This window comes from Haliotis rubra, unplaced genomic scaffold (genome assembly GCF_003918875.1).
Source record: "Haliotis rubra isolate DU_JTF1 unplaced genomic scaffold, ASM391887v1 Scf35, whole genome shotgun sequence".
NCBI classification, from domain to species: domain Eukaryota; kingdom Metazoa; phylum Mollusca; class Gastropoda; order Lepetellida; family Haliotidae; genus Haliotis; species Haliotis rubra.
Window position 1 is genome coordinate 623,215 of NW_025767024.1, and position 72,089 is coordinate 695,303.

Genomic DNA, 72,089 nt, shown 5'->3' on the forward strand with positions numbered 1-72,089 from the left:
AAGAATCTGATCCCTGAAGCCCACACCAGTTCAGTTGCCCTGAACAATCACCAAAGGAGTTCTTTGGCGTGCTGTTATTCCACCCCAAATCATCACGGAACCACCACCAAAGCGATTCCTCTCCAAGACACAGGCCTGTGAATAACGTTCTCCCACGCGTCTATAGGCACGTTGACATCCATCACTATGGGAAATGTTAAACCTGGACTCATCTGTGAAAATAACATTTCTCCACCAAAAGAAGGGTCTGCGGACATGATTTCGGCACCACATTCGGCGAGCTTGTCGATGACGTTGTGTCAGGATAGGCCATATGGCGGGACGTCGTGGTCTGATCCCGTGATGACGTAAACGTTGTCGAACTGTGTTGGGATGGATACGGCGAAGTCCTGGGATGGTTCGGGCAGTCATCACTGGAGTCTGAAACCTGTGGCGCAGATGGGTCACCCTTATCCATCTGTCCTGTCTTGGCGTTGTTACACGTGGCCGATCGATGACGTCATTTGTGTTCTGGTAGCGTCTCACCGGTGCAGAAATGGTGTTCCGGTGGCAGTGGAAATGTGCAGCCACTTGTCGTTGAGACATTCCCCCCACGGGCCATCCCAATGGCCTCATGACGTTGTGCAGACGTGAGCCTTGGCATGCTATGCGTTTCAATAGCCGTTTAATTTTTGAACGATCGCAAGGGCAGGGGTTGAGCTTTCCAAAGTGACAGTATTGTGTGGCATTCATTTGCTCTGTTTCTCTTTCCCGGAATGCACGTGCAACAACGTATTGCACGTCTCAAGGATGAACCCACTGACGTCAGGGACGTGGCACGTGCATGTGCATCCTTATGTGTCTACACAGGTTTGATAAATTTATATTTTAAATTTCTGAATGCACAGTTTCTTTATGTGCCTAGTATATATATATATATCCATAGCCGATCTTCTTATACATGCATATAATTATGCATATGCATATGTGTGTGAGGTTTACCAAGTTTGATGAGATCCAGGACGGACACATTCTCGATAATCTCCAGGGTATACGTTCCGATAAATCTCCACTAAACCCTGGATGCATCTTCGGCTCGGCCCCTTTTTATCTAATCAGGTGTCTACGCTGGCAAGTTGAGCGTACCAATCACAACTCACTTTCGCTTCTTTTTATCAACCGATCAAACCGAAACATAAGTCTCATTAACCTATTCAGACAATGACCTACTTTTCAGCCGATCTGAATTTTCTCGTGTGAAAGTGAAAAGAGACACCACAAACAACTATGGTTACACTAAATTCCAATTCCTTCTTTCATAAGAAAATGGTTTTTACAAGTTAATTTTAATTTCAAACTTTAATAACATCGTATTTCTATATTTTATGGCGAGGTGTAGGCAGCATGACCTTAACTAAGACGTCACAGACTGCCCCTGTTTGACGAGGTCGTAAAATGATTCATAATTCATCTGGCTCACGTGTGTTCCTTGTGCTTATTCAGTGTAGTTTTGTAACGCACAATGTGATTGATATTATATCAAGTCCGTACCAGACCGCCAAACTTTTCTAGCGGCAGAGCCTCGTTTTGAGATTTTCACGATTTCCGTCTGTCAGAGGACGCTGTACGACAGAGCACGCTACACGACGAGTTTGTAAGGATTAGAAGGAGCGTAGTGTTGCAATATACAAGTGCTTAGATGTATCCAATATTTATGTATCCAGTTGAATGAATTGGTCTCAAAACTCTGGACTGGTTATTGTACTATGTTGCGCAATAGGACGAAACCTAGTCAGCAGGAAACGAGACTGTTGTGCAATCAATGTTTTGACTTGAAACTTGGCAACATAATAGTTGCAGAGGTACTCTGAAAGTGGTAGAAAGAGTTCTTGCATATATTTTTCAAGGTTTCAGACCTGCCAGTGTGTCTGTATGAATCCCCCCCCAAAATCTAAGTCGCACTGCAAACAAACCTTCGCGGCTGCGACCGTTATCTTTGTTGACACTGGCAAGCTTGGTTGTAACGGCGTCTTAGCTGATTGGCTACTGTGAGAATGCGGAGCCAGCAAAGGGAGGTAATACAATTATCGGCTCGAGCCGTAAATGCATCCAGGGTATAGTGGAGTTTTATCGTAACGTAAACCCTTGAGATTATAGAGGATGGGACGGACACGTATCCTGTTAAACCACACCTGTCGTTAAAAAGAAAGGATTCACATGAAAACCTCATTTTACTACAACATTAAAACCGTTATCAAAACGTTTCTAGACTGAAAACAGTCGCCTAGACATTGCAAACGTAAGTTCCAAACCTTTAATAACTGCATCGAATAAACATTTCTAAAATGTCCTATTTTCGCCAGCGTCTAACGTGGGCGTGTCCTTTCATAATTATAATATTTATGACGAACGTAGGATTCAACTTGAATGGTTAAAGATAACACTGGACATTAAATACAACATTCTGAAAATAAATTAAAATATGTAAAACAAAAAGACATATGACGTTTCCTAATGTTTTATTCAATAACATTTACATCATGGACCGTTAGTATACAAAACATACATACATTACAGAAACAGATTCTCCATCATCGATTCACCTTCATTATAAAGAACATGTAATTGTAATATTTAAGCTCAATTACCTAAAACACTGTTACAGAAGATGGACCTCCACAACATTTTCTTCTTTCAATGAAATTATGAAAGCAGCGGGTTTACAAAAAAGCATTTCCACACAGCACTGCTTGCTAAGTTAACTGTTTCACATTGGCCTTTTGGCCAGTCGCAATCGGTAAAAAATATACTTAATTTTAAAAAAAATTAATTATAGATACGACACATATTACATATCGGCTGTGTTGTTTTGTCTAATGATAACCAAATTAATGAGGGTAAATTCATGTGTAAAAATATTTTTCTTATATAATGCATTAGCAACATCACATTCCTAAAAGAATTTTCAAAAACACAAAGAAGCAATTTACGCATATGAAGCATATCAGGCATCCAATTTCATGAATAATGTTAAATCATTGTTTCCACAAAATTCCATCCCACGTAAGGTAACCTTATCTGTGACTTAAGGGCGGATAGATAGTGCATATTACATATGATCGGTTTATACACTGTAATACCTCCAAGTGAGTATATACAAAATGCCATTGTATACATAGAGAGACGAAGGTCGTCCAGTGAAATTTAAAGGCACCATATCATTTGTACATACATCAGGAAGTAGGAAACAATGTCAATGAGTATTAAATATTTCAAACATTACCGTTATCGTCAAATCGCCATTGGCAACCATTATAACGGTACTCATAGTGCCATTAGTGAGATCAGAAAGAACTTAATATCAGGGACGTGCTCTACTGCTTTAACTTGTTAAGAAAACGTAAGTAATGCTCCTTCGCAACTCTGGCTTAATCATATTCTTATGTAATATATGTATACCATCATATACCCGTGTTTCTGTCTAAGTGTGGATGCTGTTGTATTTTGCTGTACATAGCGGAGTCAAAATATATGGAAGACCCCTTGTGCCATTTTCAACGCGCCTATGGATATTTTGGCAATGGCGGTTCTTCCATATTATCGTCCCAATGCAACTAAGTGGAGGTGTATACCTGTCGCCCATGTTTGGCCACGTATATTACCAGTTGATTAATGGTTCCTATGGATTGTCTCAGATTCTTTAAGCCCTAAAACTATCCGGTCAGCGTTGTTGGAATCAATAAATTCTGTATAGGTAATCCATGGATACAGTATCCGGGATAAACTGTTGCCTTTTCAAATATATTTTATCGTGGAATTAGGGATTAAACCTACTCACCAGATCGTCCAATGGATGAAGGAAAACCCAGGACTTCACTCCTAAGAGAGACGAAATTCAACATTGTGGACCATTTGCACAAAGTGACCTGAGGCTTAATGTGGTAACACTCCCTCCTGTGGCCCTAACACTAAGATCGTTTTGTGTACGTGGGTCTTTTACGTACAATCCTGAAATATTGTCACGATAATATCAATATTTTTGCCTCTATGTATGCTTTAGCAAGAATGCTTAGCAACCGATCCCTAGCAACACCAGGTGTCCATCCACCGTCAGTCAACTGCAGTACGAGAAAGTCCAATAGCATGGGCTTAAGACCTGACTACCTACCATTCAGATACAGAAGCATATATTTAGAGGCAAAAAAAATCTTGATTTCTTTATCCAAGATTGTAAAGGATCTTCAGATTTTTTTCAAAGATTGTACCTCACAGACGTGGGCCTCGTTCTACAAGACCATCTTACCGCTAACTCTCACTCTTTAACACGGACAATCTTATCAGAATCTACCGGGCGACCAACACTCCGGGAACCTCATGGTCTGAATGTATAGTTCTTACAAAAGACTTTACGACTTCGGATGAGTTATATATACCCAGCGCTTTATCACATCAAATTTCAAAATGAAAATAAGATAGATTTTAGATCGTTAGAATTTTAGAAAAAGCAACAGCACCAGTCCTTTACAAAACAACAGCATGTTTCGCGACTGCCACACTTTGCACTGACAATGTGATGGACGAAGGAGAGTTACGAATGCGTTTACACTCACAATAATGATAACATCAGTCTCAAAGGAAAATATTTCAAATTTCCACGCCCAAGGACGCCATGTTACAGCTTCCCACGTTGGCTTGTGCCCACTGAGACGAGTTGTTGACACCTTTAAGAACCAGTGCCCCGTTCCTCAAAGCGATCGTACCGCTACGACAGTCGTACGTCTATGTTAACGTATGGAGTTACGATCATCTTCGCGCTACTATCGCTTTGTGGAACGGGGCCCTGGGTCACGATCCACAAAGCGTTCGTAACTTTACGACCTGTCGTAACTATATAGTTTATCATGGGCTAACGATTGTCATAGCGCTACGAACTCTTTGTGGTTCCGTACCGAGGAAGATATGTTCTGTATCCGGAACCTTTGATAGGTACCAGGAACATTAGATCGGCATCAGGAACATTACATGGGTATCAGGAACATTTGAGCGGCACTAAGAAACTGTTATTGACGTCAGGAACATTCGATGGGCACTAGGAACCTGTTAACATCAGGAACAGGTGATGGTCAACATGAACATTTGATCAGTACCAAGAATAGTTGAACAGGTTTCTTCTGGACATTTCAGAGAGCTTTCTTTTCCATGGATCATATGCAATATGTCAACTGACTGGGTCTCGCTCCCAAACACGGTGTCTCCAAGCTCCGTGTCCGCAGAACAAGTACGTTTTGCACCCTAGCATGTGTGTTGTCATAGCAACACTCATGACTCGGTAAGATTTACAAAAAATAATTTGAGGATGACATCTTTTAATGCAAATAGAATACTATTTTGGTAGGACTTGTAATTCCCAAGTATAATGACTGAAGGCCTACATTCAGTGCCAAACTTCTGTACATGCATGTACACATTGCCTTAATCCCGTTTAATATGAAGAACACAAACTTCATAACAGTAATCGAGTCCCTCCTCCCACAGTATTTTTATCTGCCTCTATCTGTCTACATCTGTTCTCACTAAAACCCTACCCACAGTAATGTCATTTTAGTGAGTGAGTGAGTGAGTTTAGTTTAAGCCACTTTTAGCAATATTCCAACAATATCCGGGGACACCGGAAATGGGCTTCAAACATTGTACCTATGTGGGGAATCGAACCTGGGTTCTCGGCGTGACGAGCGAACGCTTAACCACAAGGCTACCCCACCGCCCTTAATGTCATTTTAATGTCGAACATGATATTAGGTGACTTCACAGGTCAGTCTGAACAACATAAAATAACCATATTCTCAGATGAAAAAACAGAGATTAGTAAACATGTCTTGAATAATTCAGTTTGCCTTGTGCTAACTGACTGGAAACATTTCCTACAAGTTCATCTTCGTCAGATCTCTGCAGTCGTGTGTACGTGCACTCTACCGACGTGTGAGCTTCGGTTCCAAATGTGGTACACTTTCTTCAGGCAATACCTCTGTCATTTTCATGTCCGATGACGTCATGATGACGTCATGATGATGTCATTTCACGATCACTTACAACCAGAATGAATGTAGAGTTTCTTTCAGAGTTTGGCATCTTTCATTTCTTCTTTTATATGCTCCATGGGATCACGTGATCCTGTGTTTGAGTCCTTTAACGAATCACTGAACACGCCACCCGATGACGTCACACACGGGGTCATCAAGGGCTTCAGTTGACCTGTGACCTTGTCCCGCACGAGCTGAGCCCCCTTTGCCCTTTTCCACTTCATCCGTCGATTTTGAAACCACACCTTCACCTAGAATACAATGAAACAACAGTTTTCACCCTTTTAGGCCACTTCATCCGTCGATTTTGAAACCACACCTTCACCTAGAATACAATGAAACAACAGTTATGTGGTTGTGTGAGTGAGTGACTTTAGTTTTACGCCGCACTCAGCAATATTCCAGCTATATGGCGGCTGTCTTCAAATAATCGAGTCTGGACCAGACAATCCAGTGATCAACAGCATGAACATCCATCTACGCAACTGGGATACGATGTGTCAACCGATTCAGCGAGCCTCACCACCCGTTAGTTGCCTCTTAAGACAAGCTTGGGTTACTGAAGATATATTCTAACCCTGATCTTCATGGGTGTGGACACAAGAAATGGCTCCACAACAAAACTAGCGCAAGACAACAAAAATAGGTGTGCCAAATATATAATAGGTCTAAACCCCTTTTCGCCTAAATTAATATTTATCATGTATGTTAGTTTTACCTGTCTGTTGTTTAAGGCCACACTCTGCAATATTACAAGTATGTGATCCAGTGATCAACAGCATGAACATCTGGGATACGATGACATGTGCCACCCATTAGTGAGTGAGTGAGTTTAGTATTACGCCGCACTCAGCAATATTCCAGCTATATGGCGGCGGTCTGTAAATAATCGAGTCTGGACCAGACAATCCAGTGATCAACAGCATGAGCATCATCTGCGCAATTGGGAACCGATGACACGCGTCAACCAAGTCAGCGAGCCTGACCACCCGATCCCGTTAGTCGCCTCTTACGACAAGCATGGGTTACTGAAGATCAATATTCTAACCCGGACCGCCTCCCATCAGTAGCCTCTCACACATAAAATACGGATATTCTTCAGTCCTGGAGATGAGAGAAGCCAATGACAACATGAACATCAATAATGGCAGTCGTGATACTATGACATGCTTCAACCAAGTCAACAACCCGGGGCTGATGAAGATCAGTTCTACCTCGATTCGCGGGGAGATACGTTAGAATCTACCAGTTGGTGGATGCCCCGTTTGCAGTGTCTCAGGTTCACTGGTGAGGTTTAATTAAAATGTCTAGAACTACAAATAACATACTTTAACACAGACTTAAAAGGTCATAGCGCTAAGATCGTTTTATGCAAACTGGCACGAAAACCAACACGTTGCTTATTCGACACCATCAGCCTGATATACAGACCCTGAAACAAATATATCCACAAAAGCCAATGCAAGTCTAGCTTACTGAAAATGAAGAAAGTCCCTGGGCTCCTTTCCTTTATATTTTATGATTATACTTGTCAGGGGCGGATACAGCTTTTTGAAAAAGGGGGGGTGCACACTATTGAGGAAAGGAGGGGTGCACACTGCATTTTCACCTGAGTTGCATTGGTCATTTAACAAACTTTCAGCACAAAAGGGGGGTGCGCACCCCTGCACACCCCCTCTGGATCCCCCTATGCTTGTGACCCGTTTTGTTTCTGTAAAATATGATCATTTCAGAGACTAGATGTTAGTCTTACCATCACCCTGTTCTCAGAAGTAGACTAAGCAAGGGAGACAATGCTCTTCGGCCCAGTTAAAGAGAAGGCTTGAGTCTTACCTTAGAACCATCTCACCATGATGCGTGGAACGTTCACATCGTCCACGTTTAGTTATATGTGTACAGGCCTAGGTCATGTAGAACCGCCACAAACCAAACAAAAATAGTCCTGTGCATAAGCGGATCCAGAGGGGGGTGCAGGGTTGCGCGCGTATCTGCCCCTGCCTGTGATTACCGCCATGCACCGGCGGGTGAGCGTCAAGTATACGTAGCGCATATACTGTTAGAATCGCTCGTAAAATAACCTCCTCGCAAACAAACCGCGATTAAGAGACCAGGGCCTAGATTTTCGAAGCTCTCTTAGAGCTAAGACAGTCGTAAGTACCATACATTAACTTACGACCCTCTTAGCGCTAAGAGAGCTTCTAAAATCTAGGCCCTGGGTCTAGATTTCGAAGCGCTAAGATAGCCGGAAGTGCCATACATTAACATTAACTTACGACTATCTTAGCGCTAAGAGAGCTTCGAAAATCTAGACCCAGGGCCCCGATCCACAAAGCGTTCGAAACGTTACGACCTGTCGTAACTCTATAGTTTATCATAGGCATACGGATGTCGTAGCGCTATGAACGTTTTGTGGATCGGGGACAAACTATAGCTCAGTTTGATTATTATATAATTTTGATCGGTAACAAATGATATCATTTAAACTGAAAAGAAGCCCTATTGAGATGCAAGTGGAAAATCTGCAATTGCTTCATTTACAGTAGGACTGGTGGAAGCGAATGTACCGCGGTTCAGGGTCGGTGAGACTACCAGAGACAACTGTTGGATGTCCAAATGTGTCACTGGATATTCCTGATTAGGGGAATAACTCGCTGCTTAAAGTTTTTATCCGCAGTAATCATTATTAGCAAAACGATACTTCACTAGCAGCAACCCATTAAAGCGAATATTATATTCGGATTTCAAGGATTGTAGATATCGCAATGAATGGATCCCACTTCGGTCGGGCAATGCATATGGTAAACGACACTTGAAGTTGGTTTTATTTGTTCGAAGAAAGTGCGTGTGAGGAATGAACCTATTAAACATTTATTTCAATCTAAATTAAGATATACTTTCAAAATGTGTCTGATCGTCAACACATCATTTAAAGTAGGCGGTGGGGTAGCCCAATGGTTAAAGTGTTCGCTCGTCACGTCGAAGACCCAGGTTCGAATCCCCACATGGGTACAATGTGTGAAGCCCATTTCTGGTGTCCCCCGCCCCCCGCCGTGATGTTGCTGGAATATTGCTTAAAGTGGCGTAAAACCCAACTCACTCACTCACTCATTTAAAGTAAATCTTCTGATAGGATTGGTTGTTTCCGTTTGAATAATTAAACACGTTTCACATTTTATACTTTCCAATACTCATTTTATCATATTCACATGCAAACTATATTCTCTATATTTCCCTGAAATCAACCACTTCTGTCGTGAAACATCACAAACTACTGAAGACAATTATCTTTTGAAAAGATTGTTCGTAAACTACATTTTTTAACAAGTATAGTTTTAAAGGAACATTACTTCTAGGATCGGGGGGTCCGACATGTCATCGTATCCAAGTTGTGTAGATGGATGCTCATGCTGTTGACCACTGGATTGTCTGGACGAGACTTGATTATTTACAGACCGCCGCCGGAATATTGCTGAGTGTGGCGTTAAACAACAAACCAACCCAAAACTTGAAACAAAACGGGAATCTAAAGTTGGGACAAAACAATGAAACTGTTTCCCGTTTTAAAACCAACCGGCCGTGTCTAAAACATTTGTTACAAGAGAAGTTACACGGTAGCTGATAATCTGAACAGCCAGGTGAACTAGCAAGCCTCCCCCCCCCCCCAAGTTCAGGTATCAATAACTAAGTGACAAATCATCAGAGTTGGTCTGTCGATTTTGTGTGACTGAACAAAATTTGGTTTTGTTGGATTAATTAGATTTTGAGTCGGTGAGCAATTCATCGGTCTCAAATGAAATTAAACGGACTGTAAGAGTTATGTGTGGACATATAAGTGTTTCATTGCAAAACAGATCTGAACAAATGTTGTACTATGTGTGTTGAGTCGGACACGAAAGGTTACTCAAAACACTTTATTTCAGCGTCATGATGTCTATACAAAAGTTGTAGAGTGCAGAGTACAGTCCGAGGTTTTTAGCATCGTAGCTTAGTGTATAACCGCAAGAAGTAACCACGGGTCTTACATAATCTAAACTAGGCGAGGGTTCGGCTCATTAAACAACCGAATTGGCGTCACTCTATCGAATTTGTTCCGAATTTATCTCTCAAATTACGATAAGATAGCAATGATTAATTAAAACAACTGTATCGCAAGATAGAAATAAAAGCAGGATACTGAATCAGGGTTACGCCAACAGATAGGAACGACAAATTACGATCTGCTTCAATATTACTTAAGGGGAAGGTATATTCTCTCGCCACATAAACAGATAATCACATATAGAGATTGCAGCGTAATTGCGATGAGATTTTAACCTAGAGAGTTCTTTGTAGACGCGAACAAGTCGCGCTTTAGTTCAGTGAACTAGGACGGTCAGTGAACTAGGATCGGTATACGTTGAAGCTGTGCAATATTCTTCATGTGGTTTATCGAGATATGCGTGATATCGAACCCGTAAGTGAGTGAGTTTAACCTCTAGAGTTGTGAACCTTTTGCAATATTCCTCAATATCACCAACTTTTTTGGGGACACCAACGACGTAATGGTCAATGCTTCAAGCATTTCAGTTTTCGTACCCAAAACCCGGGTTCGATTCTCCACATTCATCAACAATATCATCATATATAAATAGAACCCGGTGAGTCTTCGGCGTGACGAGCGAACGCTTTTAACCCATCAAGGCTAAAAATCTATATAATACAAAACACATAAATTAACACATATGAAGGTAAGTGAAGACTGTAGTCTGTTTTTAATCCCTTGAATATACAATCCTAAATTATTTGTAAAATCAATTTAAAACAGATTCAAACGGCTGACGTATGTTATTCATTACTTCAAAGAAATATAGTTTGCCGGGAAGAATCCCATTGCATTTTAATGTGTGTCTACAGTTAAAGGATGCTGGGTCAGATGTGACTATTTACCATCTGCCAACATCCAGCAGCGGTTGTATTCTCCTCGGGGAGCTGAGAACAATCAGGCGAGAGCAGGGGGCGGTGGGGTAGCCTAGTAGTTAAGGCGTTCCGGGTTCGATTCCCCATATAAGCACAATGTGTGAAGCCCATTTCTGGCGTCCCCCGCCGTGATGTTGCTGAAAGGCGGCGAAAAACTAAACTCACTCACTCGAGAGCACGCTCCTTAACTGACCGTGGTAATAATAATGCAGCACTTCGAGCATACATTGCATATGGCGTTGTGGCTTTTCAACTGGATTATTGTTATTATTTGTAGTACTTTGCTATTTTGGGATTTGGAGTGTACACCGTTTGAGTATGAATGTTAAGATCGAAAGTAATACATTTAACCCAAAGAAACGTTACCCTCCTTCCTTAGTGACGGAGGTACCTATCTTCAGCTGGCGTTATGGTGCGTGGACGTCACTTCTTGTTTTGTCTACGGTGACCTCAGTCTGTCTGTAGCCCTGAATAAGTCTTATAACCGTGATAGGGTGGCATCAGCGGGCGTTGGCAACTGCATTTTATGTCGACCCCATCTGCACCATCCCAATGGCTCTTTCTTACTCTTCAGCTGTTAATCATGGCATATTTCTCGTTCTTGTGTATCATATGTATTCTAGGCTCTCTTTATACCCTATAGAATCATTCTACATGTGAAATGGAGGCAAATACTGCTTGAATATTGCTGCGTTTTGGCGATTGATATTGCTATGTGTAAACAGAAAATGATGTTACTTTGTAAGCAAATATGTGAAGAAAGATAATTTAAGATGTTTCTAAACATTTTTTCACATTATCAAAGACACGTTTTACTTGTTTGCACTAATGCAAATCAGCAGAAAATGTTTTAAAAGACTGAAATCATAGGAATGATTATTTTACAATTTTACACACTCTACAACAGTTGTTTCTTGTTTTAATAGTTGAAAAATGGTAATTTAAATGGTTTATCTTTGTCTCAAAGCAGAATTTTATTTCAAACCTTTCTTTTGGACATCTGAATCACTGTTATTGGTTGATTTCGGCATGGACGAAAATAGGACAATTTAACTTTTCTGAAAACGATGCATTTCACCGAAATATGAATGCATTTGAGAATTCTTTTTTCGTGATTTACATAAAGCTGTGTTGTAAAGCTTTCTTGTAAACTAATCCATTCTAACATATCTTTGATAGTTTTTAAGCAATTCATAAAGGTAGGAGGGGAACGTTTCTTTTGTCGTTTATTGTATATTAATTTCGTTTAAATTTGACAAGTGATCACGTTCTCTTCCAACTCACGCGTATTATTTTAGATGCTTTGTTTGGATTTGTTTGTCAAGTCAACCTATGACACTGGAATATGGCGAGAGACGTTAAAAACAAGAATACGAAACAGTCGGTTTATTTGTTCTATTTTACGAATGTTTTCGTTATAAAAATCAACCAATAAAAACTAAGCCTCACTATTTTTGACCGGTGCCCTTTCCCTCACGCGGATATCATTAGTTCCGGATGCCCTGTGTCGGCCATGTTGGCGGAAGTTCATCCCGCAGTCAGCGGTAGACGTCAAAATAAACTTTTCGGCGTCAAAATGCCATAAGTAATTCAGGGTTAGACTGTGTATGACAGAACATATGTAGGAAGCATCAACGTTTACAGTATATCTACGTTGTATATTTGGAAAGCTGATGAATTTTTAACACAACGTGTATAACGTTCCTGAACGTTACGTAAGCCACCCAGGTGAAGACGGCTTTTGTTAACCGGTGACGTGTGTTGGACATAACTTGTTATTAACAACTGGATAAGCTGCCGAACAAAAGAAAATATACATTTGAAAGCTAGATTTGACTAAAAAATATATAAAGTTAGTAAAACAGGTTTAAAAACAGTCGCCAAAACACTGCAAACATTCGAACGAGAACACAACGATAATACCCGTATCAAATACAGCGCTCCATAATAACCACACCTTGTCTGTTTCGTTTCGGTAAAATTGGCATGTACTTTCATTTACCCAGGCGGGGCAGTGGGGTAGTCTAGTGGCTAAAACGTTCGCTCGTTCGGGTTCGATTCTCCCCATGTGTACAATGTGTGAAGCCCATTTTTGGTGTCCCCCGCCGTGATATTGCGGGAAGATTGCTAAAAGCGGCGTAAAACTAAACTCACTCACTTACTCACTCACTCATTTACCCAGGCATGTTAAAATTACAATATATCCTGTCATCATCGCTTAACATTCATCTAAAAATATATATTCTTGTTAATGGCAATATGAAAAAATTATTGTCATCTTTTACAATCTCTCGTTTCTCATGCTGGTACCATCATTAACACTCCCACATCTTTTCCCCAATTACAAAAAAATTTCATTTTTTCCCAGATATTCTTTCGTAAGTAGATATGAAACGTATATATATTCCGAAAGTACGGGTGAATATTTCCGCATCAGTAGTGCTATGCTTTTTGCGCGGTGTCGTGTTCGATGCCTATTTGGAATTCAAAAGCTGGAGCTGTAGCTGGCGTCTTTGTAATATTATATATCCAAAAAATATTGATGTGTGAAATATAAGTACGTCTTTACGGAAGAACTGTAATTACAACACCATTGTCAGCAGTACGGGTGTGTGAGTCCCGCATCCTCGCGGAATGTCATATGTCATCACTCTGCTGAACCTTCCATCAGAAGTAACAGAATAATCCAGTTTCAACTAATGTCATCATGGCGTTCAATATCTTGTTTGACAATTGGGAGGATGAAAACACTGAAAGTCAAAATCACATGTCTTCATTGTGCATGGCTGTAATTTCAGTGTCGAGGCCGTCGATCAAATGCGTACTTCCTTGTACTTACCTATTGACATGTTTGATGAGAATCGACCGAAATGAGCACCGTGTGTTTATGCTGGGGAATTTTGTTGCCGTGTTCATCGTTTTTCTCGATTACGATGGCTATTTTAACAAGCCCATTCTCGAAATTTCTGCATAGTATTGATCTTTTTTTTAGTTCAATTCGCAGAGTAGTCTCACGCTTAAGAAATCAACACTAAGATAATTTCAATCGGAAACAAGGAATGTATGATAAAGGACAAATCTATAACATAGAAATACCTCAAAGATATTTACTTGGGAAAATGCGCAAAAATAAAACGGCAACAAAACATAAAACTTTATCTTTTATAAGATATCAGAGGAAAAACAAGGGTTAAGAAGGAAAGAAATGTAAGATTATGGAATCGTGAAATACACCCGACCCAACATAGCAATTGCAATCAAGAAATGATGAAAAATAATACAACGTAGATTTGTAATGAATGATTTTCACCTAGGATTAGATGGTTGAAAAGAGTTATGTTGCTAACGGAATACACGTCTGTGACCATGCGTCGATTGCCCGCATGTTCACCCACGGGCTGGAGTGAGTGAGTGAGCTTAGTTTTACGCCGCTTTTAGCAATATTCCAGCAATATCACGGCGGGGAACACACTGGACCCATGTGGGGAATCGAACCCGGGTCTTTGGCGTGACGAGCGAACGCTTTAACCACGAGGCTACCCCACGGGCTGGATATGGGGCGTATCTGTTGTATTGAACATTCTAAATGAAGCTCAGTAGTCATTCATGCGCATGTCGGATGAAAATGCGGAGAAAAGTTCAAAGTTCTCGACAGACTCAGGATCATAATCAGGGTGAGAGTTTAGATCCCAAATGACTATATGTGGAGCCTACCACATCTAAGGGACGCAACTCTGCGTTATTTTGAAGGCCACAAGCGGTATTATTCTGTAAAATGCGCCAAGGTGGAAAGAACCGAAACGTGCCAAAATGTACATGTAAATATACACTGATATATATCCGTTATCTCAATAGAGGTATAACATCGTGTCCGTCTGTGTTCCAAATCAATACTTCTGCAGATATTGTATTTATGCACATACGAACGTTCAAAGGCCTTCACTTAATATCATTCAGTGTAATTATGGAAAGAAATGAGCTTATTCCAAAATGTTTTTAAAACTTCCCATAAACAATAAACAGCCTCTTTCTCAAAGCATGTCATTATAGAGGCGAAACTTCAAAATTTGAAAATTGTCTAAAACATTGTGAACTAATAGCAATTTAAAACCTGCCGCTAAAAGGCGTAAAAAACTATTTGACTGTGCCTTAAAACTCAGATTTCTATACACTGCATATTTATTTCAGGCACTCGTGTTTTCAGCTGTTTTAACATATTTATGTAACGGGTGGATTAAAACAGTATTTCTACAGCTGCTGTTGGTATTTGAAAATTAATCTTTATTAATATAGAGATTAATTTTCTGGCCTTTCTCTGCAACATTTCAGGCAAGCTGTAAGAATACACAAAAGCGACTCGACGAGACTATTTTTAACTAACAATGGTATACTTAACTTCACGAGGGGGAATATAACTTTAAAAAACATAATTAACAAGAAAATATCACGTATGTGTAAATACTACCACGAATGTGGTAAAGTCATTCAAGATGGCTGCAAGCCAGGAGGAAATAGATTAGGCCACGTGTTTCATCAGAAAAAGACAAATTTCTCGCACGTGCTGGCCATTCCCAAGAGGTTTTACTCCCCCCTGCTTGAAATCCACGGGGTATTCCTCCAACTGATGCACGCACACTGTGGGAAATTGGAATATTTTTTTAAAGCTTGGGACAATATTATTCTAATTTTAAGTCAACTGCCAACATCGACTGCGTGCTAGTATTTAGATCTGACAGGTGTAATAAATTCCAAATGAAGAACACCAGCACAGGCCGATTTCAGTTTTATCGCGTAAGTTTTTAACGAAACCTTTAACAATAAAACAATTCTATTACCTCAAATATTTTTTTTCTGAATTATTTGACCTTAAATGATAATAATATATTACATATGACCCGGCGAACTTAGCATAAATATCATGTATGTTAGTAGTTTAACAAAGAAGACATGCATTGAGTATGCATAAATCCAACATTCCACCTGTACTGTGCTGAAACTATTTTAATGATGTAAACAAACAAACAGAAAAATTGAAAATAATTAAACATATCAATTTTCAGTAATAATATTAAAACAGGTTTTTTTCATAATATTGATAAACTACGTATAAACTGGGACATCAGCTATCTTACCAGCCACTAAAACAACACGTACAACACTGAATACAAAACGTTAAATATTTCAACAAAATACCGATAAAAAAGAGACAATTCTTTCTTTCTGACATAATAAGATCACCATTTACGCATCTCAATAATTTTGTCAAAAAAGCTTAGCTTTTTGATTTTCCAGATAGTTCTGATTGACAGGTTGTCGGTAGCCCTTACACAGGTAAGGTTAAACAGAATATATACTGTTGATGACAATGATCGGTTACACAGTATAATCAATATTTAGGAACCCAACCCTTTTCCTGCTTATTCTCTGCATATTTGTCTTCATGATTAATATATCTTTCAACGCGGAAATATGGGACTTTCGCGTCAATTGATATTCGTTCTCTCGACGCCTAAACAAGGCGCAGTGATATTTGTTGTTTCACTGACATTATCCCTGCACTAAACAAATAGTTCCTGACAGGATATAGATATGTTAGGCTAATGATCCTTGAAATATGCATTCATTTGTAGATTTTCGCTCATCAATCACCCCAGAGGTCGTGGACACGGAAATGGAGGACAGATATTACTGTCTTTATCCACGAGTACTCGTCGTGTCGGTAGCCGGTTCACACCGCGTGGCCATTTGTCAATTTCATCGCCATTGAAATACGCACCGAATCGTGTTGGTTATATAAACACAATATAGACACAAGGTGGATATGAGCATGTGTTAACAACCTGAATGTCAATCAACGAAAACATGTTTCATTTTTATTTGTTTTGTTTTCTTTCATTTTGCTGTTATGTTGTTTAATGTTGTTGACTTTATTCTTTTCTCATCTTTTAGACGAGATGTACGAATAATGGAATCGACCTATTAGCTTTATAGGCATATCATTACAAATGACATTAACAAAACAATATTTTCAACACATGTTTATAAATCATTGATTATATAGAGGAATAGGGTGTCACATTACACGGCAAACTGTGTTAGTGATCACCCATGTTGAATATTTAGATTGTACCTATCTTTCCTTCCAGTTTAGTACTTGCCTTGTTGGATGTTTTACGAACACCGGGTGTCATCACTGGCTAGTTTCATATTTAAAACGGGGCAGTGGGGTATCCTCGTGGTCATGGCGTTCGCTCGTCACACTGAAGACCCGAGTTCGATTCCCCATGGGTACAATGTGTGAAGCCCATTTCTGGTGTCCCCCGCCGTGATATTGCTGGAATATTGCTAAACGCGGCGTAAAACCAAACTCACTCACTCATATTTAACACGCTATATGTTACCTTTCACCCAATGTGACCTGTTTCAGAAGATAGTGGAGATGAGCTATTCACGTTATAGGCTTACTTGTACATTAATCAAAATGGGCCGCTATCCCTCTATCCCCCTCCCCGTCGCCCCCAACTCCCCATCGGCCCACCGCTACGGTACAGACACCCAGCTGCCTCCGTCCCATATTGTGTCTCTTTCCTCCCTAGTGGTCGTGATGGAGTAAGGGCGACTTGGACCAGAAATATATCTGTTTGTGCCAACTCGTTCCCTCTGTCCATTGTCATCAATTACATGCCATTTTCGTCATCATTCCATTCTTCACTTCTACTTCTGAACCCCCTCAGCAGAATTTTGCTCATCTCTCAATTGTCCATTCGTCGCCCTTATAAGAATTGACATAAAGGCCCTGCCAAAATATTCTGTATAATGTTAAATCCGATCGGTACCTTGTGTGTGAAAGCGTACAAGTCTCTCAATAGCAAGATGATATCGGATGCTGGGAGCGGGGAATGGCATGTCATTGCAATGGGGTTTTAGTTATTATTATGTGGTCTGGTGTCAGTAGGAAATACTACCCCTTCTTCTTTATCTTACCCCTCCCTTAACTCACTCGCTCTAGACTTTGTTCCCCTGCACATGCAACATCTTTCTCTAATCTCTATATCTGTTTCTTCCATCTCGCCTTCTTCTGTCCCCACCTCTTACACCTTCCCTCCTGAAATATCTCACTCCAGCGGGGAATGGCATGTCATTGCAATGGGGTTTTAGTTATTATTATGTGGTCTGCTGTCAGTAGGAAATACTACCCCTTCTTCTTTATCTTACCCCCTCCCTAAATGAAAATATAGCATCGAGTTTTACTTCCCCTTAAATCACATCGCACCATTTCTCGTCAATTCCCCAATTAACCCATGACTATGGTTGTGCTGTTATATGTTTGACAAGGTAGCTGTAAATACATCTTTATGCATCTACATGCATGCGTGCAGGTATTTGATCTTATGGTTAAATAATGCCGACGCGGTGATAAATCTTAACTCACTCGCTCTAGACTTTGTTCCCCCTGCACAACATCTTTTCTACAATCTCTGTTCTGTTACATCGTTCTGCTACACCTCAACATCCCTCTCTCCCATCTTACAACTTCTGCTACACCTCTCCATCCTCTCATCCCTGTATCTGAAACGCCCTTCTACTCCTCCTCAACATCCCTATCTCCTTTTCTGAAACGTTCTTCTGTCCCACCTCAATCCCTCTCTCCCCCGTTCTTACAACGTTCTGCTACACCTCAACATCCCTCTCTCCTCGTGTCTTACAACGTTCTGCTACACCTCAACATCCCTCTCTCCTGTTCTTACAACGTTCTGCTACACCTCAACATCCCTCTCTCCCGGTTCTTACAACGTTCTGCTACACCTCAACATCCCTCTCTCCTGTTCTTACAACGTTCTGCTACACCTCAACATCCCTCTCTCCCGTGTCTTACAACGTTCTGCTACACCTCAACATCCCTCTCTCCCTCAACATGTTCTTACAACGTTCTGCTACACCTCAACATCCCTCTCCCGTGTTCTTACAACGTTCTGCTACACCTCAACATCCCTCTCTCCCGTGTCTTACAACGTTCTTGCTACACCTCAACATCCCTCTCTCCTGTTCTTACAACGTTCTGCTACACCTCAACATCCCTCTCTCCTGTTCTTACAACGTTCTGCTACACCTCAACATCCCTCTCCCGTGTTCTTACAACGTTCTGCTACACCTCAACATCCCTCTCCTGTGTCTTTACAACGTTCTGCTACACCTCAACATCCCTCTCTCCCGTGTCTTACAACGTTCTGCTACACCTCAACATCCCTCTCTCTCCTGTTCTTACAACGTTCTGCTACACCTCAACATCCCTCTCTCCTGTTCTTACAACGTTCTGCTACACCTCAACATCCCTCTCCCCTGTCTTTACAACGTTCTGCTACACCCTCAACATCCCTCTCTCCTGTTCTTACAACGTTCTGCTACACCTCAACATCCCTCTCCCCTTCTACAACGTTCTGCTACACCCTCAACATCCATCCCTCTCCTGTTCTCCCAACGTTCTGCTCAACATCCATCGTAAAGGCGTCCCTCTTTCTGATATCCCTTCCCTCTCTCCCGTTCTTACAACGTTCTGCTACACCCTCCACATCCCTCTCTCCCCTTCTTACAACGTTCTGCTACACCCTCAACATCCATCGTACAGACATCCCTCTTTCTGATATCCCTTCCCTCTCTCCTGTTCTTACAACGTTCTGCTACACCTCAACATCCATCGTACAGACGTCCCTCTTTCTGATACCCCTTCCCTCTCTCCTGTTCTTACAATGTTCTGCTACACCCTCAACATCCCTCGTACCAGACGTCCCTCTTCTGATATCCCTTCCTCTCTCCTGTTCTACAAACGTTCTTACAACGTCCCTCTCTCCCCTTCTACACGTACTTCTACACCTCTTTCTACCCTCCTCTCCTGTTCTTACAACGTTCTGCTACACTCCCTCAACATCCATCGTACCCGACGTCCCTCGTTTTATTATATTCCCAACATCCCTCTCTATCCTGTTCTTACAATGTTCTGCTACATCCCCAACATCTCCTCCCTTCTTACAACGTTCTGATACACCTCAACATCCCTCTCCTCTGTTCTTACAACGTTCTGCTACACCTCCAACATTCCTCGTACAGACGTCCTCTTCTGATACCCCTTCCCTCTCTCCTGTTCTTACAACGTTCTGCTACACCTCAGCATCCTCTCTCCAGTGTCGTACTGACTTTCTCTACATATCAACATCCCTCTCGCCATTGATGTTTTGGCGTCCTGCTGCACCTCGGCATTCGCTCTTCACAGACTTCCCTGGTTTCTTGCTGATATCGGCGTCGCTCAACCGCTGTTTCTGTTAATGTTCTGTTACGCCTCCTCAGCATCCTCTCCTGTTCTTACAATGTTCTGCTACACCTCAACATCCATCGTACAGACGTCCTCTTTCTGATACCCCCATTCCCTCTACCCTGTTCTTATAACGTTCTGCTACACCTCAACATCCCTCCTCCGTTCTTACAGCGTTCTGCTATACCTCAAACATCCCTCTCTCTCTCCTGTTCTTGCAACGTTCTGCTGCCAGCACCTCAACATCCCTATCTCCTGTACTTGTAGCCGTTCCGCTGCCAATCTCTGACACCCATTCCTCTCTCCTGTTCTACAACGTTCTGCTACACCCTCAACATTCCTCATGTTCTCCTAGACGTCCTGCTTATCCGATCTTTCTGTGTCTCACAACCCTTCACACCTCAACATCCACTCTCCTGTTCTTACAACGTTCTGCTACACCTCAACATCCCTCCCGTGTCTTACAACCGTTCTGCTACACCTCAACATCCTACGTAACTCCCATATACCCATGTTCTTACAACGTCGGTACAGACGTCCCTCTTTCTGATACCCCTTCCCTCTCCTGTTCTTACAACGTTCCAAACGTGCTACACCTCAACATCCCTCGTACAGACGTCCCTCTTCTGATACCCTTCCTCAACAACGTTCTGCTACACCCAACATCCCTCGTACAGACGTCCCTCTTCTGATATCCTTCCCTCCTCTTCTTACGTTCCCAAAGTTCTGCTACCCTCAACATCCCTCGTACAGACTCCCTCTTTCTGATATCCCTTCCTCTCTCTCCTGTTCTTACAATGTTCTGCTACACCCCCAACATCCCTCGTACAGACGTCCCTCTTTCTGATAACCCTTCCCTCTCTCCTGTTCTTACAACGTTCTGCTACACCTCAACATCCCTCGTACAGACGTCCCTCTTTCTGATACCCCTTCCCTCTCTCCTGTTCTTACAATGTTCTGCTACACCTCAACATCCCTCGTACAGACGTCCCTCTTTCTGATATCCCTTCCCTCTCTCCTGTTCTTACAACGTTCTGCTACACCTCAACATCCCTCGTACAGACGTCCCTCTTTCTGATATCCCTTCCCTCTCTCCTGTTCTTACAACGTTCTGCTACACCTCAACATCCCTCGTACAGACGTCCCTCTTTCTGATACCCCTTCCCTCTCTCCTGTTCTTACAATGTTCTGCTACACCTCAACATCCCTCGTACAGACGTCCCTCTTTCTGACACCCATTCCCTCTCTCCTGTTCTTACAACGTTCTGCTACACCCTCAACATTCCTCGTACAGACGTCCCTCTTTCTGATACCCCTTCCCTCTCTCCTGTTCTTACAACGTTCTGCTACACCTCAACATCCCTCGTACAGACGTCCCTCTTTCTGATACCCATTCCCTCTCTCCTGTTCTAACAATGTTCTGCTACACCTCAACATCCCTCGTACAGACGTCCCTCTTTCTGATAACCCTACCCTCTCTCCTGTTCTTACAACGTTCTGCTACACCCTCAACATCCCTCGTACAGACGTCCCTCTTTCTGATATCCCTTCCCTCTCTCCTGTTCTTACAACGTTCTGCTACACCTCAACATCCCTCGTACAGACGTCCCTCTTTCTGATATCCCTTCCCTCGCTCCTGTTCTTACAACGTTCTGCTACTACAACCTCAACATCCCTCGTTCAGGCGTCCTCTTTCTGATAGACCCTACCCTCTCTCCTGTTCTTACAACGTTCTGCTACACCTCAACATCCCTCGTACAGACGTCCCTCTTTCTGATATCCCTTCCCTCGCTCCTGTTCTTACAACGTTCTGCTACACCCTCAACATCCTTCATTCAGGCGTCCCTCTTTCTGATACCCCTTCCCTCTCTTCTGTTCGTACAACGTTCTGCTACACCCACAACATCCCTCGTTCAGGCGTCCCTCTTTCTGATATCCCTTCCCTCGCTCCTGTTCTTACAATTTTCTGCTACAACCTCAACATCCATTGTGCAGACGTAATCTTTCTGATACCCCTTCCCTCTCTCCTGTTCTTACAATGTTCTGCTACACCCTCAACATCCATCGTGCAGACGTCCCTCTTTCTGATATCCCTTCCCTCGCTCCTGTTCTTACAATTTTCTGCTACAACCTCAACATCCATCGTACAGACGTCCCTCTTTCTGATACCCCTTCCCTCTCTCCTGTTCTTACAATGTTCTGCTACACCCTCAACATCCATCGTACAGACGTCCCTCTTTCTGATATCCCTTCCCTCTCTCCTGTTCTTACAATGTTCTGCAGCACCCTCAACATCCCTCGTACAGACGTCCCCCTTTTTGCTACCCCTCCCCCCCTCCTGCCACCATCCAGGTGGAACCACGCTCCATCTGTTCAGCAGACCTCCTGCCGTAAAAAACTCTAATCTTAACGACCCATTCTTACACGAGGTTTTCTCATTCTGTGCATGTGGGGCTGGGGAAAAATGCAGGAGATGTTTTTACCATCGGAATCACCTAACACGAACGGGAAGAGCGGAGTGGTACTGAAATAGAACCCCGGATAATATCACCCAATCCTGTGCTCAAATGTATCAGGTTTAATGACCACAAAGTTTACGACCTGATGAGGGTTTTCAATGAGGAAATCACCGTTTGAAATCGTATCCTACTTCTGAAGAACGAGTCAGTTCTTGGGCGATAATTGTACATTTTCCCCGTCTCTACCACTAGGAAATGTCGGTTTTGAAAAAAATCTGTCCATATCTCCGTTGTTTATTGTGAGATGTCATTCATGACATGCTTTAATCAAAATATACATACACGTGCCGACCAGAACAATCAAACCGAAGCTTGTTGTCTTGCCAGTAGTACCGGAGCATCGTGACATTTCCTTCCGCCGAAAATAGTTTTTTGACACATCGCAAGATATTCGTAAATAAGAAAATCAGAACAAAAAAAACCTCTGGAATACATTTATCATTAAGAACGTCTTTTCATATGCAAGCCATATATCTGAAGAGAAAATATTTCAACGTCATGAATCTTCACCGGACATTGTGCTATTGTTAAACATAGAACCAAAGGTCAAATGCCGTTAAAAGATCAATTGACAAAGTTACCAACAAAGGTTGTGTCCACGAACTGGCGTTTCTTTATTTTTTGTTAAAACTTGAATTTCTATATTATTATATGTCTTTCTGATAAGTGAGGGTATGCAATTCACAGATGGAATACATGTATTGCCCTTTTACTCTCAGTGATGTTACAATTTTCGAAAATCCTCGTGAAAGTCTGGAATAGTTCGGCAAATCTATATCTGAGCACTGATCTTTCTTCTGACCTCGGCTTTTTTCTATTACACGTTAAAAGGTATATACATTTTTCATGGGAATTACGGATAAGAGTACAGGTGCGCATCAACCTTTGCTTGTCGTGAGAGGTGAATTAACTGATTGGATGGTCAGGCTCGATGGCTTCGTTGATTGTCAATCACTGGATTGTCTGAACCAGACTCGACCGTTTACAGAGTTTGCATTACAAAACTAAAACAAACCATAAACAAAAAAACAAAAAAATTAAATTTCTTTGAGTGGATGAGTGAGTGAGTTTGGTTAACATCGCTTTGAAAAACATTTCAGCTATATCACGGCGTGTTACCTTAATGTGTGAGGAGGGGCGGTGGGGTAGTCGAGTGGTTAAAGCGTTCGCTCGTCACGCCGAAGACCCGGGTTCGATTCCCCACATGGGTACAATGTGTGAAACCCATTTCTGGTGTCCCCCGCCTTGATATTGCTTGAATATTGCTAAAGCGGCGTAAAACCATACTCACTCACTCACTAAGGTGTGTGGGAAACCAGAGGTGATGTATTGGAGAAACCTACCAGCACGAATTTCTGCGAAACCTAGTAACATAATTAGGACGAACCTGGTACTGGAACCGACGATAACAGGTTTCTGACTCGACTAAGGGACATAACTCTGCATAGCAAAATAAGTGTTAAAAGACGACGAGGCCACGATGACCTCTATTTTCATTTCAGAGATGTTAGTGTAATTGGATTTTTAAGGTGAAATAAAATTTTCAATTGTCATTAGAACTTTCAAACCTCAGAAACGTTACGGCGTTGAGATGGCGACGACATACGCCCCACGCAAAGTTAAGATAACGAAGATAATTGCCCCAATAGATGTTGGGCTAACTGAATATATGTGGTAAACTCTGTTTCTTCAATCGACATTAAATCTTAACCGTTAAAACTTTACGACGTTTAGATTGCGGCGGCAAACGCCCAAGATTCCTCGACAAGCAAAGGTAAGATAACGGAGATTTAATAATCAATGTTGACAGCTACTGCTATCTCATATATCACCAGAGGTTATGGACTATATCGTATGTAGTGTATATCGTACCTGTCTCTCAGTGAGGTTGAGAGCCATTGCTATCTCATATATCATCAGAGGTTATGGAATACATCGTATGTAGTGTATATAGTTATTGCCTCTCGGTAAGGTTGAGAGCCACTGCTATCTCATATATCATCAGGGGTTATAGAATATATCGTATGTAGTTTATACCGTACCTGTCTCTCAGTGAGGTTGAGAGCCACTGCTATCTCATATATCATCAGGGGTTATAGAATATATCGTATGTAGTTTATACCGTACCTGTCTCTCTGTGAGGTTGAGAGCCACTGCTATCTCATATATCATAGTTATAGGTTATATAATATATCGTATGTAGTTTATACTGCTATCTGTCTCTCTGTGAGGTTCGAGTGTAGTTTATACCACCTGTCTTTCAGCTATCTCATATATCATATCAGGGGTTATAGAATATATCGTATGTAGTTTATACCGTACCTGTCTCTCTGTGAGGTTGAGAGCCACTGCTATCTCATATATCATCAGGGGTTATAGAATATATCGTATGTAGTTTATACCGTACCTGTCTCTCTGTGAGGTTGAGAGCCACTGCTATCTCATATATCATCAGGGGTTATAGAATATATCGTATGTAGTTTATACCGTACCTGTCTCAGTGAGGTTGAGAGCCACTGCTATCTCATATATCATCAGGGGTTATAGAATATATCGTATGTAGTTTATACTGCACCTGTCTCTGTGTGGTTGGTTGAGAGCCATTGCTATCGCATATATCATCAGGGGTTATAGAATATATCGTATGTAGTTTATACCGTACCTGTCTCTGTGAGGTTGAGAGCCACTGCTATCTCATATATCATCAGGGGTTATAGAATATATCGTATGTAGTTTATACCGTACCTGTCTCTCTGTGAGGTTGAGAGCCATTGCTATCTCATATATCATCAGGGGTTATAGAATATATCGTATGTAGTTTATACCGTACCTGTCTCTCAGTGAGGTTGAGAGCCATTGCTATCTCATATATCATCAGGGGTTATAGAATATATCGTATGTAGTTTATACCGTACCTGTCTCTCTGTGAGGTTGAGAGCCACTGCTATCTCATATATCATCAGGGGTTATAGAATATATCGTATCTAGTGTATACCGTACCTGTCTCTCAGTGAGGTTGAGAGCCACTGCTATCTCATATATCATCAGGGGTTATAGAATATATCGTGTGTAGTTTATACCGTACCTGTCTCTCAGTGAGGTTGAGAGCCACTGCTATCTCATATATCATCAGGGGTTATAGAATATATCGTGTGTAGTTTATACCGTACCTGTCTCTCAGTGAGGTTGAGAGCCACTGCTATCTCAAATATCATCAGGGTTATAGAATATATCGTGTGTAGTTTATACCGCACCTGTCTCAGTGAGGTTGAGAGCCACTGCTATCTCATATATCATCAGGGGTTATAGAATATATCGTATGTAGTTTATACCGTACCTGTCTCTCAGTGAGGTTGAGAGCCACTGCTATCTCATATATCATCAGAGGTTATAGAATATATCGTATGTAGTTTATACCGTACCTGTCTCTCAGTGAGGTTGAGAGCCACTGCTATCTCATATCGCCGTAACCGGGTGAGGTAGTTGTGAACTGCAAACTCCTTCTCTAGTTCCCGGATCTGATGTTTGGTGAACGCCGTCCGCTCTTTTCGGGGTTTTGTGGAAAGATCGAGTTTGTAGGATGGACTTGTGGCTGAATCTGAAACCATATGACAATTATGTTAACACCAGAAAAGTCAATATTTTGAGTAAAATTCTTAAACTATAATCGACAAATCTATTACTCACAATCTCACAGGAAACATCAGCGACTGACTGAATGAGACTCATGGTTTGAATATGTAGTCAATAATTAATACAGGTTTCTTTACTATATTTATAGTTTCAATAAAATACATATCATCTTAGGCTGTAAACATCATGGATCTTCCTCATGATGGTTATTATGAACATTAGGATGATCACTAGAAAACTTTGAATAGTTTATGTAGGAAGATTTATATCAACAGGTAGAGGACTCAGGGATGGTGTTATCACAATGTATTTAAAGGAAGTCTGTCGGCAGTTCAGTAGGCCTACTTGGAAGTTGTACGTTCTGGCCAAAATGGCTCATTATTTCTGATGGGTTGTACTAACTTTGCAAGTTAATAGCCATAGGCTGATCCAGGAATTTTCATTCAAAGGGAAGTGTGTGTGTGTGTGTGTGTGTGTGTGTGTGTTTTGTAGGGGGACCTTAAAACACCCACCCGCCCACCCACCTCTCTGATCCGCCAATGATAGGTGCAAAAGAAACCCAATCCTCAGAAACCAAATCCGTTTTGTCATAATTCAAACTTGCTCAGATCGCCAATTTCGCCTTTAGAGGTAAATACATCAATTGCGTAGAAATAAAAGCAACAAAACCCTTTTCATTATCAAAAGCAAACCTTTCTTACGGCAGAATTAACCTTGTGCGATTCCTTCCATCATAAGCACATCAGTTTCCCGAACCAATAATGCAATGACGTATTTTAGGGATTCATTCACATAATGTTCAAGCCTCTTTTGCGAATAAAACTGATTTCGGGACTTATGATTATTTTCTGGCGTTGGCGTTGACGTTGATGTTAATGTTGACGTCTCTTGTGCATAGATAAAGAGACAGAACAACGTTGTTCCCGTTGTATCGAAGAGATCGATATGTCATCGACACAACCCGCTATGATACCAACAACCAATACTTATCGAAAGGGTCACTGACTTGGTTGATGCATGTCATCATATCCAAATTACGTAGATCGATGCTCATGATATCAATCACTGTTTTATCTGGTCGAGACTGATTGTGTAGAGACCACCGTGCAAGACCACGGAACAGATTGCGGCGTTCAACAACATGCAAATATACATACACGCACTCAGTATTTTTCAATTATCAATTTGGTTATAATAAGTAGAATGTTTTTAGAAGAAATGATAAAATATCAATACAACTTACTTGAGGGCATGATCACGATATTAAACAAGATCGAAATTCATCGGTCAAAGAATGAAAGAATTACTTATCTTATATGAAGTGAATTTAGAAAGACCTTTTGGGTCAGAACATAACGGTTTTGTATTTGTCAAGGAGCAAAATCGTCTATCCTCGGAAATTGCCAGTCATTAAATCCTACGGATCAGCGCAGCGATTGCAGTCAAACAAAGCGTAAGGTTTTGAAATTTGAAGACTTACTTGAATAAACAATAACGGTATTGCAGATAATTGGGAACATATGATATGATGAGATTACATTGTCTTTTTCCTATGAAACTACAGAAGAAAATTATCCGAATATCTAATAACAAAGATTGCTTAATGCATCAAGACTGATATGATCCTCACGGGTCCTATGACACAGACAGTGGCGTGTTTGTGTATATTACAAAAGATCCAGGTATTTTATTTCAGACATATGTGTAAGTTGGATGATATTGTTAGCACACAGCTATATAACTGATAAAAGTGCCGAAACCTGCGACACAACTCGAACAATCTAAACAGTAAAAAAACTGACGTAAAAACGTACGGAATTTTGGGATTCTTTTCCAAAATAACGTAACTATATGAAGTGTGTACAAGTCACAAAGATCGTGTACGTGTTGCCAACGCAGTGAGTGTGTAGTTTCTTTTGTTCGTCAGTTCACAAAACGTCAAGGCCTGAAAACAACCGATTATACGACGAACAGATTCCGCTGTGCGTAAAATGCAGAAGAGCAGTGAAAATTATATGAATGGATTACTCAAAATGGGTTTCTCCTGAAAATAAACACACAAGACATTTTCGATCTAAACATGCGATGGAATGTGTTTATAAGTTCGATTTGTCATATCTAAACATGTTTACGTTCAAAACACCCTAAACATCATCTAAACACTGCATTCCTAAAATCCTAAGATATTTAGATTTTTTATATGTGTACGGCAAAGTGCTGTTATTCAAACAATCTGAACATGTTTACGACGAAGTGAATATCATTGTATATTATCCTAATAATAATTTTAGACACAATGCTAAACATGTTCAGAAAATTAAACGTTTCAAAATAAAGAGACAAGGCACCGCGTAAGTTTGTGTTTAAAATCTAAAAACATTTTACAGTGTAAAAGCAAACAGTATCTATTGTACAATTTGTTTGTGAATCCCAGGTGGTACACGAGACAAACACATGTAGAGGCAAGTCAATTGGGCAATTCATAAAGCAATACATATGACAAGGACCCATTTGTCCTTACGCAACATACTCAAATCTGGGAAATCACAGTGGGGAAAATCGCTCTTGACGGACAAAACGTTAAATAAAAACAAACGATATTTCAGTCGAGAGTGACTGTGATAGGGTTCACAACATTCAGATTAAATAGCGAATTTTCAGCCGAGAGTGAATATCGTTTGGCTTAACAACCTTTTGAGTAAACCAAAATAATTTTCAGTCGAGAATGAATATCGCAGGCTTACAACCTTCAGAGTGAAACAAGCGATATCTCGGCGAAGTTGTGAATGTTGTAGGGCTTAAAACCTTTTGAGAAACACAACAAATTGAACTTGAACTCGAGAATGAACTTCGTGGGGCTCATAACAATAAATAGTTTAGTCATTGTATTATTTATAAAGTCAATGAAGAACCTACGAATGTCTTGAAGTTCCTTGCAGAGAAACTGCATTGCGGTGTATTGTTATCAACATTATCAACGTTTGGCCCCATGAGGAACTATGACGTCATATCTCACTATTCTCAACAATGAAGCAATTGAAGAAACACGTCATAATCGATGATCACTTACTTGCGCTTATCCAAATATCGGATAGTTAATCATTGTACCTCTACATCAATTATGCCCTGACCAATTCATAGCCTGTACCGACGTCAGCTCATGTCGAAGATATGCTCTACCCATAACCCTTTCCACAAAACCTCTAAAATACACTTTATCTATTTGCGAGTATTGAAATCAAAACAAACTTCAGTTGTCAACGAATACAGACTTAGGATGAAGTTTCTTCCGAAGTTTGAGTTTTTCGTGCTTGCAAAGACTGCATTCAAAAGTCTTTCTTAACCCAATTTAAAAATGTGACTTAAATATGTTTTGTCACGCAATTTGATACACACATTCATGGATTGTCCGGAACTTATTACATTAGGTTGGCTGTTACAGAAAGTAACCATTTACGTCAGCTCACATTCACATAATATAAACTTGTTTAATTATATCATCTAATGAAACCTAAGTTCTGCTACACCAATCGCCTCGCATGTTGGGCGTTTTCATAAAATATTTCGTGGAGGGCGAATCACAGAAATGGATTAACCAGCCTTTCAGCCATATTTCGGAAGTGGCACTATTTTACGGCCATGACAACTGTACGTATCCCTCCGCGACACAAGGAAGCAATCTGATTGGTAGTTCGGCCAAACGGAGGAGCGTTGCATAAAAGTTATGGTGTCGGTGTACAACACTTGTCAAGAGCGTGTTCAAAACTAATTATGGGACAAATTGAACACAGATATGGCGTGTGCCTCAACCTGAAAGTCCCGTTTTAGTTCAAATCTGGCTTTTATCAATACCACATTCGTGGCCCGGTATGGCATAAGCGACCCCTTCGTTCCGTTAACAGCAAGACGTAGGCGATGGAGTCAAGCCTACCGGGTATTGCCACACACTGAATGGAACATATAAAATACTCGTTTTATGCCACTGGAGGCCACGGTTGTTCTCTTTGTGAAATAATTTCGCAATTTGGAAGCCACTTTTTACCTCGTCTGAGTTGCATTATTTAGGATACATTGTCAGTGTTGAAAGACTGCCCCCTTGAATTAGTGTCAGACTTGTATATATTTTTTCTTAAAAGTAGAAAACCAACACTGTTTATGTTTTTGAACTGAATTCTAGAAGCTGATTATAGTTGTATATATGTGAGTGAAAAACAAACACTTGCTTTTGATCAGAGGTTTTTAACAACAAAAATCACATGTTTTATCGAGGCCAAGTATGAACTGTGCACTTGTATTTTTCTAAAAAGCATATCTCAATGAATGTTAACCAGATTATCACTCGAAAACATGATACATTTGATGAATAACATCTTCTTGGTTGTTTTAAACAACGGTTAGTTCTTCCCCATTCATCATTTGTAAATGTTAGGATTTAAAAACAGAAGTTTTAATTGCAAAGTAAATATTTCAACGCTATCTTCAGAAAGAGGATTTATATAAATATGGATACAAATGTGACACAACTGAACCAGGTGATCAGATTTTACTCCATAAATGACCAAATCTTTTCATCGTACAAAAACCGAATTTAAGAATGAATGGTCGTATTATTTGAATTCTACCGGATATGTGTTCCTCACATGGCGCAGGAAAGAACCTGCTATATTTATTTTAAAATACATATTTCATGTTGATATCTGCATTGCATTTTCGCAGCGTTTCATTTACGCTAAACATGAATCATGAGCGAGTAGAAGGCCGGTTGAGAAATAGAACCAGTCCCTATGACAAAGTAGCACGCACTCGTTAACACTGACTTCGGAAATGTTTCTCTGGGCGTTTTTCATGGCTCCCAACAACTCGTCAGTTTGGGGCGAAGGCAAGCTGTGGTGGCAAAAAATGTGTTTTTTGGCGTAAATTCTGAAAATACTACTTCATATACATATTTGATGTGGCTTATAAAATATGAGAAGAACCACGTCAGTTTCGCTTTGATTCTCGCCCCCGAACCCTGTCAACTCGGGGGCAAACCGAAACTATGCAGTAAGAGCTGAACGTCAATTTGGTGTATTTCTGCCTGTTTTGTGATGTTATTTATCCAGTTGGTTTGGTTAATTTCAGCTAAGGTGTCCCCCCCACAGGTGACATTCCTTCCCCAACTAGAGGAAATGAGAAAACTCGGACCACATATAGTATGTTTGGCTACTGCAGAGTCGCCCCTGTTGGAAAGTTGTCTGGAACTTGGGTGTATTGTCCTAATCAGATCCATCGTGGGTAGAACACTTGCTTTGAATTTGGGCGACACGTATTTGGTACACAAAAAATAAACACATTAATAACATCCATTTAGTAATAATCCTGTAAAAGTGATCATTGTGTGTCAGGGCTGTTTGTGAATCATTGGATAATAAATTTTGAGAATATTTAAACTATGCATTCAACTACAGTGTCTTCAGCTGGTTCGACCCGTTGACACCACACACAATGATGCCCTGTCGTAAGTTTTGATGTTTCTGTAAATCGTTCCACGGATTCAGGAGAGATTCCTAATGATTTTGCGAATGGTTTTGTCTATCATATACTTTTTAATAATAAAAGAAAACAAAACCTGTTACTACCTTTTCATTCTCATCCTAGAGAATTTATCCATTGTTTTATTGCATTTTTGTATTATTTTTTTAAAAGACATAACTTCAAATTGGGACTAAAACGTTTTGATCTACACTGATCTCAGAACGAGGAAACAATACTTAAGTTCAACTCCCTGGTCACATGACATACGGTGAAAACACACTTACTTACTATTCAATAATATATCGATATATTAATCAACCCAGATCAAATAGATTATGTTTTGTATGTAAAGATAACTTTATTGAAAATGAATTTCATTTTATTTTGGTATGTAAATGTTATCAAAATCTGAGATGTTTGTATTTACCACATAACTTTTATTCGAATCCCACTATTCATAAGTTCAATATGCTCATGTCAACTGGCAATCCATATATTGTAAAAAACCTAGCTATTTATATACACAATGCAATGAAACTTAGAGATTCACTTCTATGCCAATAATATTATATTTCCTTTTGTATACTTTGTAAATTAACTTATTGTCTTCTGAACTATATATCCACATATGTACCGCTCTGAAATCCTGAAGTGTAGCCTGGGCCTATGGCCTCCACTACAAAGAAAATAAAGATTGATGAACACAATAATATATACATATATCTATTTACCCTCAAAATAATTACTGTTATATTCAGGTAAACCATATTATATGGAAACATTCTGACTTTAGCAAACAACTACAATCATATAAAATCAAATAAGATTTTGATAACGATGATACTCCAGGTCATCCGGTACGTCCTAGGTTTCTACAGAACAGTTACTGACTCGGTACAAATACCCAAAATGCATCAGGGTTTGGGAGGAGGCCTTGGTGCAATACATATGTAATTAAGTTTAACTCTAATCTACATGATGCATTAGCGCTCACTGCCTGAAACATGCTTTAAAAAACGTGACGTAAAAAGCAATCAGCCAGATTTAACATAACATAAACCGACGCCTAGAAACATTACTACCACAAACATATATTCTGCAAGCCAACTGCATCGAGATCTCGGCTTTGATAGACGCAATAACCTTTCAATGTGTCACTTGTAAAATAAATCTGAAAGGTATTGGCCTTCAAAATACAGGAAGAATCGTTGGTTCGACATGTCAAGTAAGGTGTGTATATTTTGGTTGGAAGGAAGGCGACTCCTGTCATTTACGTAATTAGTCACTCATTTCGTCAGGAAAATAGTATATTTTGATATCTATGGCAGCTCGGTCCTGACACATTTGACATGTTTGATATATATTAAACTTAATTCCTGTCACATTTTTTGTAAGAGTATAGAAAATGCAAATTTAGAAAATGGACTTTATTAGTGGAGCAAATATCGTGATGAATCGAAATACCCAGTCCCAACAGTTTAAGCAATACGTATGTATTATTCAATTAATGAAATTTTCCGCCCGTGCTTGTTTGCATGGTTATGTTGGGAAGCCAGAGGGGGAGCGTATAAAAGGGCTAGTCTCGCATAAAAATTCTCACGTTCGTCACAATCCGGTTCTTGTTCTTGATACTTTTTCATATTCTTTACCATGTTTTCTTTGCGACTAGTTCCCACAATCGCCACTGACCGTCACCCAGACCTCAAAGTAATGTGATCTTGAGGTCACAAGGAACTTTCCCCTCAAATAAACCCCACAAGTTTCTCCTGTGACCACCTACCGAATCTAAACAAACCCGAGATCTAAGAAATATTGAGTTTGTAGTTGGCAATGTTTTTGGACGATACTCTTGTTTTTGTAATCTTGGGTAAGTAGCACTAATCAAAATGGCCGCAAGCAAGATGGCGTCGGATGTCTCATGGACGGTGCTGTTTATAATCCCCTTTAAGTTAGTTATATGGAAGCTACCGTTTCCGCAGGGTTTCACATATCTTCTTAGAAACTCCATGCACACAGCCCCATATGTGTAACAGATTGACTAGATGTATGTATAATTGTCCTTGTATTCGGGTTTCAAAATTGTGCATGTCTTGTAACTGAGATACGTTGGACTTAGGCCTAGGGGACTCAGGAAATAAAGGGAATGTTTTGTGGTTGGTCATTTAGCACGGAGAAAGGTGTGTGTTGGTCGTGTGTGTTGCATTAATGTACTGAACATAATGTACTCCCCTATTGCTTGAGATATTGTGTGTTGACCTTCTCCATAACCGTACAGTTTTTCATAACCCTTCTCGAAAATACAAAATACAAAGCACTTAACATTTTTTTCATAAAATATCCAATTATTCATGACCCAGGCGAAATATGTGTATTATTTTTTATGACACTCCTCTACAAAAAGAATACATCTAGTATTTAGTAGTTTTTCAATGTTTCCAAAATGATTTGTGATGCAAATGAAGGAAATTCATCATGAGCTTAACTTATAACATCATATAATAGTTTAAATATTACGTTTGTAAATGGAAGGGTCAACGTGGGTGACATTATACTTCGTACCAAACATTGCAGAAAGTTTTGTAATGCACACAGAACTAAGAAAGGCATCGTGAAATATATTTCAGTAATATCACATAGCATCAACTTCGGATGGTTGGAAAGCTTGACGGAGTTCTCGTTTATCAGGTATTGCATCGCACAAAATTACTGTGAATTCAGACTAAAAATATAATTCACAAAATAACCTGTGATTGTGGTAAAAGGAAACGTTGGGTTGATTGGGTGGCTAGGTTAGGAGAGATGGTTGAGTCCGATTACACCGGTGGTGCTCTTAATACCCATCACTTGGTTTTTTGGCCCTGTGTATGTTTAAAAACCGATTTTGCTTGAAAATTGTTGACTACCGTATAAACCGAAAAACAAGGGAATACACTCAACTATAATTAACCGAGCATCCATTCAAGTGATATATATATGTAGTGAGTGAGTGAGTATGGTTTATAATATCACGACGGGGAACGCCAGAAATGAGCTTCACACATTGTACCCATGTGGGGAATCGAACCCGGGTCTTCGGCGTGACGAGCGAACGCTTTAACCACTAGGCTACCCCACCGCCTCTCAAGTGATATAGAGGACGTATTTAAAATACAAATGCCTCAGAAACGACATATTTCTTAACATATTTAAACCGAGACAAATACTAAAGAGATCGACAAAAGCACACCCAGTTGTAGAATACGAGTGCAGTGATATAGATGCGTATCTCATTACCTTGTAATCTCACTTGTAATCACACTGTATGAAGTTATAACTACTATTTTATCACTATAAATTAGCTTTAGTCTCATGTAACATAGACGCATTATATTTTTATTGAACTATCAAGTTTCTACATTCATCGTTTATTGTTATATATCATTACATTTTAGTTATTTATCTATCTTCGATGGAGACTTAAAGATAACTTCTAAAAAACGTTTGATGTTTACAGTTTATTCTTATTTGATATGTCATCTGTTGGGACACATTTTTCCAACATACAATGTTTACATTCGCGAAGCTGCTATACGATAACATGGCCTCATGTAAACAGTTTACGATAAACGATGCTTGTAAAGATAAAAATGTTGAAATTTACTTATAGGCTTGCTTTTTCCATTACAGTCAGCTGGAGTCTATCTCATATTTACATATGTAGATTTCAGTCATGGTTAGACGCAGATAACGGTGGAGCAGAATGGAAGCGCGTCATATATCTGTCAGTCATATTTACTTAGCATTAAACTACCGAGTTTGCGTGGCTCTGGAAGCACTGACGTATGAACACTAACATTAGTTTTTAAATAAGATGCTACTTTTTACATATAAAACGAGCGAATATTTACAAATCAACAATATTGTGAATACTTGTGTAATTACGAACCAAATAGGTGAAAATGAAAAACGAGAAATTGAATCTGTCACTAATTAACTTGATAGCTTTGAATGTGTTTGCTTATCGAAGATAAAACCTTAGAACAAAAAGAGAAAATGAAAAAAATACACGCACGAACCGATTTAATTAATAAATCATGATAATTGTTCAAGACGATACGGAACACTCTCTCGCTGACGTTGGCCGTCTTTCCTAACTAGAACTGGTGTACATACATCCAGCTTCTATAACGGTTCACGCCGAGAGCCTAATTGCTGCCCGATATTAAATGTTTTTCCATATGGGTAACACACACCATTTTAACAAATTTGATCCTGTCAGTTCAAACAAAAAACATTTGCCACCAATAATCATAATAAATTTAATGGCACCCCATGTCCATAGTGTTTGTTTTGGCCAATTCATCCTCCACACTGATTGGCTGAGGACGTGGCCCCCTGCGTGGAATAACATCCCTGCGACCTCTGGCGGTCATAACTAATGCATGAAGCGTCAGATAGAACGAGGACACTTTGCATGTGAAAACGTGCCCATACACCAAGGATAAATATCCCCGACCGAGTATACTGTAGTACAAAGTCATTTTCTTCATATTTTTTTCACGATTCGCGAAGGCAAGTTTCAAAGCATAATCATACATTTCATGAACACTTGATACATCTAAAAAATACATTAAGTATCAATTTTCTGCATTAAGTGTTCCCATGGCAATAGCAAATGTAGGAATAAAACAAAAAATGTGGCAAGCTGTCGGTAATTTGGGAGTTCAGGAAGTGTGCTACTGACGTACATGTTGTAATTGCTCTGACGTCTAAAATCCGTTTTCCAGTCACAATCTTTAAATGAGAAAGGTTTAATGTCATTTAAACTGAAAAATCTCACCTACGTTTTGTTATTTTGTTGTTTAACGCCGCACTCAGCAATATTCCAGCTATGTGGCGGCTTCACCTATGTAGGTAAATCAATAAACATAACTGATTTATCTTGTAAATCAGAATCAGTCGAGTTTTGAATACTTCTGTTCTCTGAAGTACCCCCACTCGCCCGAATGAGCATCTCCGCCACAATACAAGTGTTATACACAGAGCCAAATATAACTGACAAAGCCCTTTCAACACCCATAAGAAACCTCTGCTGGAACAGAGTCGAATGTACATTTACGACTATATCATGAACATGTTTTTTTTTATGAATAACTATTAAAATAGTGATGACACCACGTGTCCGAGAAAAGGTAAGCGTATCCTGCTCCCCCGGTGGCACCTAAACACTGACTAAATTATCTTCACTTTTAATTTTAAGTTGTTTTCGTTTTTCTTCACAAAATTAGTCCCTCCTTTCACATGTACAATAGTTTTGAGGTCACCATTTGTCATGTTCAAATGCTTAAACAGAGTGAGTGAGTGAGTTACGTTTTACGCCGCTTTAAACAATATTCCAGCTATATCACGGCGGGGGTGGGTTGGGGGTGGGGGGCACCAGAAATGGGCTTCAAACATTGTACACATGGGGAGAATCGAACCCGGGTCTTCGGCGTGACGAGCGAACGCTTTAACCACTAGGCTACCCCACCGCCCGCTTAAACAGAGGATGCAAAGTGCATAATGAACATCTGATTGTCAATGACATGGTATAATGGCATCCTATAACAGCTGTAACGAGTGTTGTGAGGCAGTCTGTTGAATGAATTGAACTGAATAGAGTACGAAGTATATTTCAGCCTCTGGAACAAATTAAAGGACAAGGAGTGATAAGAATCAATTTTGAGCCCTGAAGATGGTCTCAGATGATAAAAAATGGTTTTGCATATATTTTACTTATAATTATGAATGGATAAATGAGGCTAAAATGTAACCCCAAAAAGAAAGAAATTATTTACATGTGTTCAGGAAGAGTTTCCCAAACATATGATCAAGCCATTGACAATCGACCAAAGCCTTCTTTCGTCAGAGATGGAGAAAAAGACAGTACAAACATATGCTAAAATAAACACCGAATCCCTCATGTTCAAATCAAATGGAATAATATTTTGCTTATGTAAATCCAAACCTTGAAAAGTTAGGAATAAAATATGCAAATCATCACCCATTTGACCATGTATGATTCGTTTCATACCATTATTGCCATGGCCTCCTTGACTTGATAATTCGACATTTTCAAAGGCCAAAGCGTGACCCTTCTAATATTAATCATTCATTTCCAGTTTTAAAATACTGCAGCAATACACTTCCAATGGGCATTGCTTCGAACGTATCCTACTGGAGTGGGCATGTGTTCCAACCTCTTGGTAGTTTGGGCAACTATTTCCTATTGGCTATTGTACAAAGATAAAGCCTACAATATGTTTCTCATCCAAAATCATTTTCCAACCTTTCGTTTTAGTAATATTCAGTGTAAAAGGTACAGATAAGTGGCAGAGAGATTAGTCATATCCTTTGCGATATCGCTGAATGTAATGAACAGTGTATAACACATGCAATTGAGGTTCTTGAGAGACATACTTGTAATGTTATTGGAAGCGGTCGTCTATTTGAATATAAGTGACCAAGTGCTCACACAATCATTGGCAATCTCTAATAAAAGCAAGAGCCCATTAAACGATTCCTTGTGTATCCAAAGAATGCATTTGTACATCAATATCAAACAATCAAAAATAAGAAAAACAACAAAATTATCACATCTTCTATTATCGTAAATAATTCCTTACACAGATAACTCCTATTATGGAATGTACGCGATTAAGCTCTCGCTTGTCATAACGCAGTGTATGGGATTTAATAACGTGTAAACATACGTTGCCTAACACGATCGTGCAGGAATTATGTTAAAGATTTCTTAGCGAAATGAATTCCTTGTAAAGCAATTCTAGATTTCCGACACGAAACGGAACACCAGACTACCCGCATACATTGTGTTAAAGCTAGGAATGCATCGCGCGAGTTAATTTGCTATCTTTCCGGAAACGTCTGTAGTCACACTGGCCTCATATAGACTAAGGAAAGTGAAATGAAGCCAATTTGTAAACATAATAGCTATTTAGCATTAAAGTGAGATTGAGACAAATGCCTATGGCTTTTCAGGGTTGTTAATTGGATCAATCATTGTCGACGAACGCTGGGGTATTTGACAGACATATTTTCACCTCACATGAAACCGTTACACCCAAAGACCGTGGTCATGTCAACAAGACCTCCCTCTTGGAATGAAGTATTGAACATTTTTTGAAGCACAGCTGAAGGCTCTTGTCCATTGAAGGATCACCATGTGATCATGTGGACTCGGGGCGGTGGGGTAGCCTAGTGGTTAAAGCGTTCGCTCGTCACGCCGAAGACCTGGGTTTGATTCCCCACATGGGTACACTGTGTGAAGGCCATTTCTGGTGTCCCCCGCCGTGATATTGCTGGAAATATTGCTAAAAGCGGCGTAAAACTAAACTCACTCACTCACTCATGTGGACTCGGTATATATCCCGATGAACGTACATCAGGGACCATAGTTAGACGATGTGTGCTGCACGTGCCTTTCGTGAAAAACGTGATATTTAGCTTCGATTTAAATCCTAATGAATGTGCAACAGCTCCTGCAGTTAAAGGAAAGCTTCTTGCATGAGTTATGCATGCGATAGGTAGTTTGTAGCTTTGCTTTTAGCGCCAAGAGAGGTTAACTACAGAAACTGGCTCAATGAACTTAAAGGGGCCACATTTGGTTCGTTATAACAGTAGTTCGTTATACACATTTCGGCTAAACCATACATCAAGTGGCCGAAAACCCTCGAGTTATAGCAGTCAGTTCCTTATAAGCGTGTTCGTTTCAAACGTAGACAAATATGAATGAATCGCGTTATGCGTAGCTTGTTTTCGGTGGCATATGCTGGTATTGAGGACACGGCTGGCAGTGTTTCTTAACATGTATTTGTCACGGGGGCTGACTTGTTAAGGAGGGATGGAACATGGGCTTGGTTTAAAAGTAAAACTGTTCCATCTGGAAGGATTTCGTGTAAACGTGTCGGAATGGCTAAATATCGGTCATAGTCGTATCCGTTTCTGATCCTAATGAACTTTGTTGTTAATAAATAACGAATTTGGGATATTGCAAAATGGAAGTGGAAATGTTCATATTTACATGTTCTCTAGTCTGTTGTAAAGCATATTATTTGATTCGACGAATTCTTATGATTCTTTCTTTCTAAACATAAAGACATAACTATGGCCTTCTGCTATATTATACTTTGGGTAAAGTGTTTTTCTGTGAATGAGGAAATTGCTTGTATTTAATATAATGTCTACGTTTGATAGAACACGTTTGCCTACACCCCTACATTTTGTGCTTGTGTCGAACTCGGATAACTCGAAGGACTAACATAGCTCAACACATCACACTTTAATTTAACAATCCCATTCGAAGACATTAAAATTACTTCACTAGGCTAAACATTTGAAGTTTGCATGGGTGATGACGTGAGAGATGACGTCAGACAGCGGTGTAATAAAGCAGTGACGTCATAAACAGGCACAAAGGGAATCTGGTGACTTACACATTTGCCAGAGGGAGTAAGGGGCATTAAATATCATATCAATACATTAATTATGTGAGATATCATGTTTTTATTTAAAGCGTTATTTTCCATTTCCATTTGGACGAGAGCAATTGGACAGTCAGATGACAACTAAACTGACGTTCATATGCGCACGAACAACAGAAATGTGACATTCATCGGTTTTAAAAAACAACAACAACCGTGTTGTAAAATCACGAAGCTCTTCCATATTTTTCCGGAAACCTTATTTAATCACTTAATCCTGTATTCGTTTTTCATTTTGTTAGCATTTGTTAGCAATATTCTGTATGAAAGCGCTCTGTCAATGATCGGGCGGTGGGATAGCCTAATGGTTAAAGCGTCCGCTCGACATCCTGAAGACACGGGTTCGATTCCCAACAGGGGTGCAATGTGTGAAGCCCATTTCTGGTGTCCCCACCGTGATATTGCTGGAATATTGCTAAAAGCGGCGTAAAACCATACTCACTCACTCACTGTCAATGATCACGTCTTGACCAGAAATCCACAATGATTGACTCATGAGCATCATTGTTTTCTTCTCACATGCATGACTGTACAGCTAGTATAAACTAGACATTTCGACTTTCATTGGGATTTTGGAATACGGGTGATGACACCCCTTTTCATATTTAAAGACATTTCATTCTTAGTTGATACATTTTTAACGAATCTATAAATCCATATTTTTAATTCTTTCCAATTTTTTTTAAAGAAATCAATAGGAAATCCATCAGTCCCGATTACTTGCTGTATATCGACACTAACGAACTGTGGTTATAAAGTTTTCATGGTTTATGGTCGCTCTTCGTTCGTTAATCGTTGTTAACTGTACAACAGCATTCTGCTGCTATCATCAAAATCTAACGATTATGGGCACCGTTATTTTTTCCGATGTTTTTGCCGTTCGGTCTTCATGACAGCGCAGAGAGAGTGAGTGAGTGTGGTGGGTTTCGCGCCGTATTTCACGATACTCCGGCAATATCACGACAGGGGACACCAGAAATGGGCTTCACACATTGTACCCATGTGTGTAATCGAACACGTCCCCAAACCCGAACCCTGGCCCCATTTCACAAAGTTCTCGTAAGCCTAAGATCTCGTTACTTTGCATGTAGCATTCCTACCTCCTATACAGTAACATTGACTTACGATGGTCGTAGCGCTACGAGAGCTTTGTGAAACGGGGCCCAGGTCTCCAGCGAGCGAACGCTTTAACCACTGGCCCCCTGATATTGTTGGGATTCCGGGTTAGAATAGATCCCCAGCAGCCAGTTTTGGTCGTAAATGGTCGACCAAACTGATGGAGTGAGTACTGACTTGGTCAGTTGCATGTCAGTGTTCCCACGTGGCATGCATCGATGCTCATACTATCGATCATTGGTTAGTCTGGTCCAGGCGCTGTCAGGCTCTGTCATATAGCTGAGATAAGTTAAATAACATACAAACTAAACAAATACTTGAAGTCTTATATTCGATGACATTTTCTTCTGGAGTTATTCTCCACTGAACCGCTTAATATCAGCAATCTACACACTAGGAAGAAGAATCCTATACTAATTCCACTTGCCCAGTGACCAGAAGATATCGATAATCCTGTTTTGTGAAACGGGAACCAGTATGTCTGGTTTCAGACGCAAACAGTCTTAATTAATCATGTCATTACATTTCATGCAAATGTATACTGTTGAAATTACATGCCGAACAGTTCCGTTTCGATCTAAGTGTTCCACGCAACTAGTGTAAATATGATCGGCATACCAAGTTACGTCTTAATTGTCTGGCAACCAAAACAGAATCAGAACTATCAGCTCTAGAAGCTCACGGTGTCGTCTTTGACTACACAATTTACAATCAAAGCGAGAACACTACAGAGAACGACATTTAAACACAGCATGCGGCATTGTAGTCGTCTCACAGTCCCTGAACCACATTATTTTCCGTACTGCCTAGTGGTGTTGGGAATTGGTTGAAATCTCATAATTGATGATTGCTTCATTACCAACGAACAATCATCGATAAAAATTGGTTAGCGTCAATTTACAGATTTTCTTATCCAGGTTGTTATTGCAGATATGTATAACATGATGCACCTTGCTACTTTAAAGTGATGTTGATATATCATGAACATAAACCTTCTGGGGTCTTCAAGAAATATTCAGTCATGGCTTTTCAGTTAGTGAAGTGAGCTTTCTAAGAATTAAACAAGTTTTCAGGCCCTGACAACTTCAAAGTTATGTTCCATCGTCGATTGTTTCAAAGACTAAAACAGCAGTTCCAAAATCGTTTGTGTTCGATTATGAGAAAATGTGATCGATTGCTTGGTCGTTTGGTCACTTCAACCAATCTTCGATTATTTCAATTAATCGGAACACCACTACTGCCTAGCCCTCCCTGCAATGCTGAAGCAAGTCTAGATTTCCTTAAGTTCTGAATTTCCCATCTCACTGGGTTTCTTTGTTACTATCAAAATTATATACATTTAGAGACTAAGCGTAGCTATAGTCTACATTAATTGTTTTTAGGATTTTAATGAAATCAAAGTTGATTGTGGAGTAAAACTTCCCCAGTCAAAATGTAAATCGGTAACGCATTTTATGATATTTTTTAAATGTAGACATAAATCATTTTTATCTACATTTGTAAAAAGGTATATACGCATGCGCAACTACAACCGGTTTTGTTACAGATTTATCCCGCTGTTGAACAAAGCGCGAGGCTTGCTGCGTAAACACAGGGAACAGTTTACATTCGGCTACTTGTTTCGTACGCATGCGCACTTCAATCATGTCCCAAATCCCCGTGCGTATATACACAATCCCGTGCGTCCTCAATTAAGCTTGTTAAGTTCAGGTTTGCTACATCTGAAATTAAATATTGTGATACATCGGAAGTATCCCCCTTTGAAATGTGACCGGGATCAAACGTGTCTGGTGTCAGTGTTGCGTTGCGTTCCAGGTCGTTTTCGGACTAATTAACCGGATGACACCATTGATGTATTTATACATCTTCCACGGGAACTATTTCCAGAATTCTACATGGAGAACAACGTACGTTTCTCACAATCAATACACAATACTCCTACTTGAAAATAATATCAGTTTTGGAACGTAATACGTTCGTTTGTTTGTGGGCATGGTGAGAACATCAAACCACAACGCCAGAGAGCTGCTAGTCTCAAGTTTTCAGAAAAAACAGATTTCAATGATCGTATAGGGAAAACAGTATGTGGTGTTAGAAATCACAATTATAAAATTATTGTTGGGTTTTCCTCTATGATAAGGCTGTCATACCCTGATATAACTGAATTACTGGTCAAAGGGTATTTACACTTAATTTACTCACCGTTACTTAAAAATTGAAATCAGAGTAAAACATATTAAAGACAAATCTACGCGCAGTACCACAATGAAGATATTCAGTCAGATTACCATAATTATGTTCTATCGATGTTATTTCCAGATAATGGGGTATTGTGGTCAAAACATGCAATGTTTATCATAATATTATAAAATATATAACTGATATGCTTTAAACGATTAAAAATGCATTTTTAATTTTGTTTTGTGGTCTTACATGAATACGCTGCATCTTGTTAAGACATTTACTTTGAATGATTGAACTTTTTGTAAATATATACAGAATGTTACTTTCATATTTCTATAACATGCAATCTTTAAACTTATAATATGATTAGGTATAATCTATAATATGGTTAGGTACCAAGGGTACAGACCAAACACTCCAGTGATTGATGTTATGATACTATGACACGTCTAGGAGCTGAGTCACCTTTTACGACAGCGTTGGTAGCTGGGGACCATTTCTTACCTGGAATTCCCGCGTGCGTATAGATTATCAGGAACCACGGTTACCTCACTGGACACCGTGGGGTATTATTCAGATTAGTCACTAAATGATTGATTGAATGCTCAGATATATATGGATACTATTGCTCACATTATCGACCATTGTACATTTCAGGTGTTCCCACGTCCTCTGCTGTAATTGGGGCGGTTGGGTAGCCTAGTAGTTAAAGCGTTGGCTCGTCACGCCGAAGGCCCGGGTTCGATTCCCCACATGGGCACAATGTGTTAAGCCCATTTCTGGTGTCCCCCGCCGTGATATTGCTGGAATATTGCTAAAAGCGGCGTAAAACTAAACTCAGTCAGTCAGTCTGCTGTAATTGCTAACAACCATCGTAGGATTTTGTGAAAATATGACAGTTACAATAATCTGTAGAGCGGGTACCAGGTTTTACTGTCATTGTCAGTTCGGGAGTGATAACAATGGATGATGTTAGTGGGGTCAGTGTGTGTGTGTGTACATGTGTGTGTTTGTGTGATGTGCTTACAAATTAGGGTGGTGTGTGTGGGAGTGTGTGTGTGTGTGTGTGTGTGTGTGAGTGTGAGTGTGTGTGTGAGAGTGTGTGAGACCAATTTTGTGGGGGTGGGGCCATTGATTTTGTACAATTTTGTACAACATGCATGAAGGCAGGGGGGCACTTATTTTGTACATAAATCTTAGGAGGGTTCATTCACATTGTACATGCATCTCCATTAAAATCATCTTCACCCCTTCTAGCCATAAATTATGAACGGTCCCAAGGGTTGTTAGCCCCATACCCGCGCTCGCAGATTTCACAAAAGGCGAAATCGTTTCGGACCTGGAATACTTACTCTTTAAAATGAAACTAGCAGGCCTCCCTTGCTTACAGACTGTAGCTATGGTCATTGCGTGACAAGGGTGACTGCTTTTATAGAATACGTTCATGACAGAAAACTATCAAACGTTCAACCGTCTCTTCAATCACCGAGAACAACAGTGATATTCAATTGTTGTTTAATGTTTTCAATGGATGGATCATAGAGGAAAACGTGGAAAAGAATGACATAGTTTGGATCGCGTTTCTGTGTACACACATTGTGTGGCATTATGAACAGTTTCAGCTGCTCGTTTTATCATTTTCTTATCCTTATTCTGTGCCATAAAATGGATATTTTGTTGAATATTCAAACCGTTGTGTGGTAAAATGAAACTTGAGTGCAGTCAACCTTGCAAAGTAAATACAATGTAAACACAAGATTTACCAGGAAAATATTGCTGCCGCTTTTTGAGATTTGTATACCATTGTATACACAGTACTGACGTTTCCATATGCAATGGCGTACATGTTGAAGCAAGCACCTACCCTCTTTTTTATATGAACCTATCCGACACATCCGGTTGGTATTGTGGAAGCTCGGGATGTCGGAAGGCGTGTGTTTGTGAAGGAATATGATGCATTTTCGAGCTGTGCGAGACGCGCATGTGTCGCGGTTGGACTATTTCCCAAGGCGGAGGGATTTTGGAACAGGTGCGTGTGGGCCGATTAATATATGATTCCGCAATTCCTTGGAGACAATGCATATCACGAACCTGTCCGAATCACTCATAGTAGATGTGAAGCTTTTGCGGAAGGGTTTGACAGAAAATATGAAAAAAGTATGTTTTATTTAATAGATCCCAATAGGAACAGGCCGCTACTTCAGATTTGAGGATCCAATTCAACTGTATGCATTTCATGAGACCTAAAGTGCCTTCACCCTAAGTTTGAAATGTGCGCCAGCTAACATGTGTTTTTCAGCATCCTGCACTTACTATATTAAGTACAGGCTGAACCAAACAGCAGTGACGCCTGTATCACCATCAATACTTGAATTAAAGATGATTTCTGTTCATCTGATATTGAAATCATGTCACCAAAGTAATAAGTAAACATTCAAGATAGCAGCAACTAACTTCGTCAGTTATTAGAGACACAATGAACAAACGTTCATTTTTATGTGTTTGTTGAACGCTCCACTATATTCCAGCAATATCACAGAGGTATGTGAATCGAGTCTGAGGCAGAAATCAACCAAGTCATCAAACGTGACAACCCGATCCAGTAAAAACACAAATTATTGGCGGGACCAACGGGATCATATTTACAAAATAGGAAAAGTTAGCATTTAAATAAGACCAGGAGCATGAAGCAGGGGCTAGTTAAAGATGATGCTATGTATGTTACTATCAATATAGCCGGTTGGTTGGGGAAGCATGAATCTGGCAATGATAAAGAGACTGTGTACCAGTTCTGTGAGTCACTGTGTGAGAGAGCGAATGGTGGGCATGTGGACATTTCCAGTTGACGCATCTATGACAGAAATTATGTCAAAAATATTATTCTTGAACATGCTCGTGATATATTCGGACTCCTGCACTGGGAACTGCACATATTTCTTGTGTTTACGGATATGTGTTTTGTTTATTTCTGCTACATCTCGGCGTGTCACCTTAATGCGGGAGGAAGTGATGAAGGTCAGAAACGTGTACTTCTCTGTGACAAACACAGAACCCAAATCGGCGAATTCAGGATGTCTGTATGTACGTGTGTATGTACGTTTGTATGTACGTAGGTAGGTAGGTACGTAGGTTTGTATGTATGTGTGTATGTACGTACGTGTGTATGTACATGTGTACGTATGTATGTATGTACGTAGGTAGGTACGTAGGTATGTACGTATGTATGTCTGTATGTACGTGTGTATGTACGTATGTATGTACGTGTGTATGTATGTAGGTAGGTACGTATGTATGTATGTATGTATGTATGCATGTTGGTAGGTAGGTACGTGCATGTGGGTATGTATGTATGTACATACGTACGTACGTACGTTTGTGTATGTACGTAGGCGTGTGTGTGCATGTATGTATGTATGTATGTATGTATGTATGTATGTATGTATGTATGTATGTATGTATGTATGGATGTATGTATGCATGTATGTATGTCTGTCTGTCTGTGTGTATGTATGTATGTATGTATGTATGTATTGTGTTGTTTTGTTTGCGTGTGTGTTGTGTGTGTGTGCGCGCGTGCACGTATGTCTGTTGTGGTGTGTAGTGTTGTGTTGTGTTGTGTGTGGTAAACACTTTCTTTTCGAGCGACATATGTCTTGTATATTATCTTGTTCTTTCATGTATTCGTTACACCTTTAAGTAACTGTAAGAAACTGCGCCAGAACCCTGGAAAATTGCACACTCTGCCATGAAATTGAAAAGTACTCTTTCTTAACATATCAGCTTCAACTCCAAGCAGCGTCAATCCTCATATCAGAATATTGTTTATCCTCAACTCTGATTCACAATTTATCTTGTGTAAAATATCAGCCCATTAGCTAAGGTCATTTGTTTTATCAGAATGTTCATGTGTCAAAAATAATTTGTAACGTAATATAACTCATCCCTAGCCTTTTGAGATACTTATATCGCAATGCCGCTGGTACTGCTATTACATATTGGACGACTGTGACTATTAATCTTCTAAAACGGTTAGCAGTGAAACAGTTATCTCTTAAAGAATTACTGAAAATCTGTAAAAAAAAAGAATCGATGCAGGCGTTCATTGCTTGCGTTTTCATAGGCAAAGTACATCGTTAGGATGATATCTATTCAGAAAAAAACGTCGTGCAAGTTGCTGTTTCCAGGGGTAGCTCAACTGGCTTGAGAAAAGTTAAGAACTTGAACACTAACTTTAAAGACACACAAACCCCCACTCGATATCATTTCACAGAATCTAATGTTGTCAGCTGACTTTGCTTAGAGATAATAAAAATTTCAATTTTCTTTTGACACTTTTTCAAAACGTTCATTTGATTGTACGATAACCTTTCATTGACGTTTTTGACGAAGTATCACTGTTTATTACTGAATGGTTTACACTGGCTTATTTAACAGCTCCTTCTGTAAGTATTTTATGACGTCAAAGCTCTCTAAGTTGGTGGGACATGCCATATAACCCCTTAAACGTAAATAGGTTAAACTATTTAGCAAACATCCTCATGCCAAACTATTTGAAAAAATATCAACTCATCCCATATCATTTGTACTGAATCACACTGTGTAGCATCGATCAAAAGAAGCCCGAAAACATTATCATTTCGCTCAGCCATAAAAATAACCACTTTTACAAAATGCAATATCACTTCATAGCCTAACCAATAGAATTTTGACCTCAGGCTGTAAAAGTTTTATTCCTCCCAATCTGGTCTTATCCTAGCGTTGTAGGAGAGACGAACGCACGTCTGGCAATTTGGTGGATCTGTCTGATAGGCGACTTGTACAATTAAAACTTAATTAACTCCCTTGCTATAAAGAAACAGTTGACACCAGAGGGCGTATGCCAGTGACCCATGATCCCTCAGGGCAAGGGAAAATGTGATCCCATTTTGAAAAACCGTAAGAGATAAGATGTACGGAAATGAAGATGTTATTTTTTCACTGTTTAAAGACCTTTACGCTCTCGTAACTGATCAAAATGCCCCGACAAATTACATTAGCTTCCATTTAAGAATATATGTTAATGTATAAATAACATAAACAAACAATGAATTGAAAATGGTGACTTAGTGCATATCAAGTATAATTTTGTTCATAATTTTACACAAAATACGATACATCTGGTATTTACGAAATTACGAATGAACAAAGCAGAACATATATGTATTAGAAAATGAATTTGTTTTATCATTATAATCATTACACGAACATTTGTATGTTAGGATAATCTTCAAAACCATAATTGATGGTATGTACGTTTAGCAATGGAGACACGCAGATGCTTCCGAACAATATAAAAATGTCACTGAAGCGATCTCTTCAAGGAAGGCATGAAATGTGAAAGGTATCATCTTTACGTTGCTATAGCTCTTAACACCAATTCTGACAATTTACAGGAGAATCTGTTGATAAACACCGAGACATATGGAACCACCAGGGGAACGACCGTTATCATTTGTCAACACATAATGATGTTATTATACTAAACTTTGAAAACACTGGGAATTCACTACCTAATCTTAACCCCATTCATACCGACTGTCATCGGCATTCCTGCCTACCAACGACCCCTCTTCGCCTCTTTTCCATGAAAACCATATGGTATGATTTGTATACACACTCGCGAAGAGAACCGTGTGTGAGCCTACAGAAAAGAATTCATCAACCGATGGTACAGAGGTATCTGTCCAAGAGACAAGGAACTGTGCGATATCAATCGTAGACTTCAGTCGCCTTTATGACGAACTGTGCGATTTCACTCATGGATTTCAGACGACCTTCCTCGACGAACTGTGAGATTTTACTCGTGGATTTCACGAAGACGCTACAGCGGTTTACAATACTACTTCCAATCTACCTTGGTTCATGAGGCACACAATACTACCAGAGACGATAGTATATGGTCTCTGATACTACGCACAGAGAAACAGAGCATTAAGAAAATATGATAGATCCGGATTTTTCAAAAAGAAATATCTGCTGGTAATAGAGAAAGCATCGATAATCATATGACGGATGATACCGAAAATGATATACAACCTTTGTCGATGAATAAAATATACTCCGTGTGGAACAGAAGAAGAGTACGCGATACTCTCTACACTAAATACTCGTATCATATGAGCAGTCAATGCTTCTAGAGAACAGGTCACATGCGACGAACGACCTAATTGTTAATTACGATACCAGTACGGCTAAGAACGATCCTCGCTACCTGCTTGAGATAGCGAACATTAAAGGGGATATCACTTGTTGCTCGTGTCTGGACGTATTGGAACAATATCCAGAAGTCTGGGATGTAAGGTGTCAGATTCTATTAAATGAAATTGATGTGGGAATGATTTAATTTCACTCTTACTATTTATTTGAAAAATTAGATTTTGGATTGGGAATGATATGGAGCGGTTGTCTAATTTAATATTAGTTTTTATCTTTACAATCGGTTTTATTCTTCGTATAGGTTTAATGAAGACTTTAGTTCATGTTATGTTAATTGATTACTGGAGGTATATTGTTTGTTTTGTTTGAATGTTCAGAAAGTAGGAAAGCTCTTTACACAACAGGGTTTTTAATATTTAATACTGCGCTTCCCAATGTCAATTAAAATCACTTGTTCATTTTGACTTATTCTTATATAAATCATTACCAATCCTCAGAAAATCAATAAGTATGGTTGTTCTCATAATCAAACTGTGAGATTGTTATCTCCCTACAAACACATTGAACATTCATTTACAATGTTTGTTCAATTTACAAGGTTTGTTAACATACTCAGTATTTTATCAACATACATAAATATTTCTATTCATCACAAACCTGCAAAAGTAACCCTAATCCTTTACATATTTTCAACGGTGTTCTTGAATATTAAACACTTGAACACAATGCTCGTCGGAATTCCCAAATGGATTCCTGTGTCGTCTTTTCTGTAGCTAAGATGTTTAGGATTTGTCTTTTATCGTGCCTTTTACCATGATAAGAATCAGGAAAACAAAGCCTCGCAGTTACCGAAACGTCAACAGATATTCTCTTCATTTTCGTATCGTCGGCGATTGTTTGTAATGCCCGAACGCTTTTATGAATTATTGGACTTTGTGTTGGCATCGGAACACCCGATGGCTCAATTTACAGAATGAAGTTTTACAAAAGGATTACCATTTTTATGATTAATATGTGCAAAAGTTTTACAATGAATACTTAAAGTATATCCCCTTACGAAACTAAATAATACTTTTGAATTCATTTATATAAGCATATATTTCATATATGGTACTTAAAGGTTTTCAAAATTAAAAGAATTGCAACGTAAGATCTATTAATTTAAGCTTAATCCCGATGAAACACTGGCTTAATTATATTTTTGTAGTTTCAGTTCATCATTATTATACGTGCATTTCTCACAACGTCATTTTTATGATCACAAGAAAGTAAAAAAATAATAAGGTTTTACCTTTTGGTTCAAGGAGTATTAAAATGGAATATTGGTTTTCCAAAAATTTACCTTTCTAACCTAAGCAGATATAGATACACATAATACTACCTTCATTCACTCGTTTCATACCTTCATTATATACATGTAGAGACATACATTTGCCTGCAAGATCGTTAATCGTACCGAAGGAACTTTTGTCCTTTCTTTTAAGAGAAAACCAGAGGAATTCAAGCAATCTCCGGGGATCCATTACAACAATATGACGAAAATGAATTTATAGAGGCTGAGTTTTAACCAAGAAATTGCCGCTTCAATTGCCGCTGATAGTGTAAAGTCGTTATTTTAACAAGCACGTTTTATGTGAATATTACACCATGCTCTGTTTGACATTTCTTTGCAATTTATTAATAGCTATCTATATTGGTTATAACCTGATAGGAAACACTTTCATAGACTATCATATTATATAGCAAGCTATCTATATTGGTTATAACCTGATAGGAAACACTTTCATAGACTATGATATTATATAGCAAGCTATCTATATTGGTTATAACCTGATAGGAAACACTTTCATAGACTGATATTATATAGCATAATGCTTTCGGGTAATGAATTTCAGTGTTTTTCATTTTACCTACTTTTGGTAATTGACAATCCTTTCTATCAATCCAGAGATCCAAAATCTAACTATAAATGTACACCATCAAGTGCCGTCACTGATATCCAGTGATCTATTCATATCTATTCATATCATTTTCCACTGTCCAAGTGGAATGATTATCAATTTCGGCGGATAATCGAGATTGGTTAATCTTTTGCATTATCTGTTTACGTAGGATCCGTTGACATAATTAATTAATAATAATATATTGGATATAAAACCGCTTACTTATTTTGTGCATGAATTTAAAACTCGTTAAACTTGATATTGTTATCTTACAACTTAATATTTAAATGTGCTAAGAGAACACGTGAAGTGCTGCCTATGCTAGATTAGCATTTGTTAACACATCCTTCATTTAAATGTATTCGTTTTAATCCTCATTAAATTTTTAAGACGGTGATGAAGTATGGAATTCTTGTCGATTTGATAATTAAAATATAATGTCACACCTGTGACGAAATATTTCCAATGAAGCACAGTAACTTATAAACTTCTGGAAGACAACTATCGGACATAATGACGGTTTGATCATACAGTTAACCTTGCTATATATGTTAAACCAACATCATGTAGGCTGTTGTTTAATGCCGCACTTCCAACAATATTCCAGCTATATGATGGTTGTCCGTAACTCATCACGGACCAAACAATCCAGTGAGTGTCATCATGGGCGTCTATAAACGAAACTAGGATACGATGACAGGCATCAACCAAGTCTTGACCGCCCGATCAAGTTAGTCGCATGTTACGATGTCATCGGTTGACAACACCAGATCTAACCAGGGTCTACACGGGATAACAGTGACGTTTGTCGAGTTGAACATGTCTTAAAATTTGAAATGAAATTATATGTATGTCCATATATATGATGAAAAATGAAAACTTCAGAAAATTTAATTAAAGTCAAGATAGACTTGGTGAACAATATTTAGCTATCTGGAATTTAGTAGGCGACTTTTCATTACTTCGGATGGGGCCAATATAGCCTGACCAGAGCTGTTGTATTTAAAGGTTTCTAACCGACGTTAAAGCAGTTCGAATAACGAAGTTCAATCATCCAGTACATTTGTGCATTATTGAGATTATAGTTGTGGTTGTACTTTTTAAATTGTTTTTTCAAATATATGATATTATTTTTGCATTGTTGTTTTAAAGTTGATGTTGTGTCATCTGTTACACAGTATGGATATATCAATACAGATGATTCCTCTTCAGAAGTGACATTTCATTCCGAGAACGAGTTAAACGTTAACACCAGTAAATTATTATCAATATAACTACAATCAGTTAATTTATGAATCTGAGGCCGACAAAAAAACTTAGCACTTGGTTTTGGTCGAATTATTCAAATATAATTCTATGTTTTGTTGTATATTTTACACAATATTTACATAAAAATATTTATTGTGACAAAATTATACCTTATCAAACGATATGTGTTGTATGGTACCAGTCCCCAATGCTCGCATATTTATGGTATATTAATCTTACCTGAACACCTCGTCTTGTCACTGGAATCTGTAGACCCGGGTGAAGAGCTGACACTTTGGGAGGGTGACGAAGAAAAGGGGGGACTGTAGGAGTTGGCCACTTCACAGTACGGTGACCCCCCGGGCATTAAACCTCGGGACCCCGACATACCCCCTATTCCCCCGGACACCTGCACCCCACCCTGGTAGAAGTAGTCCCCAGTGTCCCGACTTGATAACAAATTCGATGCAGCACTGCTCAATGGTCCGTTCATACCAAAATTTGAAGACGGGGACGAGAACCCCCACTCCGATGACTGGGAGGGGTAGGTGAATCCACCCCCAGAGAAATTCCCAGTCCCGTACATCGATGAGAATGCAGTTTGTCTAGGAAATGTCTGAGAGAGTCCATAAGACCCTGGGAAGTTATGAGAATAGTGGTGCAAAGCTGGTGCATTCATTCCATAGACTCGTTGCTCCATCGCTCTAGTATTTTGATTCAGCTTTCTGTCTCGGCCGATACCCCCTTAGGGAAATTATACACAAGTCGAGAATTTGCTTCCGAAGATCACAGTTCAGCCTCTCCTGGCACGAACAATCAGTTCACAGATACCTTGAAGAACCCCACAGGTACTGGTGCAGAGAGCTCATGTATGCATACCGGCAATGCAAAAATATGACATCGTTGCAGTTATAATCCTTCACCGTATTATTATGATTACATAATAATAACAATCAGCACTGCCAAGAAGCGCTCAAGTCAGTGTTAATGATGTGCACCCTTTGGCCGATGAATATAAACACTTTACGCCGCTTCTGAAAGTTCCTTCAGAAGGATCCGAAAGCCTGTCCTCAGAGACAATTGGTTGTCCAAATTATAAATCAAAAATCAAATTATGCGTATCCAAATTCACTGATATCCAACGATAGCACTGCTATATTGAACGTACATAAACAAATGTCTGTGTTGCCACATCAAAACATAAGTCGATAACAAGCCGCTCACAGACTAGCAGACGACACGTTGTAAACATCCATCCAAAAGGTAGATTAGCATTTACTGCCGCCAGTCTCACTGATGCGACACCTTGAGTGAAAAAGGGTCACAAATCAACCGCCATGCGCATGTGCAGAGCCGTACAGACCTGTCCGTCGTCGACAGTTGTCAGAAAGCGATTCTGCCAAATACCAATCACATGCGAAAGTTTGGAACCTCGGCTTATTTACTCGGCGGAGCGATACACTCGCGAAGGGGTGATAGGGTGTCGCTTAGCAGTAGCTGCCGTTCCATCGTGTGCACACTTCCGTTGACTGTTTACGACAGATTTCGATTGTTTTAAAAACAGTTTGTTTTATTATTTTGATATGTGCTGATCTGTTTATTGCTACTGAGGAATGTTAAATAAATACGAAAATCCGGACAAGCTCACCAGCAGAATCCTTGTATTTTTATAACACCCACGGACTTACATCGCTTCTCGGCATCCAGATCAGAGAAACGTCTTTGGTGTTCCGTGAGATTCATACGCATTCATAGCAAATAATATCAGACAAATGCCAAAGCCGGATATGTATAGGAAATATAGTGATAAAATATTCTAACCTATTTGGTTTACCTACCAATTAGTTTTACAGAGATGTGTGTGTCGGGAAAGAAAAGTTTTGGCGGATATTGATTTCGTACGTTTTTTTACGTATGTTCATAAACATACTCGCAAAGTACAAAAACACCATACACATTTAATCACTGGCATACTCAAACTAAATTGTACAGGGGTATGACGCATTGCATTTTGGGGTCTTGTGAAATATTTTGATTAATTTTGAAAAATCGTTCCATTGTTATCCAAGTTTTGCAAAATGAATTATGATTCTAAACGGTAATCTTGTTTTAGTTATAGATTAATTACGGAAGACAATGAACAAATTTTCCTTCAATGTTATGAGTCTGCCTTATCTTACACACTCTAATCTACTACTTTATAACTTTGTTGTGTTTGATACAAGAAATGACGTTAAAAGGTGAAAAAGTTTGATAAATGTCTTCAGTTCACATTTATTATCAGTAAAAAATCCGTTGAAATCCCAAAATGAACAAAATCAGTTTTTTTCAAAGATTTCAAAAGAACACATTATTTACATACAACGTTCAGCATCCTGTAAAAACAACCAAACTCCGCTGTTTTGCAATAACGAGAATATCATTTGTTTCATATTTCAACAGACAATTCCCGCTCACACTTTTCCATTTTATCTCTTGGACTCGTTTCCTCTCCTCCAGGCGTAATCTCAGCCGATTGGTGGTTTCAGGAGCGGTGTGTGCATTCTTGGGTTTACTCCCCGAATCTGGTTATACCATATCCACTCTCATCATCATTAGAGGAAACGTGAGCCTGGTAATGCTCTCCTAAACTCCAATGAGCTCTCTATCTCACGACACAATGCATAGCATACTAAGCCAAGGAGAGAACGGATAGCAAGCATGCTAGATTTACTTCAGATTATATTTTCTATGTCTCGTACCTAAGAAAACAAAATTACCACGAAAATAAATTTCCAATGCAGTTTGCAGTTGTGATGGTAATACAAAAAGAAATGTCTAAGTCCGTTTTTTTGGTTTTTAACAACTCTTTATGCATGTTATTTGAATTGATTTTATTAAAAGATTAAATTGACTATTTTTTAAAAATACATTCATGTTGCGATAAGTATCTTTCAACATGCTCTTTCATTATTATCACATGCACGGGAGCACGGGTCCAAAATATTCCACAAATGGAATCTATTTCTGCGAAAAATGAAGACATATTTACATATTAATATTTTGTTATGCAGTTGTCATTCATAAGCGAGACTTATGCAAATTATTAGTATTTAACACCATTAACACAACGCTAATGTGCATAGTAGTATACACAATGGGGCTACGGGACCAGGTCCCCCCAGGGGCTCAATTTACAAAAACTGAGTTGCATGCAAATTGTGATGAATATGGATGTGAATACACCTAGCATTGTTAGCAAACATATTTTTCCTAAAAATCTATCTTTTAATGCCTTAACCAGGTTCTGTTGGTTCATGAAAACACTCACGGGGGATGTTGATACACATCCATAATGAAATTCCATTTCCATCTTCATAGTCAGGTGAAAAACCGATCAAATCTGTTTTTGAAAAACAGAAGATTATAAGACAAATAAAACATTCATATTGGGATACGTTTATCACACTCTTCGTATTGAATTATATACATGAATTCTTTTAATTCATTTATGTCTTGAAAAGCTGTTTCTGTGAAATGGATAAACAACAAAGTATTGATGATGCGATTTTTATCTTATTATGAACAGTTCTTATATCAAACTGCTGCAACATATGTTGTATCTATGGAAACGCTTCTGTTGCAAATGTGTTGTATCAGTGTCCATATACATGAGGGGCGGTGGGGTAGCCTAGTGGTTAAAGCGTTGGCTCGTCACGCCGAAGACCCGGGTTCGATTCCCCACATGGGCACAATGTGTTAAGCCCATTTCTGGTGTCCCCCGCCGTGATATTGCTGGAATATTGCTAAAAGCGGCGTAAAACTAAACTCAGTCAGTCAGTCATATACATGAATACGATCGACAAATGTGTTGTATCTTTGACGTAAAATGTTGACTGCCCACCTCAATATTCATCGATCTAATACTATTTAAATATCGTTTTATAGCTATGTCCATTCAGCTATATAATGCGTCATATGGTACTACAGAAGATGTGTATTATTAACTACATTGACCAAGAATGAACATCAAAGACGTATGGTTTGAATCGTATCCGGCACTTGTTATGTCGAATGATCCGATATCATACTGCTACTGCAATCCAAATTTGGAACGTCACAATCACAGAAAATAACAGTCTAAACTATGTTCTCAAACTCAAACCAAAGGCAAAAGAGTGATGGAAATTATATGAAATCTCTTGTAACACCGGGTGTTCGAGTAAAGGGTGCTTTTGCCCCGAGGTAGTCGATAATATATGGTACATACGGTATTTGTATGATGATCGCTGTCCTTTTGCATGACTGTGCATTCATATTCATACTACGTACTGGTGCTCTTTTGATAATTGCACGTGAATCGAACAGAAGAATAGGTATTTATCAAAAGAACAATTAAATAACAGTACGGCAGATGTCAGACAGTTAAATTTCTTCAAATTTGCAACATGTGTGTGATTGAAAATAATATTTAAGTCTATACCGTGGAATACCAGCCTGATGATGCGGCTCTGGGTATGTGTTCAAAATATGACACCGATATGCACTAGGACATACATACATACATACATACATACATACATACATACATACATACATACATACATACATACATACATACATACATACATACATACATACATACATACATACATACATACATACATACATACATTTGTATGTACCCTTCACGAACACCTGGTGTCACCACTGATTTGCAATGTTCCACGCATATGATTTTCACAGCGGTTTTGCAATTTCCACCAAATTGAATCTCTTTCTGACTGTATGTTCTGCTATTCATTTTATGATTTATTGGTATTAAGTTTTATGTTTGACAACGCTTCTTTCATTCAAATGCATGGTGTCTTCATTGTCCTAAATTGACATCGTATGACTCATGATAGTGTATCATGTAAATGTGTTCAAGGAGGCTTTGAACAATATACCAGTTACACGAAGACGTGCCAGCCAAATGTGGAAAGAAAACTAAGCCTGACACTGGTCGTAGATCTGTAGCGGTTTATCGCTTCCTTCATACCCATGGGCAAAGGCGTCGGTGTGGACATTGGCTAGGGAATAGATGCTGGTCTGGACATTGAAATCGGCGTGGGTACTGTCATTGGTAGAAGCATTGACGCTTGCAAGGGGAATGGCATTCTCAATTGTACAGGTAGTGGACTTGCACTGGAACTGGCATGGGCATTGGTAAGTTGTGGCATTGGTACTGGCAGGTGTATTGGCTAGCATACTGGTATAGGGATTACCGGGTGTAGGAAAATTCCACACACAGACAACTCCCCACACAGACATTTCCCCACATGACAATTCCCCACATGACAATTCCCCATCACCTGAGTGACAATTCCCCATACCTTTGTTTTTTATGATTTGTGTTGTTCAGTTCTGGAGAAGTAGTTACAAGACAATTACTGTTGTTTTTCTAATCACTTTAAATTGAGGTGAGCTCTATTCTTAGCAACAAGAACCTTTGTGTTGCATATAGTGCTGGACAGAAATCCCTGGATCAGTTCCTGATATCCATTTCAAAGAACATTCGTCATGGCTGAATGTGCGAATGTAATCATTGTTATCACCTGTGTGTCTGATACTGTACCTCTATGTATTTATTAAAGAATGTGAAATATATAATGAAAGTGTCTGATACTGACAGTTAAACTGGAAATACTGTTCCCTCAACAACCGGCTACTGACATCGGCTTCATGCCATCTGAGTAGTGTTGGGAATTGGTTAAAATCTCATAATTGATGATTGGTTCATTACAACAGATCAATCATCGAAAATAATTGGTTTGCGTCATTTATCAAATGTTCCTGTTATCTTTGTTAATGCACACACAAAGAAAAAACATGTAGTAATTTGGGTCTTTTGCAAATTGCACAAAATCCATTGCAAATTTCGCATATTTAAGGGTGATTAGTATGTTAGGAACACAGATTTCCTGGATTCTTTAAGATAAATTCAGTCATGACTTGGAACGAGCTTGTAGTGCTTATGAAATTTAAATTTAACGACACAGACAAAACCAACCTTGTGTAAAATATTGTTGATGCAAACAAGTGTTCCAAAATTGGTTGTGTTCGATTGCTTGGTCGTTTAGGCACTGCGACCAATCTTCGATTATTTCAATGAATCGGACCACCACTACATCCGAGATGAACTCAGTAGGAATCATCCATACTTACAGTAGACCTAAATAATGTCTGTGTTGAACTCGATATAACCAGGAAACTATCCCAAGTTCGGCATAACCACTATCTACACAATCTATCATAACAAAGTTCCAATTAATCTGTGTGTGGATATGATGCTATATTTTTTTTATATCATTTCATTTGTAGTCGAAGTAAGACTCCGATAAAAGGTGAAGGGGATTCCACTACAGCAGACAAATGTATCTTAAAATCAATATTATACTTCGTCGAGACATACGAAGCATCGACACATGCGAAATAGTTTATGTTTTGATCTGACGAAACAAAATATGATCACATTTAATCGCCAAATATTTATGTTTCACTGAATAAATATCTTTTGACACATGCTTTCCTGTGGAGCTGTTCAATATGTGCACAGCTAAGTGGACGAGTTTGTTGATATGTAGGGTGATTTCTGTAACACACCACCTCTACATTAGGGAAATACTCAGAAGGTATCAGAACGTTGCATGAATGAAAACAACGTTCACCGTGTCTGTATGTCTAACCTCCATTGGATAACGTACACACATTAACGTCAATCAGCCTTCACGTTACGTAACATTCCTAACCCCGTATAAACATGAAAGAAATCATTTCAATGCCACAAATATGAAACACAGAACTTCAGAATACACTACCACTTTAAACTGACATACATCTGTATTCGTTCTGCCACAATCAGGAGACCAAATAAGGCCTTTACGTACATATGCAGCTTCCCCGGGATGAACGTCAACAACGCTAGCCTTTGGTACTCCTATTAGTCCCGTGCTCTTAAATCATTAAAGAAATCACAGTGGTGTACATATTGTAGTCTTCGGTGATCTTTGACATTAATGTGTTAACAGACCTTGAGTTTCCTTCCATACGTTTTTTGACTGCAGTTGAATGTTGTTCGTTGCAGTGTGTGTCTCCTTTGTAACCTGTGTTGTGATGGATATTTCTAATATCAAGAAGTGTGCAGCAGGGTAATTCGGGCGTCAACAAACAAGGTATTTATACTGTTTTATTGCTTGTGTTGTTTGCAAGAATGGTGAGATCACAAACACCAGTTTTGTGTTCTGTTTCAGAGAACGCCGACAAAGCGTCTACATCGAGGTTAGTGCGATTGTGTACGCAGGTTTCTTTGTTGCTTAAAACCTGGCAAGGTCCTGTAAAAATTCGAGGTTGGACAGAAGTATAGTGATTGATATCATGAGCAACGATTCACACCATCGGGTGACAATGACAACCAGACACCACAGCTGGGTACCCGCACGGTAGCCTGTTACGACTATACGTGTTTTTAGGGGCCTATCCTTACCCAGAATCCTTTGAAGGTTGGCTACATTGTTTATATACACGATAACTCTCCTGTAGATGCAGGGCAGAGTGGTTTAAGCGTTTGCCTTTCACGCCGAAGACGTGGGTTTGATTCTCCACATGGGTTCAATGCGTGAAGCCCATTTCTAGTGCCCCTTCCCCCTCCCCTTTTAAAGCGTCGTTATCAGTGTGCGAAATAACCACTGGCCCGCTAGCCCATGGCAAGTAAAAATCGAGTCGGGCCCGTATATCTCCACAGTCACTGGCTCGACTGGCTAGTGAATTTTCATAGGGTCATTTTGTTAATATATCACTCTCTCCGACTTGTTAAGTTATAATACACTTTTAAATCATACAAGATTATGGCGTGATATAAATGATCATCATATTAGCAGCTTAATGCTGAAACCCGTGTCATGCCGACAATATCTGGTTCTCATCTATCTTTGTAATCTTGTAATCTTAGTTTCTACATTCAATTTCAGGCTAGTGAATTATTTTGTGGGTTAGTAACTTTCAGGCATAGCTAGCCTGGCTGGCAAAATTTGGAAACTATTTTGCACACTTGTTGTTATACCTAGTCACCCACTCGTATGTATGCTCTGTCCAGGAAGCGGTGTATAGATATGACGTATTTCGGGGGGATTCATTTCTCAGTGGCGTAGATATCATCACCCAAAACTATACTACTCACACTTTGCTAAGGATCACAAAAAATCACAACTTTACTTAAACGTAGATTAATAATTTGATATTGCATCTATTTAAAACTGCATAAATTATAATACGGTAACCCTCTTTAAGCAAACAGTCATTTTAATCAAACCTTATGCACCTGATACATGAGGAACCATAAAATGGTTTCCATGGCACCAGTCAGCCATTTTGCAAATCATGGAACGAGTCACTGACAAGTACACAACACCTGTCAATAGCAGGTATGGGTTCCACAAGATGAAATGACACACTGAAACCTAGGATCCATGCTTACAATAAGCTTAGATATTTAAACCAACTTTGACAGTTTTCTGTTGAATCCGTGATTTGATCCTTAGCAAATTGTGAATAGTATATATCCACGACTCGTATTGAAGTAAGTAGTGTTGGGAATTGGTTAAAATCTCATAATTGATGATTGGTTCATTACAACAGATCAATCATCGAAAATAATTGGTTTGCGTCATTTATCAAATGTTCCTGTTATCTTTGTTAATGCACACACAAAGAAAAAACATGTGGTAATTTGGGTCTTTTGCAAATTGCACAAAATCCATTGGCAAATTTCGCATATTTAAAGGATGATTAGTATGCTAGGAACACAGATTTCCTGGATTCTTTAAGATAAATTCAATCATGACTTGGAACGAGCTTGTAGTGCTTCTGAAATGTAAATTTAATGACATGGACAAAACCAACCTTGTGTAAAATATTGTTGATGCAAACAAGTGTTCCCAAATTGGTTGTGTTCGATTATGAGAAAACACAATCGATTGCTTGGTCGTTTAGGCACTGCGACCAATCTTCGATTATTTCAATTAATCGGACCACCACTAGAAGTAAGTACAGTCACGAACAGCTGTCGGTGATGGTTGTCATACAACTGGTGCACATTTTCCGGACCTCTTTTAAAAACACCCTAATCCATCCCCATCCATTAATCTATCCACCATCCGTCCAATAATGTCCCCATCTAGTCATCAATGTATTTATATATGTAGCAATGTGGTTATTTTCTGTATATCTGTTTTCGAATGTGCTTCTGTCTATCAGCCATCAGTCAATCTTAAAATACGCTTTTCTTCCTTAAACTACCCATAAATATGTCGAGCCTCTTCCTCAACAGCCATTCCATCCATCCGCTCGTCCACGTATCCGTCCCGTCATCTGTTTACACGACCTTAGTCTTTTTAATGAAATAAGCAGAAACTTTGTATCTGTAAGTCCACAAACCGTCGGGTCAACCAAACAACTCTCTGCAATTGCACAGCCTGCCTCTGTAAATGTGTTTTGCTCACTAGAGTCAAACCAACTGGCGATAAACAATGACTGATGAATGTTGTCAAGCTTCCCAGCCCGTCCCGGTGTTAGCTCGCCCGGAGTCATAGCGGGAACCTTCGTTACGTTTGGCGCGCGACACGTTTCCCCATCTGTGAGCCACATGAAGAACCCATGCTCTCAAGACCGGTCATGTTTTCTGAATTATTCTCGGAGCAAACCATATACAATTTGTCAAGCCTCTGAAATCTAAATTAGCTTCCACCTCCTTTTTTCTTTCATATTCAAGGGGGTTTCTTACAGGGGGCAATCCATCATCTTGCCGGGGGAGGGTAAAGGAAGAGCGCTGGGTGGAGGCAAGGAGTGCCACAGGTGGTATCGCCGGATGCAGGTGCAGACAAAGATGCGCTAATGTTATAGGAAATGTTGCATTTTCCAACTATCTATTTCATTTGCCTTCCTTTGTTAATATCATATGAGACTTCTTTGTCTTGAAACTGATACAGAAGTATAACAGATTAGGGTATCTGTTTTGTTTTTCCACAGATCGCCCACGAGTGATACTGTCAGAACGCTGTTGAATTCAGAAACACTGGACTGGAGGGAAATATTATGGTTTTCTATAAATTTGATAGAAACTCCGCACAACGTCAACTGAGGTATCGGTATCAGAGCGCTGTCGGAAGTTGATACTGCATGAGTGGGAATATGTTTTCTTTCTTGCTTCTGGAACAAACCAAATTCTACGGAGGGAGCCTGGTCTAAGACTTGTAGGGGAGTTTGTGCTCTGCCTATTTTCGCTTTTCAACTTCCGTGACTCATTACATTAAAATGGCATGTGTGAAAGTGTAATGAGGTTGTTCTAAATTATCTGCACATTGTTAAATGTAATACATAAATGCCGCGGCATAATTAGTCACCATTATCTGCCGAAAAAACACTCGGCTGGGAGTTAAAGGCGAAAACATCCGTAAGACCCATTTGAATGGATCACTTAAAATCAGTGATGACAATAGGTGTTGGCGAAATGGGAAAGTATGTCCTGTCCTAAAGGAATGTTCAGAAGTCACGCAATCTATATGAAAATGTAATTGTTTCCGTTAAGTGCTGACGCAGAGGGAAAGCATGTCCTGTCCTAACAGAATAGTGAGCGAGTTTTATTTTACGCCGCACTATAGCAACATTACAGCTATATTGCGGCGGTCTGTAAATAACAGATCTGGAACAGATAATCCAGTGATCGACTGCATGAGCATCGATCCCACAAGACACAATCCACACAATCTACATACAAATGTGATTGTTTCTGCTGGACTACACACTGCATAACCCATGCCATACGAAGGCACACCGTAAACAGGCATGTCTTCACCAGACTAAAAAATCCCAAAATGTTAGCGTCAATTTTTATTTAAGCTTTTTGTGTACAAGTTCAGTGATAACAGTAATACAAAGCCTCACGTTAATACACTTTATTATAGGTGATATCAGATGGTACAAAGGACAACATATTTTCATGTGCCCATATGTGACTCGAGTGAGTGAGTGAGTTTAGTTTTACGCCACACTCAGCAATATTCCAGCTATATGGCGGCGCTCAGTAAATAATCGAGTCTGGACCAGACAATCCAGTGATCAACAGCATGAGCATCGATCTGCGCAATTGGGAACCGATGACATGTGTCAACCAAGTCAGCGAGCCTGACCACCCGATCCCGTTAGTCGCCTCTTACGACAAGCATGGGTTAGTGAAGGCTCATTCTAATCCGGATCTTCACGGGTTGGGACTCGAACTCACGGTAGTCAAACACACTAACCTCTGGACTACTCAGTACGTTACTGACAGATTCCATCAAGGAATATCCCCGGTCACGATACATATAACAGTTCAGCCTGCACAGTGTATTATCGATGAGAACCCGTGAAGATCCAGGTTAGAATTTGTCTTCAGCCATCCATGCATGTCGTAATTAAGAGGCAACTAACGGGATCGGGTGGTCTGGCTCGATGACTTGGTTGACACATGTGATCGTATCCCAATTACGAAGATCGATGCTCGTGATGTCAATCACTGGATTGTCTGGTTCAGACTCTATTATTTACAGACCGCCGTCATACTGCTCGAATATTGCTAAGTGCAGCCTTAAACAACAAACTAAACAAACTGTTACAACATGATATGTTAATCATAACTTTGGAAATAGTGCGGCTATGGTAAATACCACAACTTTAAATACTAGTGAAAGTACAAGCTCTCCCAAACCCTGTTTCGACACATGTTTAAGTGGGAATACTGCTTCACTTCTTACAGATTCTTGGGTTAGCCTCGACAATTTACCCGACTGCAACATAGGGATGAGACTGCAAGAACCACTTAAATACTGCATAGATACCCTAACATACGGCTATAACGAACTCAGAGGAACATCTAGTTGTAGTTCGTTATAACATTATTTGCGTTATATGCATTTCGACAAAAATATTCAGCAAGTGGCTGGGACCAAAAAAACCCAACAAAACACACACCCACCCCATCCTCCCAAAACCCCCAAAACAAACAAAAAACAACAACAAAACAAAACAAAAAAAAAACAGCAAAACAGTTCGAATATCCGAAAGTCCGTATTTTCTGTATTATGATAGTAGGTTTGTTCAAGATTGCTTCTGTTTACTCAGCAGAAAATGGGTACCCGGTGGGAAAAGTCATGTGAGTATTACCTTTTAGCGCCTAACAGGAAGCCTGGGTTATCCGGGGAAAACGTGTTAGCGCCTCGAGCATGCTCAAGTGTGTGGAAACAGGCGCTTTATAAGTGGGCATTATTATTGTTATTATTATTAAGTACACAGAGGAAGTGTCGGTGACAAAACCAAAATGACAATCCTCATGGTCTTCAGCCGTTTCTCCGGATCTCGAAGGAACTGTAGGTATGTTAGGTCATATATTAATATTAATATTTTTTAACACGTTCACTCGGTGTTTTGCATCCAACATGTTCTTCTGCAAGGCCTGTTAACAGATCTTTCAAAACTAGACCAGACACATGCCTGTTACCGTCAGACAATGTTGCTGGTGGGTGTGTCAGTAAAGCTCCATCCTGATGAACACCTGGACACCTGCCTCACGTGCAACTGACCCACTAGATCCGTAAATCTGACTTAAAGATGCGCCAGACAAAAGTAGCAAGCCTAGTATCGGTTTTGTTTTCCTTTCTTTGTACCAATCAACATGGCGCGAGGTTTTGGGCGTGCGTCCTCTCGCGAGATCTCAAAGGTGTCATTAGCATTTTCTGGCCCATATGTTACCACGGTTCAGGTGCTGGGGGATTGTTTTGTCATAAATAAATTCATTCTTTGAGAAAAAGAACATGTTAAAGTGTCTGATAGAACATGACATCCTGATTCCCACACACATATGTTTGTAATCGAATACGGACATACTGATGGGAAATTTATCTCGTTGTGAGGAAAGAGTTGAAATGTTTTGTGTTTCTCCGTATTTCTTCTCGTATGTGTCATCCTCCCGTTAAAGGCAAATCTATAAGAATATAACCAACCAGGCGATCCCCCTGTGATCAGTGTGATTCGTTTCATTGCTTACCAGTTAAAACAAACCACCGTAGCAAACTAGAGGTTTGAAAGAATTTAGAATTTAACTGGAAGCAATAGCTTAAACTAAGTGAGTGAGATTAGTTTTATGCCGCTTTTAGCAATATTCCAGCAATATCACTGCGGGGGGACACAGGAAATGAGCTTCATACAATGCCCTCATGTGGGGAATCGAACCCGGGTCTCCGGCGTAACGAGCGAAAGGTTTAGCCACTAGACTATCCCAACGCTCCCCATTAGGATACTCTCCACCCCCGTTAAAAAAGGATAAGAGCAGTGGACGTGAAATTGCATCCAAATTGCAGGAGTGACTGGTACGACTTGATGGTAGGATGGGTATCACGTTTGAAAAAAACTGCAGTAGGATTTTGTGTACAAAGGAGTATGTCGCAGCCGATGTTCGAGACAGCTTGTTCCCAGCCCTGGACTGTCTGAATATAGATATCCTCTTTATTGCAAAAGCCGAGGAACATCAATCATCTAGTGTAATATGGGTTTTGATTTGACTTTGTATGTGTCTGTGACGGGTGACACCCGTGGAGCAGGATACTCTCACCTACTCACTCACGAACACTTGGTATCATCATTATCTGGACCCGTGAAGATCCGGGTTTGAATTGGTCTTCACTAACCCATGGTTGTAAGAGGCGACTAACGGGGTCGGGTGGTCAGACTCGTTGACTTGGTTGATACATGTCATCATGTCTCAATTGCGGAGATCGTTGTTCATGATGTTAATCATTGGATTGTCTGGTCCAGACAAGATAATTTACAGACCCCCACCATATAGCTGGAATATTGCTGAGTGCGGTGTAAAGAACTGACCATCCAATAAACCAGTCACGATTTGGTAGTGATTCATAAGGACATGTGCATGCACATGATATGATCGGAATTGTTCAAATACTCTGCTTTTCGGAGGGGTTTCTGAAGAATATGTTAAGTGTGTTATCGCTAATTTTGTGAAAGGTGCAACCGGAGGATTGAGCGAGTGAGTTTAGTTTTACGCCGCACTCAGAAATATTCCAGCTATATTGCGGCGGTCTGTAAATAATCGAGTCTGGACCAGACAATCCAGTGATCAACAGCATGAGCATCGATCTACGATGACATGTGTCAACCAAGTCAGCGAGCCTGACCACCCGTTCCCATTAGTCGCCTCTTATGACAAGCATGGGTTACTGAAGGTGCATTCTAACCCGGATCTTCACGGGTGCAACTGGAGGGGCACTGTTTTGGCAAATACCTGTCACTGTTATTGATTCATGTTTACGATATTGCCGTAGAATGGATTTTGCCTCTCTGATAAGTTCTCGTGCTTTTGGAAATGATTTTGTCGATATAATTAATATTATTTATATGTTGATTTCATTTGAGATAGTTAATCTGAAACGAGTCAATGGGAAGCTCATACGTAGTAGCGACAATACCGACGCTATTAACAGAATGTCGTGTTGCTGGAATATTCTTCAGTGTGGCGGTTAACAAATAAACAATAACTAAAAAGGAGATAAACAGTAATAATAAGTATGAATTGTGCAGGAATTCCATTCTGACTTTGTCGTCTGCATTTGACATTGTTTGATTGCTTCATGTTCATGATATCAATCACTGGATTGCCTGGTCCAGAATCGATTACCCACTGACCACCTTCATGTAGCTGGAAAATCGATGAATACGGCGTTAAACAACAAACAACAAACAAAACATCATTAATAGCTGTCGTCAATGTCGATTTTAAATAAGATGTTTCAATATTTGTGGTATTTCTTTTCAGTATAACTCATTTCCGTTCGGATTAATCTATTAAACAGTATGAAAACTTCACAAAGGAGATTGATGACGGTGTAGAAGATGGCAATAAACCCTTCATCGTAGCGTGAAAATAGATAGAAGCATTGGTTCAGACTTGTCTTTCGGAATTATGACCGTATGACAAGAAACAAGATGACTTCAACTCCAGACTTTGACACCTTTGGAGCCTTTGGAACCTTTGGCCTTTCTACGACTCTTGCTTAAAAGTTGCTTCATCTGTGTTGCAACATCCAAGGCTTAGTAAAACTTTCAAAATGTTATTTGTGGAACATTTTCAAAATGGCCCATAAATGGCCAAAATTTATGTCCGATGCAAATCCTTCTTTTCATTTCTACCATCTGTTCCCGTGTTTTTCAGAAGAAACAGTCTTTGTGACGGTGCCACCTTCGGGAAGAATGCGCTGAACTTGGCATCATCCCTATTTGACAGTGATTCATAAACACATAAATATCATCAGAGTCGTGCAATGGAGTGGTAAAATCCTTAAGCTTATGAAAATGTGTTTGCCGCTTTCATTTATGACACTTAATCATGTGGCAATTTATTGACATATTTATCCAACTTGAAAACTAGATATTTGAAGGTTGGCCATATATTTCCTTATACTAATGGTGATCTTTAGCAGTGAAAACATTCTCGAGTATCTGCCAAAACAGATTCCAGTTGGCATAAAATGCAAAACAGCAGTGATGACACCAGGTGTTCGCGAACATGGTAAATTAACCCTGCTCTACCTCAGACAATTTACCTTAAAGATGAGGTAAACACATGTTTATCATGGCTATGAAGGTAACCTCTTGATCTCAGGAAATGAACACATACATCGCTTAAGGCAATGAAACTCATTGGAAGCGTTTTTAAAGAATTGTTATGCTACATGGAATTGAATTTTGCTAGGGGTGCATTGATGCTAATTTGATGAACTAATATCATCGTAGGCATGATTGAATTGTCTTTTTGTTTTATGGTTGTGCACAAATACAAACTTTACAGCAAAACGTGTCTGTTTTTAAACATATATACCTTAAAAATCGATCTTGACAGGTTTATTTATTAGTGTTTTTGTAAACCAATTTACGGAAGCGAGTCCCCGCAGCGCGTTAATTATATATCCATTTCAAACACGCGATAATCCGCTACACCCAATAAACCGAGAAAAAACATCAGATTTACAACGGCAGAAACCAATTCAAATCGTAGAAATGTGGAAAAAAAAGTGTTAAAAACTTTAACTTAAGTTTTTGCCTCGTGTGGTGGCGACATAGAAATAAATCAAGAGCAGAGACTTCCGTGCTTTAAGTGACTCTTTTTCGAAATTCTGTTTAAAATAAAGAACTCACGAAAATTAGTCCGACTTGCAGTTGAGCTGAAAAGTAAAACAGAGTTATTCCGGTGGTGTTATTTAGACATATGCTCAAGCACGTGGAGAAACTAGCGTCTAAATTGGCCCGCCAACGTGACGGGTGGCGGGTTATACAAAACTGGGATTGGGTTTTCTCCGGTTGCGAAAAAAATATATAAAATTCCGTCAATTTGTGTGGTTTTAGAGGAAATGTGAAAACCAGCTGAATAAGTTAGTCCACATTTTAAGCACATGTACGTGGAACCCAATGTTGTGGAAAAATAAGGCTTTTTTGTTTGTTTTGAAACTATTAGATAGGTAAAACTTTGTTTTTATGAGAGTGTATTTTCACAAGATTCAAGAATATCGTTGAAGGGAAGTAGGGGTTGGGGCATATATTACGTGCATATTGCAGTTGTTGCTGTATGTATATCAATTGATTCAAAATGGCTAGAGCAGCCCCGAAACGGAACTGGATTCATAATATGGATGATATTATATTAGCGTATCAAGTATTTAATTATGCATGTATGTAAATTCGTTTTCGCATGTGTAAAATTTCGTTATGAATGTGTTTTATTATTATTATACATTTAACGTAATTTAGAGACTTTTGATAATTGTATAACAATTTGTTTTCCCGCACAAATCCATCTTCATTTGTTCAAATAGTGAGTGTTTTGGTTAGTATTTTGCAAATGTTATGAATAACCATTCCAACAAAAATGACCTAAAAAGCTAATTAATTGTGGAAATTGTACTATAAATCAGAGATGACAAAAGGTATCCTTTGAAAATAGCTTAACTAGGTATGATGACGTTTAGATTGGCCATTGAATTTAGAAAAGTAATCAAAATCACAGAGATGATATAGAAAAGTGAGTGACAAAAGAAAATGTACCGAGTTTATTGAAATTAAAACTGATGTTGAATATAATTGTGTCTCATAAGCCATCTGTCATTTCTGTGACAGTTTAAGTAAAAGATGACAATGCTTGGTAATTCTAGTGAAAAAATGTTCAATATAGACTGTTATGAAGATATGAATTTGCAACCAAATGACCCTTAGGGTTGAAACGTTGTAAATGAGGGTCCAAAAAAGTAAATTTATAGACTTTCAAAGATACAACGTCTTAGAAAGGCTTCTGCAGATTGCAATATGCGACATTTTCTAGATTTTTTACACTTATAAAATAATATAACTATAAACAAGTAGAAGTATTCTTCTGACTCCTCAGTGTAGACCGGTATGCAGTGGTCATTAAGCTGAACAGCACAATGGTTCTTGAGCACATTGCTCGTGAAGAGTCATATCGAGATGCATCGTCTTAAGTGATATACCTAGTTCAAAGGGGATGACTAGTCTGTCATTCAGGCAGTGAAACAAATATTACCAAGAAAGAAAATGCAAGCTAAACCAAGCTTTTTAACCTTTCAAAAAGAAATAGTAAGATATTACGAAACCTCAAAGTTTATTGCATATTCAAATTGTAACTTTGCAAGCTTTCATGCCTTCTGGTATTCTTTCCATTTACTGTTTAGAAATCCTCTACACTGACTCTCTAAAACTGAATATATCATATACATATATGTATATGTATGTGTGTATGTATGTATGTATGTATGTATGTATGTATGTATGTATGTATGTATGTATGTATGTATGTATGTATGTATGTATGTATGTATGTATGTATGTATGTATATGTTGCTAATACATTTACAACAATAGCCATATATATGCACGTCGACTTTAATGCGATTTCAGGAAAATGCTGAAAATGGCTTCTCTTGGCTCCCATTTCTGTTAGAGTTTTGAAGAAAATTTGAGAACTTTTTTTTTTTAATGCGATTTCTGTAAAATATATTCATTTCACAATATTCATTTCTGTAAAACCAGACCTTAGTCTACGGTGCGGTGGCCATTTTGGGGTTCAGGCGTTTGTCCATCATGGCAAAGGTCCCTATTCGATTCCCCCACGGGTGCAATGTGTGAAGCCCATTTCTAGTGTCCCCCAGCTGAAATATTGTGGAGGTAGACTGACACTGGGAATAAACCTATAATCAAACACTCACCCGTGTTGACAGGGTGTATGATAAACGCATATGGATACAAAAGACGTGACGGTTGTATTTGTGGAAGGATATAGGGATAACGAGAATACGTAATAGAGTACCCATAATGCAACAGTGGTCATTGCATACTTTATAATTGCTTTAGAGGAGTGGTAAACAGAGAAATGTCTACTCTCGTTGAGTGAGTGAGTGGTTTACGCCGCTTTTAGTAATATTCCAGCAATGTCACGACGGGGGACACCAGAAATGGGCTTCACACATTGAACCCATGTGGGAAATCGAACCCGGGTCTTCGGCGTAACGGGCCAACACTTTAATCTCTAGGCTACCCCACCGTCCCAGCAACGTAAGAGGGATACTGTACGTTATGATATAACAAAATGTGAATCTGATCATAATACATTGAATTTGTCGCTGATGACCGTCGTTTTAAATGAATCAGCATTGTTTAGCGCCACTATCAGCATTTTGGGATTTGCGTATTGTACCAATGCAGGGCATCGAACCCAGGCCTGCAGGGTTGCCTTAAGTTGCCCTAGTTAGTATCGGCTGCTAAAA

At 39.4% G+C, this 72,089-nt stretch overlaps 1 protein-coding gene across 1 annotated transcript; it reads right to left on the minus strand.

Moving 5' to 3' along the window:
- Positions 1-4,824: 4,824 nt before the first annotated feature.
- Positions 4,825-53,779, minus strand: LOC124284971 (homeobox protein MOX-2-like). The gene is made up of 3 exons (XM_046721099.1): positions 53,434-53,779; positions 26,264-26,439; positions 4,825-6,310 (listed from the first exon to the last, which is right to left on the minus strand). Exons 1-3 carry the CDS (start codon positions 53,777-53,779, stop codon positions 6,095-6,097), a joined length of 738 nt encoding a protein of 245 aa, XP_046577055.1. The 3' UTR covers positions 4,825-6,094.
- Between the last annotated feature and the right edge of the window lie 18,310 nt (positions 53,780-72,089).

Coding starts and splice junctions, on each gene's coding strand:
- LOC124284971 (XM_046721099.1), bottom strand. CDS start 53,779: ATGTACGGGACTGGGAATTTCTCTGGGGGTGGATTCACCTACCCCTCC. Junction 26,440..53,433: donor TGACAAGACGAGGTGTTCAG/GTAAGATTAATA, acceptor ATATGGTTTCAG/ATTCAGCCACAAGTCCATCC. Junction 6,311..26,263: donor TCAACCTCACTGAGAGACAG/GTACGGTATAAA, acceptor ATTGTATTCTAG/GTGAAGGTGTGGTTTCAAAA.